The following is a 71,547-nucleotide window of genomic DNA, read 5'->3' on the forward strand; positions in this document are numbered from 1 at the left end:
TACTCGTTTATTGATTGCGGCTTTTCAGTATTCGCTGTAGATAGGCTTGTTTTAACAGAACTGTCAAGAGACGTGTCTGGTTAACAAACAAATACGGATTGGAGGTATAACAGCACGGCTATTTTGTCAAGAGGTATAGAAATGCACTGAGAATTTTGACAACACATGCATGGCGTTTTCTTCTGAATCTTTGGTATTTTTCAAGAGATGTCACAGAAGTCTGTTTTTGTGGAATTTCAGGGCTGGCTCAATATTTTGTTTTCGTCTCTCCTTCATGCATTTTAATATTGAAAAGATCAGACAAATGGAAATTATTTACAGGAAATATGCATGTGGAAAATCCATAACAGCCCACAAGACCGACTGCACCGGCCCATTGCCTGTAATATAATGTCACACACAAAATGTATTCCAGTTATTAGGAAAGCTGGAAGTGAGTCAATTATGTGAATAAACAAAGACCTGGTCTCCCCGTAGTTTAATGCATCACTGAGGTATCCGAAGGCTCCTTTCCCACGCCTGCTGCCTCATTCCTGAACTAGCAGGAGCTGTTGTGCAAGGCAACTTGACAACCCATAATAACCAGGTAGCTCGGCACACTGGTCTGAAGCAATCCTTGCACACCGTTTGCACATCTGGGGCACAGGGGATGCACAAGTGCTTGTGGATGTCTGCGGATTAAGAGGAGGCTTTGCAGCTTAGGAAAAGGGAAGGATCGGGCTTCTCTGGTCCCTCCAAAGAGGAGACAAATTCTTGCCTCATGTGCACACGAGGGATACAGCAGGTTGGTCTGGCTAAAGGTGAACAAACCTCAGTAACTCAGCCAAAAGAAGTAACTCTGCCTGAAAGCTGGCTACACCGATAGCCTTGCCGGTACGCAACAGCTCTAAGGGAGAACTCTCAGGTAACCGAACAAGGGTAAGCAGCAGCAGTGCATGAAAGAATCAAGTCCCATAGATCTAAACGAAGGTTCTTGTGCTGTGACATAATATGATTATTTTAATTTCTTAAGAATGAAAGCCTTCACTTCAAAAGTGAACAATGCTGTTTCCATTAAGGTCTCTGACTGGGTGTCCAAAACCCCCTAGAACTGTTGGCCAATGTATTTATATTGATTCTGGGAGTCGGTGCAAGACTCATGACATTTCTCCTTATTAACTGCCTGGCTCTAGTGTGGTTGGATTTTGCAAGTTATGACACAGTAAATACATTTGTGTCACTTAGCAACCTCAGCTGTTTGTAAAGGAATGTCTTTTGTTCTTGGAAATGTATTATAAATGCAGGTTACAAAACGATTATAGGGGAATCTAAACTCGCCTTAGTTGGATGGCATTCTGGCCTCTCCCCATTCTGCATTGTAAAGCGTGCATAGGAAATTAATTTCCTTTGCACGAGCATCAGTCATTGGCACCGCATCTATTGTTATGAAGAGAAGCTCTGCATATTTAATAGATATGACAGAAGTTTCTGTTGAAAATAAAAGACATGAGAAACGACCATGGAAACAAAGGGCTGGAAAGGACCTCCTTGGCCCGGGGTTTGCTGAGGGCAAAGCCCTCCGACTGTTTCATAAACAACTCTATAAATACTTTACCATCATGATGCAATACTCCACAGCCGCTTTCATGAACTTATCAGTCTGATTTATTTTAACACGCAACACTGGAGCCTGAGATCAGAGATCACCCAGCTCCAGCACACGGGGTTTGGAAATGTAAACACCTGCACAAACTTGGTGTATTTCTCACGGCACATCAGCTGGGCTGTCGTTTCTGTGTCGGTGCTCAGAATGATCCTGAACATACACAAACATGCAGTGGAAGGACTCCTACTTATGCAGCTGAGATTACACTGGATTGCAGACTTCAGATGGGATTTAAGGGTTTTTCTTTGTTTGTGCTTAATAGGTTTAAAGCTCAGGTCACACCTGCTGGGACACCTTGTCAGGATCAGTACCTCAAATATAGGTAAGGTTTATAAACTGACCTTGATGTTCTGAAATGAAACACATTTCCAGGATACACTGTAAAATTATGTAAAAATTGGCGGTGGCCACATAATGGACACAATTAGTGCTTGTTTACGAAACCTGCAGGCTCCAGCCTCTGCCCGAGGTATCTCAAAGTCAAGGATTACTAAAAATAGCTTAGAGACTGTTTTCTAAAAATGTGAACAGATGAATGCAAAAGAAGAGAGCAGATGAGCCATAGAAATGAAAGGAACCAATTATTGTTTGCAACTGTAAAATCTTGCTAATAGAATGACTGAGACAATCATTTGCTGTGGTAATTTGGGCAGTCCCAGAACAGAAGCAGACAACACAGAGAAATGTAGCAACCCCAAGGAAAAAAAAAAGCCCAGAGTCCCAGAGTGATGTTCAAACTACAACTCAGGAAAAATGCTATTAGTGGTCAGGAAAACATTGTCAACAGTTCTGGAACTGTCTTCACCCTTTTATTTTTAAAAGAATTCGCCCCTATCCATAATTTTTTGGCTTTTTTTCTTTCATAACAAAAACTATTGTGCTAAACTGCTAAAGCAAAAGCAGCGCTCGAGAACCCACCACCAATACTAGAAGGCAAAGAACATTAACTTTGATTTTCCCAGTCTGAAAGAGAAAGCTGCTTTCCAAGGGCACTCCAAAGCCTTGCTAGAACTAACCTGAGGCTCAGCCAAAGGACTTCATGGATGCAGTGCAGGGAACCCCAGCCTCTACCCAGCAGCCAACCCTGTTATTTATGCTCACAAAATCTGCATTGGGGCACATATACGTTTGACAGCTGCTGTTATTGCAAAACACTGTTTGTGTTGTTCTTGCTTCTACAGGTGGGGAGGCACAAGTGAGCAGCTCATGGCTAACAGGCCGCTGTTGTGATCTCTGCCACCAACATCTGATCATGGCTGTTGACAGCACAGAGCATGCTCTTGGAGTTGGTCTGGGTTTAACCCCAGAAAGGTCACTGGATGCTGAGATCCAGCCTACACAAGAGCACAGAACGTAAATTCACACCGAGCCTCCTTTGGCATAGTTTTCCTTTGTAAGTAAATCAACAAAGGGCACTTCAGCCCAGATGTGGGAAATGTTGTACCCTCTGCAGCATTTAAACTCTTCACTCTTGCTGCAAAGTGCAGCTAGAATTCCAAAGTAGTGGGCTGAGGTTCATGTAATCCTCTAGAACGCAAACTGAAATGCCCTTCTGGCATATTTACAATACTCATTTTGTATAGGTGGGAAAGCTATTAGCCCCAGCGAGCAGTACCCAACGTAAATATTTTCAGTGGGCTCAGTCCTCACACCCCCAGCAGGTATTTAGTTGGTTGACTGTCAAGGGGGCACTACTGAAGTTTTGCATGAAAAAAGATCTGAGGAGATGGGATTCTGCGACTGGCTGCGCTCTGATCTCCCCATCTGGGCACTGATCTGCTCTGCACTGCAAACTTCTCCCAGCACTGCTGCTGGCTGGGGGTGCAGTGATGTGCCATTTGTGATTATCGCTGCTGGGCTCATGAAAGCCCCAGGTGTAGATGTAATCGTGAGCAACACTGTGCTTTTGCTGGAATAGCTTATTTTACTTTGTGGGAGGAGAAGAAAGGGCTGGAATAAGCTGCACCGGCTTATTGCATTTTTGCTTGTACAGAATACCAGATTACCTACTCAGAGGTGCTTTGAATATAGATCTCCTGTGGAACAGGAATTGATCCATCTACTGCATCTGTGCGGGCCTTTATTTCACTGGAAAACACCACATAGTGAGTAATGAGTGGTACAAGTGCTCGCTTAACATTCATCTGTAGAACAACGCGATCCGAGTTTGAACTGCCTGCTACCAACAGGGCATACAAAATCAGAAAGTGTCAGTCCATTGAGCATAGGTGAATAAATAACAGAGGTGCTGCATGCCTGCACCCAGAGGTGCAGCATGGGTGCACAGGGACGGGCACCAGGCACAGGCACAGGTACAGACACATAGGCTCTCTTCCATTCTGTGCACCGAGTGGAAGTGGCTCAGGGCAGCACGGACAGTCATCTCCAAGGCTGTCCCCTCTCCCGTGCCACGTGCTCACTCTCTGAGCAGGACGTGGTGCCGATAGCAGCTCCATGTGTGAGCAGCTGCCTCCATCGGCACTCCCACTGGTGTCAAGGCCGCTGCTATCACATACAATTACATGAATGAACACATCCCGGACTGTTTTGAAATCCAGGCAGTGCTATCAGAGGAACTCCTGCAGGATGGTGACAGGCTGAGCCATCCTCTGAGCCCCCGCGGACAGCCGCAGCAAAGCATGCTTCACTTCTGCTAGTGGTGATGGTGGGGACGAGACCCTCAAAGGCACTTCCGTGCTGGGGAATTAAAGGCAGGATCAGTAGGCAGCTGGAGGTAAAGGCACCGTGTGCACACCAAGCAGAGCAGCCACGAGCGCGGCCTGTGGAAGGTGCGAACACACGGGCAGCCGTGGCACGGCCGCGCTGTGGGATGAGAGCACCACAGAGGCAGCACGCGGCACCGCGAGCCGCTCCCGCCGGCGGCACCGCATCGTACGGGCATTCTGAGGAAAACGCCCGGCGTTAAAGGGAGCGCAGAACCACCCGGCCGCGCCCCCGCTGCGGGCTCCGCCAACGGGCCCCAGGGCTCCGCCGGCCCCGACGGACCCCCGGCTGCGGCGCGGACCGCCAGCCCGCCCTCGGCGCGCGGCCCCGCCCCTTCACGCCTCTCTGCCAATCACCGCGCCCCGCCCCGAACCCCGAGCTGCGGGGTTTGAAAGCGGGCCGGTCCATACACCGCGCAGACGGGGGTCGACGGCGCGGCGGGGTCGCGGGCCGGCGGGCGGCTGGGAGCGGAGGGCGTTCCGCCGGCCCGGGAGCGCCTCGCGGCAGCACGGCGGGGTCTCCTCGGGGCCGAGCGCCGCGTTCCGGCGGCGGCAGCGGGGGGCGGGCGGATCGGCGCCGGGCCTCGCCCCCCCCGCCCGGCGCGGTGGGAGGCGCCCGGGCTCCCGCGTCACCCATTGTTTACAAACCAACCCCAGCGGGCCGAGCTCCAGCCCCGACCGCAGCCGCCGGAGCCGCGCGTGCTGGCGGCGGTGCCGGTCCCGGTCCCGCCGCGCGGGCCGCCATGCCGTGCCGGCCGGGCGAGCGCTTCCTGCTGCTGGAGCGCTCGGTGGCCGTGGGGCCGGCGGGCTCCAAGGAGGTGGACGCGCTGGTGGCCAAGCTGGGCGAGGTGCTGCAGCTGAGCGCCCAGCGGGCGCCGCCGCCCCGCGGCTCCAAGCACCAGCCGGGGCCGGGCAGCGCTCGCGACCGCGCCGCGCCCTACTCGCCGCGCTGCTGCCCGCCCGCCCCGCCGCCCGCCGCGCCGCGGCCCGAGCAGCAGCGGGTGGCCAAGCAGCTGTGCGGCCGCGGCTGGCTGCGGAGCGCCGCCCGCCGGAGGAAGCAGCAGCGGCGGCCGCCGCCGGGCCCGCCCGACCCGCACGAGGAGGACCCGCACCGGCTCCTGCAGCAGCTCATCCTTTCCGGGAACCTCATCAAGGAGGCGGTGCGGCGCCTGCAGCTGGCGGCGGCCGCCGTGGGGAGCGGCGGAGGGGACGGCGAAGCGGCGGCCGCAGCTCCGCAGTAGGCGAGCGGGGGGCGACGGCCCGCTGCTCGGTGCCCGCTGCTCGGTGCCCTCCGCCCGACGGACCGCTCCTCCCCGCGCAGCGGAGCCCCGTGCAATAACCCCGGAGGGACCGGCGGGAGGTTTTTATTGCTTTTTATTTGAGACTTTATTATATATCTATCTATTTTTCCCCTCTTCGTGACTGTATGAAGCAGTTCGGGGAAAAAAAAAAACAAAAAAACAAAAAACCAAGAAAACAAATGTGAATACGGGAGGAGGAAGGCAGCTGGACTTACCCTGTGAGGCCGACGGGTGCTGCAGCCGGAGCGCATTGTTCCAGGAGGCCGCCGGAACCGGGCTTTTCTACAAAAAAATTAAAAGAAAAAAAGAAAAAAAAGGAGAAAAAAAATCCCCCCCTCCCCGACAGACTCTCAATGGCTTCGCTACGAGATGCGGCTGTTGGTTCCATTTATGCGCTTCGTACCGGAGTGTGTGCAATGTGTTCCTGGTTCGCAGGACGATGTCTCACTGAACCTGTCTGTATCGAATAAACGTGCTCGTGTTTGTACGTGCGCTCCGCGTCTCATTGTTACGGGGAGAGGGTTCCGCTTCGGGCAACGAACCCGCGGTGGCTGCTGGGGGGGTGGGGGGTGGGGGAAAACGGACGGTCCCTTCATCTCCCATTTTGCAGACGGAGCAACAGAACAAAAAAAAGCCCACGGCGAACCGCAGAGCAGCGGCTGCGGCCGCCGCCGCCGGGCCCCTTTGTTCGGAGCCGGGCGATACGGGCATCGGACCGCACCGAGGGCAGAACGGGGGCTGCGCCGGCAGTCGGGATTCGGCTTTTGGGGGAGAGGACAAAAGGAGGCATTGGTGTAGGCAGCGGGAATGGCACTTTTTTAAAAAAGCCATCGAAAGCGCAGGACGTGGCTGTCGTTGGGCTCCGGCACCCGGTGCGAATGCGGCGCGACCCCGCGCGAGGGTTCCCCAAATCGCGGAGCGGCCCCCGGCCTCCCGGCTGCGGAAGCGGACGGCATCGCCTTTGTCCGGGAGCGCGCTCCGAGCCGTGCCCGCCCCGTGCCCTTGGCGGCGTTGTGCGTCGCTCTGCCCCGGCGCTCCGCGCCCGCGGTGCTTCCAGCGCTCCGCCGTGCTCCTCCTGCACCGGGAGCGGGACGTGCTGTTACTGCTACCGCTACCCCTATCTTGGTTCAGTTATAAGCAGAACGCAGCGTTTCGATCTCAAGGTATGTGAAATGCACGGGAAGAAGATCAGCGCTTCGCAGAGCTTCCTTCGTTATGAACGTGCGAAGTCCTTCCTCTCTGAACTTGTGCTGCTTTTGTGGCGTTTTGCACTGTTTGAAATGGGCTCAGATGTGCTGTGTGTCCTTCACCTTGAACACGTAATACAGTGAGCAGGCTGTCCTTGCTTCACAGGGGCTTTCTGTGCCATGTTGCTCTTTCCTTCTTAATCCAGAAAGAAAACTTCAAGAGAACATAACCCTAGAATCAACCCCCAGCCTCAAATACAACTGCAAGCCAACAGCACTCTTGTGCTCCTGCATCTGCCATGGGGATGGCCAGGCAGATTTATGTGGACTGTGCCAGCAGTGGGATGAGTTTGGGCTGAGCACTCAGATGCCTGCACCCAAACGGCCGGAGGGGTTGGGAGCACAGTAGGGGGCCAGGAGCGCAGCCCGAGAGCTGCGGATGGGGCTGTCATATGGCTGCACTGCCAGCTGTGATGCTGGGAGCTGCTGGGCCGCCCGCAGTCTCTTCCCACCGATAATTATGCATCGGTTCTGCATTCCCCACTTCTCCCCCCCCCCCCCCCCCCCCCCTCCGCCAGACCTCAACCCTGTGTACTAATGAGAGCAGCTAACTTTACAAGTGTCCTTTGTAGTCGCTGAAAGCCCGGAGCCATTCCTTGGAAGGATTTTACTAGAATAACACTTCTCAATAAACTGGCAGTTGGAGTAAGGCTTAGAAAAGATGCTAATAAATCTCACAGTGACGGGCTGGTTTTTAAGCTTCCTAAATTACTTCCAAAATAGCTCTTACTTTCCCTTTGTGAGCGGCAGGGTGGTGTGTGTATGGGAAGGATTGGAGCGAGCCAGTGCAATGTGGTGTGGGACGGTTGGGCACAGGGATTTGGGCACTTGTTTGAGATAACTTCTGTAACTCATTGATGTGTCTCCATCGTTTGTAACACGAACATCCCCAGCTCATGCCAGTAACCTTCATCCTGACGTACATCTTCCTTTTAAAGCTGTAAAATTGGCTCATTCAAAACAGTGCACGTGTCGCTTCTGCATGGAGAAACATTTATTGTGTTGCTGGGAGCCAAGTGTGACGCGACGTTGGATCGATGGAAATGTCACCATAAGGTTTCCATTGATTCATTGCAAATTTCTCAAATATTGTCGCTGTGCTGTGTGAGCATGAGACAAAAAACGGCTTTGATACAAAAGTCCTCATTGATTTTGGTGTCCAAAGGCTGAGCAGTGAAGTAAGCATTTCTGTAAGCTTTAATACCTGTGTTGTGGAGTGGGGTTTCTTTCATGTGCCTATCCTGTCCTGGCCCTCGGTTACCAATTGTCTGGAGGAGCAAATTTGGGTATGTGCTAAATTCAGCCTTCATGGTGTGCTCTGATTGTCTTCACTAGTAAATGAAAAAGCAGTGGAATAAAGTTGTATTTTCACAATAGGCATTGAGCTACGTTTTATCACCATCTTTTTTGTTCTGTCTCATGAGGAGAAATCTATTCAAACATGAGATATTACAGCAGGTCCACATATGAGCTGGGGCTGAAAAATAGCCCTGTGAGGCATTTGTACCGAGTGGTATCACACGACCATGCATTTGGGAATGTGTTTGGGGATAGGGAGGTGTATTTGGGAGGTAGACCTGACACTGAATACATTGGAAAGGTGTCCCTTGTGCCTACCCATTCCCTGGCCCTCTGATTCTCCCCTCCTCACCCTGTGTTCTCCCCTTACCTGGGCCTTTTTTGTTGCTTTTCAGGAAGTATTTTTTGACGTTTCTCCATTTGGTTTCAAATATTGTAGCTTGCTCACTTCTGGGCAGCCCAGGTCTGTTTTAATTCCTATAGGCCTTGTGTTATTTGGAGGATGAGTTGCAAGTATCTTGTATGCCGGCTTTGTAGAATGCAGGGCAGCAGTCAGGGATGAAATCCCAGCTGCAGTGACGCGAGTTGAAGAGAACAGAAAAATTCCTCCCAGCTTCTGTGGGAATTTCCTCCTGTATTTTGTATACATAGCTGGAAATGCTTCCAAAAGCGATGCGTTCTCTGTGTGGATGACTAAAAATTACTCCAAGTGGCAAACTTCTGCAAATGCTGCGAGGAAAGGCAGTTTGTTGGGAGGGAGGTGGTGCCCTCAGTGGGCAGCACGGCAGCAGACACTGCAGAATCCACACCAGAGGCAGCTACAGGAAGCCAGGCTTCATCAGCTCTGGGGCACAGAGAATTAGTGGCTCCTTATGCAATATCCTCGCTCTAACCTGTATTATTTTTGCTTCCTTTTATCTAATCTGGTGGTTTCTGTTGGAGTAATACACCTAGCCAAGGGTACTCTTCACTTCTGTAGGCGTTAGGACATCGGTGATCAAAACAAATGGTAGAAAATCATCTTGTCCTTGATGGCCTCAGCTGCATGGTGTGCTCTGGAGAGGTTTTAGTCCTACAGCTCAGTGCCATTGAGCTTAGGAGCAGCATCGAATTTAGGAAGCATATTTTTCATTTGGTGTTATGTGATGAAACGGCACCAGCATGAAAATGTTTTAATTAGAGGAAATGGATCCTGGCTGGCGTTACGCTACATATTTGCTGCTCTAAGCGTTTTCTTACAAGAGGTCAAGACTTTATCTGCCTGTATCACAACAATTGCCCTAGTTTCAAGGCTTAAACCTGCAGAATCACAGGCTCTAAGTTAAGGTGAACATTTGGGTTATTAGTGCTCTTAAATCCACGTTGAAATGCCTTTTTGGTTTTACAAAACCGGTGGTTTTCCACAGGAAACCAAGCAGCGCTGCAGCAGATGACAGAGCACATGTGTGCACGTCCCCAGGTTCTCCAGGAGGATGGAAAGCGAGGGGGTGTGTAATCCTTTCCCCTTGTCAGAAGGCAACTTTAGCAGTTGGCATTGTGCCCAGGTGCCAGGCATCGTGCAGGTGTGCCCTGCCAATGTGGTGTGTCGTCTGTGTGTCAGTTTGGAAGGTCAAAAAAAAGTGTATTTTCCATCTTGCTGCTGTAGCTCTTCTGTTAGCTTCTACCAGCCTGCTCCAACAGCTGTCGTCCTCCAAGGCCTCCCATACAAACCTCCTCTGTCACCCTCTGCTTCATCCTCAATCTGGTCTGGGTCCCTCCTGCTGACTCATAGGATAAGGAAATTCTATTTTAAAAAAAGTGATATGGCAAACAGGGGGGCTGTCAGACCAGTAGCAGAATGGAACTAAGAGAGAGAAACTCCCACCTTTACATCTTGTGCTGTTTTCCCCTTTATTTTTCTCCCTTTAAGAGGAGCTACAGATGCTGGATTTGACGATTGTATTTGGACTTAGTTCTTTTCCAAACTAAATGATTTGATGATTCTATGTTGAGTACCTCTGAATGAAAAAAAGGCCTACCTTTTAGGGATGTGAAAGTGATCCAGAACACTTTTGACTTTTCCTTTTTAAATTTTTTTTATTTTATTTTATTTTTTTTTCCTGGAGATCCCTTCACAGCACATTTGTTTTGTGATGCTCGTGTTCTTCAGATTCTTCTTCAGAGGTGCTCTTGGAAGAAGCAGTAGACATAGAATCATAGAATGGTTTGGGTTGTAATGGACCTTTAAGATCATTTAGTTCCAACCCCCTGCTATAAGCAGGGACACCTCCCTCCAGACCAGGTTGCTCACAGCCCCATCCAGCCTGGTCCTGAACACCTCCAGGGAGGGGCATCCACAGTCTCACTGGGCAACCTGTTCCAGTGTCTCACCACCCCCACAGTAAAGAATTTCTTCCAAATATCTTGTCTAAATCTACCCTCTTCCAGTTTAAAGCCATTTCTTTTTGTTCTGTCACTACCTGCCCTTATAAAGTCCATTCCCAGCTTTCATGTAGGCCCCCTTCAAGTACTGGAAGTCCGCTATAAAATCCTCCTGGGGGCTTCTCTTCTGCAGGCTGAAAAGCCCTGAAAAGCACTCTCAGCCTGTCCTCGTAGGGGAGGTACTCCAGCCCTCTGATCGTCTTTGTGGCTCTCCTCTGGACCCACTGCACCTATTCCATGTCCTTCTTGTGCATAGGGCCCTGGGACTGGATGCAGTACTCCAGGTAGGTCTCAGAACAGGGGGGCAGAATCACCTCCCTCGACTTGCTGGTCACACTTCTCTTGATGCAACCCGGGATATGGTTGGCCTTCTGGGCTGCAAGCCATAGCAGGAGTGCGAGAGATAGCCGCACAAGCATGGGGTCAGATGGAGACGCTGAAACTGCTTGTACACAGGTTGCAGATGGATTGACGCCTTACACAAAGGACATGTGCTATTAAATAGCTTTAAAGTTAGATTTTTAGGGGAAAAAAAAGATACGATGCAGCCATAAGTTGGAAGCCCACTGTTGTGTTTTTTTGCCTCATTTTTGAAGTTAAAGGAAAAAGTTGTTTCTGGTGTGTGCACTGTTTTGATGGCTGCTCCTGGGCAAGTCTTATTCTAGAAAAAGCTGATCAGACCCATCAAAGTCTATCAGATTAATGTTAGAAATAGAATTTCAAATAGATTTGGTTTCACAATCATAGAATCGTAGAATGGCTTATATTGGAGGGGACCATAAAGAACATTAAGGTCCAACCCCCATGCTGTGGGCAGGGAGGCCACTCACTTTCATCTGCTCTTCCAAAACAACACAAAAATCCCCATTGCTAGTGAGGTGCAGAGAATTTCAGCTCAAAATTGAATTGCAAAAAACATTTTGGATTGTATCTGTTAGGGGAAATGATATTACAAACCGATCTTTGCCTTGAAATACAACAGGCACAGCCACATGGCAAATGAAATTATCCAGGAGGTGCTGCTTTTAAGCACATAACATTTTAGAAAGTTTTAAACTGGATAAGGGAGGTTTAACTTGAATGTTAAAAGTAAGTGGAAAGAGAGAAGATGTTCAGTGGGCGATTACAACTCCACAAGTAGTCCACTCCAATTTATTTGAATGTCTGTGACTCAGCAGAGGAGATTAATGGATTGACACCAGAGCTGATCTGTCATAAGTGACAGTTCCATTAATTAAATCTGAGGACTTAGCACTGTAACGCTGAGCTCCGGTAGCTCTGTAGCTGGGGTGTTGGTCAGCTGCTCAGTGCCCACTGAATGGTGAACCTGCCCCAGGTCTCCTCGGCCTCTGGCAGCTGGGCTTCCCCCTCAGTCAGCACGACTTCATATCCCTTCTGCACTGTTGGGTTTTGGCCTCTAGTTAGGGCAGCAGCTGAGAAATGGAAGATGATGGAGAGAAAATGATCCCAATACAAGGAAGTAAGTGAAGGATTCTGGGGAAAAATAATGGTTCCAGACACTCTAGGCCAACCTACTGATACTGCAGTGCTGGAAGATGTGCATGAGCCTCAGTCCCTCTCCCCAACTCCCGGGGAGGGCTGTTGAGAGCAGATTATGGAGCCCCACGGTGAGAGGAGAGATGCTATTAAAGGCCCATGTGGAGAGCTGCAGGCACAAACAGGCTTCCTGAGGAGGAGAAGCAGCAGCAGGGCAGAGGAAACCAGAACCAGCTCACAGCAGCTTCCCTTGGTTCTGTGATTCCAGTACACCACCAGAGCTCTGTCACGAGCAGGCCTACCCTGGGCAGCCCTCCTCCTGCCCTCCCCTCCATCTGGGGAGCTTGTGCCCTCAGCACCTGCTGGGGTCACTCTGGGATGTGTACTCTTGCTTTCACTGGTTGCCTCCAGGGCACCGTTATTATTTGAGGGCTGGACCAAACTTATTCCTGTATCAGTGCTGCTTGTTGCCTCATTGCTTGAGATCTGAATCCCCAGATAATGCTGCCTCAGCTCCTCCGCCTGCCTTTCCCTTCAACAACTGCTGTCATCCTCTGGTTAGCACACTGTGTGCAGTGATGTTTTTAAGGCACAGAGGGTCTGGTTAAAGAACTTGCCACATCCTTCTAACCTGGATATGAGGAGAAACCTCTCCCGCATGGGACAGGCATATTTCTCAAGTGCCGCTCAGGCTCCTTAAAATCCATGGTGTTTTTAATGATCACTCTGGATAAAACATAGAGCAACACGGTCCAACCTCAGAGCTGTGCCACCTTTGCTCAGGAGGATGGACTAGAAACCTCCTGAGATACTTCCAGCCTGAATTATCCTACAGAGCTGGCACATCCACTTAAAGCAAAACATTCCACTCATCCTAGTAAAAAAGATGTAGCCTATCTGCAAGTGTGCCCTTTCAAGACTCTTCTCTGCTGCCTTGTGGCCAATTAATCTGGAGTAGCCTTCTCATTTATGGCCCTGTGGTTCAAAGCACCATTCTCCTTGGTTTCCTCAAGGACAAGATTCTGCTTTTCCTCACTGAGATCTGCGAGGGCTCAAAGGTAATAACAGCTTTTCTCTAGGTGCCCGTTTCTCATCCACCACAGGAAGGAAATTCAGGGATCAGCCAACACTGCTCAGGCAGATGTGCATCTTTTCTGCCAGCACTGAAAGAAAGAACCAGATGTCACTTTCATGATTCCGGTGCTCAGACATTCCCTCATGGCTCACATCTGGATAACCTCTTGTTGCCTTTGGACTTACGAGGGGAGAAATGGGTGCAATGTTAATGTATGCCCCAGGGTAAAGGTTATTTTTGGTTCCCAGGAGATCAAGAAAAAGCCCTCCTGCAGAGTGGAAGGAACACATCCCTTGCATTGTTAGGGTCGTGCTTCTAACGGGAGGTGTTGTCTCAGTAAATCTAGCGCCCTGGGACTCAACAAGAGCTGACAACACCCTCAGTATCAGGAGGCGGTTTGTTGTGAACCACCATTATCAGAATATGTTCCAGCCCAGTGCCCAAAGAGGCAGTTTTCAGAAACGCAGAGGGCAGCCCATAAGCACGGCCTTTCTTGCCACACACCAGGCAATTCGGCTATTTCGGCCCCCTAGCGCTCTCAGTTTAGCCTTCGGTAATGTGGCCAAGCTGCTCAGACAGTCTTTGTGAATGAGAGCATCTCTAAACCTTCTCTGGAACATTGGTTGGCTGCCTGCCACAGGGACTGCTTCTTCTAGGAAAAACAAAACTCCCACAAGCCCCAAATTTTACAAGCCCAGTTATACAAAAAAGTAGGTGGAGTTCTCTACAGTGGTGGAACACTATGGTATTTTTTAGCCAAGTGACATTTGCAATAGAGGCACCAACCTTGAGAGCAGAGTATATACGGCCAGCACATAATGAAGAGCCAACTCCAGCTGTTTTTTCCTAATTAAATCTAAAAAATGGGAAATGATGGATGATCTAATCAAGCCCCTTCACATCATTTGCTATGAGATAGAATATCATTCGCAGTTGTTATTTTTTTCTCCAGACATGTCTAGCAGAAGGGCTTTTCTCCATCCTTCTCTTATCTGAGCTGCTGTTCTTTTCCATTGCTCGGTGCGAGGCACAACTGGCACCTGCGCAGCAGTTACTGCTGGCTGCTATTGCACACCGCAGGGTGCTCATCTCCATCCCTGCCTCTGGGAAACTTGAACAGCTTGTCTAGCATTGAACAAAACTGCTGAACTGTCTCCTGTAATGCTCTATTATTCTCCTCTGCCGTAACACACTGCTTCTGATTTTTGCCTTGCCAGTTTGCATGTGTATGTAGGCACTCCCTGGAGTCTGAAAGGGATGGGGACCACAGAGAGTCAGGAGGAATGCCTGCAGCTTGTGTGGGCTCTGTGTTCCCTCTTTGCGAGCAGCAGGGCTGTGACAATGCAGATACTTCCCATTAGAGCCTTGCAGACACTGCACATGGACACTCCATTTCTGCGGCACGTTGGCTGGCAGTAATGATAGGGCTCTGCTCACTGGTTTAGTTACACACTGGCAATTTGTCCGCTTTTTGTGCTTTATTTATCAGGTATTAATTGCAGCTCCCACTCATTACCTCCTGCCCAAATCGCTGCATTGTCTGCGCTGCCATCAGACGTTCCCTTATTTCTGCTTCTGTTGTCAGCATCAGAAAACTCAATTACGCGCGAGCACGCATGCATACCCAAACACACAGTAGTAGGCTTGTGCTGATGTTTTTAAAGATACACATCTGCTGATACTAAAAATAGGTCCTTGTCAGCAGCTTGGTAATTTTAGGCTCAATGAGAATTCATCCCCATGGTAACTGTACAGTTGTTGAATCATTTATTATTTGGGCTTTCAAATCACAACAGTGCCGGCAGTTTTCATCCTCTGAAGGACCCTTTGCAGTATTACAGCACTCCCTGCTTCACACCGGCGATATTTATCGAGCAGACTGCCCTCCCACCACCCACATCTCCCTGCTGCAGGAGGATGGGATGCAGACAGCAGCCTCTACAGAACTGCTTGGATGCAACTTGAGAGCGCAGCCCCGTGCCTTGTTCTTTGTCTCAGTGACCATAAGAGGATAGCACGAGTTGCAAGAAGTTTTGCAGATAAACGGGTGGCAGTTTTAACCCTGTAGATAGATGTGTTTGGCTTCCAACTGTGGGGGCACACTGCCTGGCTCCTTCGTGATAAAAGCTGTTTGCACTTTCTCCCACTTGCAGATAACGCCCATTGGCCAACAGGTGCCAAAGCAAGCAGAAGTTGCCCGCTTGCCTGCCAAAGCACAGGGCGACACGCGGATGCCTGAGCCCAGGGGCTGTCACAGGTCTCTGTGCTCTGCAGAACGTGGCAGGCAGCCCTCAGTGCTAGAGATCCAGCAGCAGGAGCTCCTCCATCCCAAATGGGTGCATTGCCATCACAGTCAGGTATTATAATTCATCTATCAGCTCCCTGTTGCTGGATTTTTCCATCTATTTAGAACTGTATTTTTCATCTGAGATTTTGGCTAGTAAAAATACCTCATCCGCAATTCATGTTATCATAGTGACAAGGGTCTTCTAACCAAGACAAGCTGCCAAGCACTGGGGTGTGCTAGAAATGTTGTTACCTCATAGCTTTGTGCTCACTTATGATCATTTATAGGAACCATTTATCCCATGTAGCATCCTTTCCTTCTTTCTCTTGTAAGCTGATTCATGTGTAATGAGACTTTTCCACAAATAAAGAATATGAGGCCCTGAGCACAGGCTACCCAGAGAAGCTGTGGCTGCCCCAGCACTGGTGGCATTCTAGGCCAGGTTGGATGGACCCTGGGCAGCCTGAGCTGGTGGTCTATTTTGGCTCACAGATCTGTAAGAGCTTTGCTTCCAATTGCAAGAAGAGATATCACGTAAGAGTGTGCCACACTTCTATCTGCCCACCCATCACTGGAAGCATTACTGGAGTAACCTGTGGACTGACCCAATGTCCTCGTGTTATCATCAGGGTGACAGCACAGCATCATGTCACCAGCTGGTTTTATTTCAAAGCTGTCTGGGTCTTTTCAGGCTACCTTAACTGTCTGTGCTACTGTGACCAGGACACATTACTAACACCCCAGGCCTTTTTCTGCAGAGCTGCTGGGCAGCCCCTGCATGTGTTGGTGCCTGGGGTTGTCCCTCCCCAGCTGCAGGCCTTTGTACCTCTTCTTGATGAATGCCCACAAGGTTTCAAGTAGAAGGGAACTGTCACAGTGGTAGAAAACCTCTGTTGGTTCCCTCTGCCCAATGGGGCCTTTGGACACTCCCAGCTGTGCCCAGGACCAGAGCCACACGTGGTGGCAGAGCGCTGGCTGGAAAGAAGGGACTTTCATGTGGGACACCAAGAGATGCATAGGGACACACTCTGTAGGCAGAGGTGTGATAATCAGTGTGATAAACTTGGAAAAAAGAAAAAAAAAGCCAACACAACAGTTTGGATTTCCAGACCATTCTTTGGATGCAATAATTCAGCATCTCAGCCTTCTCACAGGCAGGCACAGCTGGAGTATGGTTTATTGATGTTCCAGAGGGCTACAGAGGGCTGTTGCATCTTGCCTAGCCAGGCTGACATGCACAGCCCAGACAGCACAGAAGTAAATGACATTCAATTTGGTTGATATTTAATTACTTTAATAATACATTTGACTGGCAGTTAATCACTTTTTCCCCATGTGACCCTGGTGTTTCTTTACATTTTACTGATTCCCAGTCCAGACCTTTTGAGCAGGTTTGCACTGACTCTGCAGCTGCTTTGCAATCCCGCTCCTCATCATCACCGACCAACATCACAAACCAGAGGTGAAAAAAGCCAGAAGGAAGCTTGAACCACTCTGAATGCTCCCAGCTCCTTTGGTGGGAGCTGAGCCCACTCTGGGCACAGCAATGAGGGGATATCAGGCAGCAGACCAGATGCAGCTTCCATTAGAGAGTACTAATTACATGCTTACAGACTTGGGGTATTTGTGTGCAAGTTGTATTAATCAATGCATATTTACTTGCAGCTTGCAGTCTTTGAAAAGAAGAAAAACTGACATCCACAGACCAAAATAAAACTGAAACACTTCAAGTATTCAGTAGCTTAGAAACGGTCTGATTTTGGTGGCTCAACCTGCATTGTAGGAAACATAAGATAAAAAACTTCGCTGTTATCAAAACTGGCCAAAAAGGCACCAATAACAGAGCCTCCTTATCAGAAGGAAGACTGTTAGGCAGCCCCCTGGAAAAGCACTATCTGCTTTTTCAAAAAAGTGAGCATTTCCCACGTGCAGTGGCAGATCCCATTAGAGCCAGTGGGATGTTTCTAGGCCTCCAGAGCAGCATGACACCACCAGCACACCCCAAGGAGCATCCACAGTCCTGCATGGCTGCTGGAGCAAGGGGTTACAAGGGAGACTGCCCTCCTTCCATCACTCCTTGTGCAAAAGTGCCACTAGAAGAATAAAACATTAGGTGGGAGTTTTAGGAACTCCTCTACGCTCAAAAACAAATTCCAACTCTAAATGAAAGGAATTTTTAGTAGGAAAAATCTTGTGATGGAATTCTCTTATTTTTTAACATTGTATTAAAACAAGGAAAAGATTGTACTGTTGCTGGTCAAACAGCATTGTATCGTGTCAGGCGGACTGATACCTCAACCACGGAGAGCAGCATTAGACAAAACCCCATTTAAGCAACTCTTAACAGTAAGCTCCTGCGAAAACTTAAAGGAAGTGCATAAACATTCAGACATCAGACTCAGTGTAAAGCATCCCAGAAGAAAATTTAAACCTAGATTGCTGAGATGGTAGCATGGTTCTATTTTGTTGGTGTTTTTAGGGGGAAGATATCTCACAAGAAAGAGGAGAGGTAGGAAATAGGAGAAGAAAATGAAGGTGGAACTGTTAATTTTTAAAGAGAGATACAGCCTAATTTCCACCATCACTCACCTTGTCTGGAAGGCTTTCTCTGCTTTGCCACCCTCTTTGTTCCCCTTGTATTTTGTACCAAGCAAGGCACTGCTGTGCATTTGGCCATCCCATAACCATTTACTGCTTCAGAGGAACATAAGATGACCCTGCCCAGATAGCTTTACAGAAACTGCCCAAATAGCTTTACAGATAGCCACAGAAACAAGCAAGAACCCTAGAACTCCACCTCTCTATCTGTACAAGGTGGAGCAGAGGGGCACAGCCCACCCCAGCACTCACATAGGCACCACAGAGCACAACAGCGTCTCTTGCCCACAGCTGCATAGCAGAAGAACCCAGGTGAAGCTCAACATCTGCAGCAGACCCCACTTCTCAATACCCATAACAGTGTAACGAGGATGTAAATAAACCATGCTCCCTTAAAACAGGCTGGGTGCTTGGCCTCACACCAGGTCCCAATTCCTTCTCTTAAACAGAACATGAAAGACCAAGCATGCATACAGAGACTTCTTTTGCACAGAACTATCAGACAAACATGTACAAGGCAACACTTCGATAAAAATATCAAATACAAAATTAGTTCTTAAAAAAACATTTTAAGAAGTTTGATATGTGTGCAAGATTACTTTTAAAAGCTCTTTTATATTCCAAAGGATCTATTGCTAGAGTTTGTAAGTCCAGGCTAAACTATTTCGATGTTAAGAGCAGCTTAATACTTTATTTATTCAACAAGAAACCTGGAGGAACTGTGCGAGTTCAACATCTGTGCTCTCAGTGAGGGGTCTGGTGATCTGATGACAATGTGTGTACCTATGAAAATTGTGCACTAACTTAAAGACTTAGAAGTCCATACGATGATTTCCAAATTTCTGATGACTTTTCTTGAGCACAAATGGTTTGAGCAGTAGCAACCAGGGAAAATAATCAGGATCTCCACTCTAGACTTGCTGCAGTTCTTTGAGCCACCAGAAAGGTTGGAGGAATCTGCACAAGAGAGTGCTGCATGTCACCAAAGCCCATGATCAAAAGCAAAGAATTTCTCACTTTGGTTTTCACATTAAATTCATAGGATTTAAATGACTCCTGCCACATTCCTTGAAAACCAAGAAGTTGTGGAAAATTAAATGCAATGTTACGACCAACCCCGAAGTGGCAATGCCATCATCCTCCCTCAAACTCAGCAACCTGGACTGGGTGAAAACTGCCTGAAATATGAACCCTTTTCCCAACAGGTAGAGCATTCCAGATCCAGATCCGGAACAAAGAGCAAGGTGTGGATAGGATGCAGTGCACCATTGTGTTGATGCTAGTAAGCATCCAACTATGGTCTCCAGCTATAGTAGGGATGTTGTATAATGAGGTCTGTCTTAATCAACCCAGCCAAAAACCAGCTTGTTGACTAAGGACAGTCACTTTTGTCCTCAGGTATGTTTCACTGTACTCTGCAGGGATCCAAATAGCTGATAGCTGCAGGTGAAGATGTTGTCCAGAAGTAGATTATGCTTGGGGCTGAAATTGCCCTTGTGTCAAGGGACACACTGAAGAAAGAGGGCTTTTTTTGTTGTTATTTTTCAAGGAACAGGTGACGAGAGTAAAGAAAATTGCTTAAAAAGACCTTTTCGTGTCTGACTAGGATTTTTAAAAAACTAGGTATTACAGAAGGATTTTTGTAAGTATACCTCCACATGCTCCTTTAAGACTGCTGCACAACAAAGCACACAGTGCAGCCATCAATATGCTGCTTTTTCAGTTCTACTTGTGTTTTCCTCCACAAATGCTTTCTGGGTGATTTCACCCTTTGACTGCTCGTATACAGAGGATCAAGTAAACCCAGCTTGAAAGACTGAAATGGTCTCATCAGGAAGCTCACAAAAGCAAGAAAATAGCTGCCAGTTATAAAAACACCATCTACTCCATTGCTGTAATTTTACAGCAGTGGAGCTTAAATTTCAAGAATTAGAACTAGATTTTGCAGTTATCTAAGCAAAGTGGCTCCTTCTGTCTAATCAACACTACATCCTGCTTCTAAAAGCTTCAGTGCACTGCTAGCAGAGTAACATCCCCGCACTGCACACCTCAGTGCTGTCTCTGAACAGCTTTCTTGAGGCTCTCAGCCTCAACACCCTTGGAGCCCTAGGTAGTACACAAAGCAGCAACCCACAAGAACGCTGGAATAGTCAAAATCCTTTCAGAGGTGGCTTCAACGTAGCCAAGGTCTTAGAAATCACTTGCCATCCTAGACCTAGCAGAGAACAACAATATTCCCAGAACAGCAAATGAAAAGCAATGTTGAATATGGTGTCTATCTGGAGCAAGAACTTATGATACCCCCAGACTTGCCTCCTGGGGTTTGTTATCCTTACCTTCTCTAAGGAAGTCTAACTGCTGGGACCTTTAAATGCAAATCCATTCCTTGGACACTCTGCTGGCCGGATCACCTGTGCGTACAAGTCCATCCTCTGCTGCATGCTACAAACACAAGTTAAGACAGAAGCAATCAGAAGCCAAACTAGTGCAGTAGGGAGCTAGCAGCTGGCTGTGCTACTTCAACCTTTATTAAAGCTCTGGGCAGATAAAGTTCAGGCTATGTAGTTAGACATTTGTGATGTGTCTATCGCCATGGTATCAAGAGCCATTCAGCAATAGAATCTACATTGGGATAAGTGGCCTCCCTAACAGCTCAGGACATGGGTGCACACAGTATCCTTTTCAGGGCAACTGTGCAGACTCCAGCAGCCACAACCAACTGGTCCTTGGCTTCAGACACAAACGCACCTCCTGCACCATCAAAGCCAAGAAACTCTACAGATCTCTAAGGGACAAGTTAATACATTTGCTATTAGGTGGGTCTATCACATACCATGATAATACTGAGAAGTGTCATGACTTCTACACATTATTTAAGACTGAATTAAAAGAAAGAAACAAAACCATGAAAAACCTTCATACTTTTTTGCTTAAGGCCACCTTGACTATTTTCTTATCTCCTTTGCTCGTCTTCGAGCACCTCCCATTTTCAGAAGTATTTCCACTTGGACTGAAATCACCTCTACTTTTGTTCTCCAAACCCAGGGCTCTAAAAACAGCATGGGAAAAGTCTTTGTTAGGGACTGTTAGCCTGTCCTTCATTTGCTTACATCTGTGACAAATCCTTAGCTACTGACTAGCTTTAGCTTAAAGGCTGCTTTCCCAAGAGGCTTTCTGAAGCAGGAAAGACAGGGGAGTAGAAAGGAATCCTATACTGTCTTATCCTCTCCAGTTCTTCTGCACCTTCAGTAGGTACATCTTTAGGCAAATGTGTTCTTGCTGCTTTTTGCCTTCCTTAGTTCCCAATGCTCACAGACTCCTTAGTCATCTTCAGTCTGTGCTGAAGTAGACAGCTCAGTCCCAGCAGATGACAACAAGCAGCTCCAGCACACAAGAGATGCTCCTGGACACAGCATACATATGGTCATGGTTTCTCCTCAGATCAAGGTCTTCAAGAGGTATCACAAAGTAAACATAACTGAGGACTTGCACAAATTCTTCAACAGTTAATAACTAACCACATCTAAGCAGGAGAGCAGGTTTTCCATAGGAGCAGTTTACAATGCTCGTTTACTCCCACAGTATTGTGTTCCTGGGTACCTTCATCAACAATTCTTCACTGAGGGCTCCATTAGGTAGCAGAGATGGACTCATGCCAATAGGGGACATACACAGTCACCTACATCACTTTGGAGCTTTTTGTCAGAAAAACAGCCATGGGGAGTTAAGATTTTATGTAAGGACGCTACTCTCCAGCATAAGTTTATTACAAAGCAATATCTGATGATAATGGTTCCTTGTAAGCCTTTTCCATAGTATTATTAACTCTGCTAATTTCCAGTAAAATGCTATCATAGTCCATGTATATGTATATACAATTTCTCAAACACAAGATTCAGTGGTCACCTTATGGTATTAAAGGATTGAAAGTAAGTCTGCCCAACAGTGCTCAATCCAATGCTTTGGACTTCACTGCCACAACATGCTGTACATGATCCAAAATTTTAGATGCTGTTGAACAGCAGTGAGACAAACCTGTGGCAGATGCACCCATCCATTGTTGGGAAGGAAGCTCCAGGACAGTGCTCTCCACCAGCTGCCTGCCAAATGCATCCAATGGAAGAACATTCCACAGCTGCTGGCAATGCTGACTTTGCACCAAGACTCTAGAGCACTTGCTAATTCACAACACCAGCTTGGAGACAAACAGCTTCTGTGACAGATTAGGCTAAAGGCAGTACCTGCACTGAGGTTCCAGTACAAGATAGCATCGGAACTGCTTTTTGCCATTTCAGCATTTCCTCAAACTGAAGGGTGTCAACCTCCAGGAGGAAGAGCAGAGGAATACCTAGAATGGTGCTCACTCAAAGCAGAAAGGCAGCAGATAGAGGATGCTGTTAATAGCATCCAAGACCAGTAAGCAGCTGTTCTAAGCTATCGTGGTCTGATAATGATATGACAAGGGGGAATGGTTTTAAACTAGAAGAGGGGAGATTTAGATCAGATGTCATGGAAATTTTTCAGTCAGAGGGCAACGAGGCACCAGTACAGCTTCCCAGAGCTATGGATGCCCCATCCCTGGAGGCACTCAAAGCCATGTTGGATGGGGCTCTGGGCAGCCTGAACTGGTGGGGGGCAGCCCTGCACAGAGCAGGGTGCTGGAACTGGATGGTCTTTAATCTCCTTTGCAATCCAATTCTGTAATTCTTCAGTGAAACAAAGCCCAAAAGCAAGTACTGACATGTTTTATAAAGGGCCAGAGAAGATTTCTACAGCCATGCTTAATATCACTGTATTATGATACAGTGCAAGATCTCAACTCTTTTCACATCAATATAATTCCTGAAATCAAATATGATATGAAGCGTTTCCCAGTACAGCTTTTTTTCCATATGAGTTGATCTTTCTGCTTGGGTCTAATTGACAACCAGATTGGATTTTTTCCAAATCAATATTTCTGAGACTGTAATACTCTCCAAAGACTCTCAAAATAAAACACAATTAAGCTTTAGAAATCAGTTCTGGGTGCAAGAACAAGTTCTCACATGTTGATGCTGGCATTCAGACAGCATTTATTTGCCTCAAGGGATCCTGAACATTCATCACTAAAATGTTATGAAGAAACTTTGAGGATCACTGCCTCTCCTGTTTGATTTCCTATCTCTCCCCTCCCCGCCCTGGTGCATTTGCTTAATAGATAATGATATCCAGAAAGAAGCCCTGATTTATATTGAAAGTAGGTGAGAGCTGGGAGCAGTCAGTGTGTGTAACCAAGCAGATTTCCAGACCTCTGCCAACTATTTGGCAGGTCAGTTGATAGAAACATAGATGTGCCAGCACTATTTGCACTTAGGAGCAGGTACATGCATAGACACAATCTGCAGGTTTCAGTTCATTCCTTGTAGATTTCTCCCTGTTTTTCCTGCAGCTTTGTTCTCTGTAGCCCTGAAAAAGGGTTCAGATTGTTATGTATTAACTATTTTCTTCTCTGTGACAACAGATATTGAAGGTATCCATACATAAGGCTACTGATTGACAGCTTACATTAATTTCTGCGCTGTAGGCCAGGGCCTGTATTGCAGGTAAGTCTTACAACACAACCCTCACTGTGCTGCACAGAGAAACACTGCTAGATAAAGCTTGACAAAGACATGAAAAGAGAGTGGGCAGGAAAGAGCAACCTGTAGGACCTGTCTACTGGTGTTACACACTTTTGCCAACTTCAGTTTTAATGAAGTATGCAAGCAGCAAACAGAAAACCAAAAATTATAACAGATCATCCCAATATCCTACAACAAGGGGATATTTTTCAACAAGGATTCCCCAACAGGGATTTTCAGCTACTTCTTGGGCTGGCACAGATCATGACTATCACACATGCATACAACAACTTGCAGCATAATACTTGTAGCACTCATTACTGGAAAACGGCCCCAAAGCAGGAGGAAACAAAACTTCCACGTACAGCTTTTTAAGAGATGATTCACATAGAGTTTGAGAGGGTGCAACTAGTCTGTTTTGTGGTGTCATTACCAGAGCTGGAAGTTTTAACCTGGCACTTTGTTCTCAAAAATCTAACAAGACACACTAAAAAGCAAAAGCATTTACATAACCACAACAATTCTTTTCTAAGGCTGAAACGTTTATGCATTTTTAAAGAAAGAAAGGCCTTATAACTTGACAAATACCAAAGTATGAGTGCTAAATCATGAGGTCATCTGTTAATCAAATAGAAACATTTAAATCCCTATGACTGTCCTTTAAACAGACGAATATCACATGCTGTTCTCACAGGCTTTTTTTTTTAAAAAACTTTTTCTTTTTTTTTTTTAAAAAAAAAAAGCTTTCAGTACTAAGGAGTTGTATACCAAGACAAACACCTCCACCTCTAGAGACACCAAAAGCTCCTTAGGCAGAGATGCTATCCCTGCACTTAAGCAGATAACCCGCTGCAGGCTCAACACACCTAACCAGCCTGCCACGTCCCATCCACGCACGGCAGCAGTGTGACAACAAGCAGCGATGGAACAGTGCCAGATGTGCTGGTTGCCACAAGACTACAACAGCTTGCCCTAAGCAGTGTTGGGAACCACAGCCCAATGCTCCAGTAGAAGGCTACTGCTGAGTAAAGAGAAGCATCCAGCAACATCTGTGTTCTCTGAGTTACCTGAAATCGCATTGTCATCACCAGTGAAGTTTAAAAGAAAGAAAGAAAACACAGCCACCTACATGGATGATGCAAGTACCTTAAGGTACAAGGGAAAAAAGTCACCTCTCACAACAAGGAACATTTTGTAAATATGCAAAAGAACAAACCCTCTTCAAATTGATCTCCTCACTTAGCTTGCACAAATGTTTCAGTATAAACTAATCACCCCAATAATATGAATGTTTTACCAGATATCAAAGAATGAATCAGAAGATGACAGTAAGAACTGCCGATTAAACATCAGCACGTTCAGTATATTCCACGAACAAAAGGAACTCACATCTTTAAGAGCAACCATGTTGGTATAAGTTGATCACTGATACTGCTACCAGCAGCAACTTGTTTTAAGCGTTATGAATTTTGAGGGCTTTTTTTGTTTGTTTGGGTTTTGCTCCTAAAGATAATTTTACTCTCTTGGAAGGAAGATAACCATTGATCATGGCATTATGATTCTGCTGCCTTTTAGACCTTGAGACTGTTTGAGTGAGATCTATGAGTGAGAACATGATGATAGACTGTGGAGGCACGCAACAAAACTAGCATACAGATTAAAAAAACAGTCCATAGCAAGAGAACATGGAGGTAGACTACCATATAACCTTGAATTTCCTCATACAGGAAGTGCCAGAATCATGCCTCTCTACCTCATACAAAGGCACCAATTTAAATCACTGCAATGGACAGAGCTGTACATACATGGGGTTAAGATGCTATTTCCCTGTTATTTAACTTAGCTTGGCTGGATACAATCATATCTTCATTGTAAGAGTTCATTGTGCTCAAAAGCAGAAACAATCTCTTCTTCAAACAAATAGTACTTCAAAGATGCTAGTGAATAAGCTCACCTTCCCAGCTTAGTTCAATAGCACACACATTTACCATAGGACACCAAGCATAAGAACATTCTTCCAGTTACTTCAAGTTCAAAAGACTTCCTGAGACAGATATCATTTCTGTGTTCACCTACCCTTCAGTTTATTCCATTTGCTTGAACCCACACCAGTTTTCAGCCTCCAGAACATTTTTTGGCTATGAGTCTCACGAGCATACTACTCACTGAACATTAACTGCTTCACTCTTCAACTATTCTTTTTATTTTTAAGCAATAAAATGTGTTCCTACAATTAAGCATTTTGATGGCAACTTGAGAATTTAAATGCTCTGCTTAGGTCAGATCAAAATGGCATCAGAACTGAGTAAATACAGTAAGACTTAAGCTTGTTTCAAAGCTATAGGGTTTATAGCTTTAACTTTCAATTTTCTGTATAGTAAGGTTTACACAGCACTTGCTAACAGTTGCCAAGTAATTTAGCCATTCATAAATTCCTACATACTAGCACACCTGTTTGTCCAGGATTAGGCAAAGGAAGAAACCCATCCCTCCCATGAACCCCTCAGAAGCTTGGGAGTAGGTAGCAATAGAGACCACCAATTTGCTGTCAGAACATGCTGCTAGATGAAATTACAAACTGAACCGAGATAAAGATTGACAGAGCCAGAATAACTTGCTCTCCCTCCTTTTCATTAGTAGTTCACCAAAGCTATCTTACTAGCATAGAAAGCATCCATTTCTTTATGTTCTCGTGTTTCATCGCTAAAGTTAAAAGAACATTAAGGATAGTCTGAGAGTTTTGGTAGTTTTCAATACATGGAAAAACCAAAACAATCCTTCCCCAACCCCAGCTCTGCTGATTACCATGTAGGGAAAGGAACTGGCTGTTATAAAGCCACCTGACCTTGCAAAACACAAGCTGTAGAACCTTTTGGCAGCAAGTCAGAGAAACTTCCCTTATTGCTATAAATATTCACTAGGTAGATTTATGAACCATTGTCTGATCATTAGGCACCAGCTCTGTATTGCCTTTCCATGTACATGCATTTAAATGCACCGTTTACTACAGAAGATGCACCACTCTTTGCTGCTGCACATGTTTAACTTCTTTTGAATTAAACTTCAGAACCAGAAAAACCCATTTACAAGTCCCAATTGCTACGTTAAAGGGAGCTGATTACTTACTGCACCTTTTATAAAGTATGAGAACGTGCATTGAAAAAAAAAAAAAAAAAAAAAAAAAAAAAAAAAAAGAATTTCTTTATCTAGAAAGATACTGACTACAAGGAATCACTGCTACTGCTAGAGTCACACACAAGTTGTCTGTATATCAGATATTTACTCTGGACAGAAAAAATGATTTCCAGATCACAAACAGATGTATGAAATGAAAAGCATCCAAGTTCGCTCCAGAAATCTTTTCATTTGAGAGAATAATAAAAAAAGAGACAGGTACTTACAGTCTTCATAAGAATTACTATATAGTTTCCAAAGAATTTTATAGCACCATCAGTTAGTTAAGGATATAATAAGGATATTTTCACTTGGGATTGATCAGGCTGTAACCAACATAACCAACAGCCCAAGCAGCCAGCAGTAGGACTCATGTGGGGCCCTACTCAGTGTGAGGTCTCTGTAGGGCTTGGTGCTAAGTCTGTAGTAGCCGTTCTGTAGTCACCATAAGAAACACAATATGCTAAAGTCACACCAAGCTACTGTTTGACATACAGAGCTATTATATTGAGAAACATGTTTTATATTGCCAGTGCAAGTTTTGGAATTTTATTTTTCTTGATCTTACATTAAAGAGGCTGAGTTTGGTAACAAGTCATAACCATAGGACAGGACAGTCAAGAAGGCATTATAAAAATAATGCATAGGTGCAGAAAACACTTTAATGAAAAAACAAGCAGTTCACAGACAATCTGGTTTAGCTTAAAGTAGTAAGAAAACTTTGTTTATCTTACAGGTGCTACAAAGCCTGCACTGGTCAACAACTTCATACGTAATTATTTGGACCCTCTCTTCCAGAGATAAGAAAACTCTTCTCAGAACCTGATAGAAAACTCTGTGTTCTTTATCAGGTTCTCTGACAGATGAGGAGTGTTTTACGGCTTATGGGAACATGGCTCTTTTCAGGGCCTCATGACTGCAGAGAATAAGCATCACCAAGAGTCTCCGTTCTGCAGAAAGCATTAACATCTCCAGAAGAGCCAAAAGCCCTTTGTGTGAGGTGTTCATGAGGTCAGGAATGTATGCTTCAAGGCACATATGCCTCACATACGCATTCAATACACATATACTTCAAAGCAATACTTTCATCAATAAGTAAACAAGAGATTTTTCACAATGAAGGTCAATTGTACTTTATTACAAAAACAAAGAGGCAGCAAAAGTTATAAGGGCAGATCCCTATCCACCCCTTCTGAACAGGGGCCAAGGGTTTCTTTATGGACACGAGAAGATATAGTGCACACATCAGCTCCCACAGAGGGCATAACAACGCAAACAAATTGAAGAGGCACGTCAAAAAAATTCCCACTGTAACCACACGACTTATGTTTTAAAAATACTCTAAATACTCTAAAACTTGGGAAAGCCCTAGGCATCCTGAAGTTGTTTCCCTGAACAAGGTACTGAACAAGCTGATCTTAGTAGCACAAGCCTTTAGCATGACAGACAGTGTTCTTTCGAGAGAGTTTTGTGCATTTGCTGCAAAAAGACTTCTTTGTTCCTGTTTGATTCCTCCTCTGCTTTACCTGGGGTAGTACGCCGTGTAGTTCATGAAGAGCTGAGCCCCAGCAGGGTAGTATGCTGTGGAGGGCTGGAACGTCCGCGGGTTCAGGAGTACAGATGGCTGATATAGAGCTGCTTCTGTTGGCACGACTGCAGAAGGAGCCGGAAAGGAGTAAGAAGGGGGTGAAAGGCCTAAAGCAGACAAACGGAGAACAGATTAAGACCTTTCATATTCCAGCATATGTATGACCTTCATTACTGAGCAACTCTGCACAAAGTGAAGAGCTTTCACAAGTTCCTCATTTTCCTGCTCATCACAGAAAATAAATCTGGGGCGCTGACTCCAAGATCAAGGTATGTACTTCCAACCCCTTGTCAAAAGCAAAGTAAGACACAAAAAAAGCCATCTCTTGTTCTGGGAGTCGAGTTTCTTTATGAGAAGGAAAGCAGTTTTCCTTGTTTAGGCTGGAGACTATGCTAAAACCTGAGCCAAGTGAGACAGTTCTCCACTGTAAGAAAACTGCAATGCCTGAAATCTGCCTAACACTCCCACTGCAGCGGACATCATTTCATCCTGATACTCCCTATCCCCCAAACAGCTCTGTCTTCAACAACAGTAGAGTGGGAAAAGCCATGGCTTTGTAGTTTCTCACATTAATATTCAGTTTAAAAATAAAAACGAACAGAAAAAGCAACTGCACTTTGTTTCAGCAAGACCTCACAGTCAAGAGTTCACTCTCCCCCTTCTTTCCTTCTTCCCTTTTCCTCCCCTCTTTCCAGTACCATAACAGTGAAATTTGGACAGCCCTGAATAACAGACAGAAACTTATTTTAAAGCAACAGTCAGCATCTCACTGCACTGTGGGATGAGGAAAAAAGCAAAAAGAAAAAATAATCAATTGCATTGTAATTAGAAATGGGAGCACTGCCATCTAAGAGCTCCCAAACTTTGGGATTCCTGTTCAATAAGCCATTCCGTGAGCTTTCAGGAGAAGCTTCCAATTCCTGTCCAGAATATCTATCACATATAGGGCTGCATACTGCAGATCCCTTCTTGGATACTCACGTTATAAGAAATGCTAGTAGACTGTAAATCTCAACTCCTAAGGATTAGCTGAAGGTCTATTCACAGCTCAAGACAAACCACACCCAGGAAGTTCACTATCAGATTAGCTGCTCTGACTATCCAGGGTTAGAGGATGTTTCTTAGAAAAGGCACAATCATCAGTAATACTTCTGCATAGAAGGAGAGAAAGAGAAAGCTTCTACCCAACTACCTCGTCATTTAGTATCTTGGAAGCAACGTATTATTTCTCCCATAGGCTCAGATTTACATGGTGTTCATAAGCCCTTAAATTCTAAAAGCACTGTCCCCAAATGGACATCCTAATAGATCTGGAGAGCATAACTATACATGAAATACAATTCTTGCAATTATCTGAGGCCAAAAATAAGTGTGTTTATCTTCCACAGAGGCAACTCAGTTCTGTACAAACAACAGGAAGATAAGGAAGAGTTCAGCCAGTGGTGGCATGTAGAACACAAGGTTAGGTCCAAAGGAGAGCCTTACCAATGGTTTCATAAATTCAGTTTTGAGAGCAAAAGGGCAGGGACTTACTTAACATGTTCACCATGATAAAAAGTGTAAATACAAATCAGCTTAAATGGGAAACTTCTTTAAGCCCCCAGGCAGTCAAATTATTTTTTCCATTGGCATGGCTCACCCTGGCCAGCTTAAGTTTCAAGAAGGGGAAGGCAAGTCCATTATGGGAAAGCAAAAAGAATTTCAAAGTATTTCTTCAATCATAGTAATCCACAACCAAAGGGAAAAGTGAATGCAAGCTGCTGCTGATTTTAGATGGAATGGCCTTATTTTACCACCCCCATCTGAGACTCTTTTCCAAGAAAGAGAATCAGAATCAAGGAAGCAGCTCCAACACCTACCCACACACAGCATACAGTATTGGCAAGACGCATGCAAAACTTACATGGTAACTTACATGGTGGTGGGGACAAGCCATTTCGATTTAAAGTGCCCCCCATTAATACAAAGTTCATCTCCTCAGCAGAACATTGAAAGACTTCAACGTATCTGTCCTTCATAGTCTTCTTATGACACTTCTGTGCAGCCAGAAAAGCTCGGTCTGCAGATTTCATCTGAATAAAAGCATCTCCCGATGGACGTCCCTGCAAACAAGACAGATGAGGAAGTGCTTCTGGATCTCCCATGAATTAGCAACATAATGATTTCTGCTGTTATAAAAACAAAACAAAACAGCAAAGCAGTCTTGAATCATGAAAATATTTATCTCCAAAGTTAAGCACAGTCAGTCATCCCTACAGACTCCTACACTTCCCAGCGTGTTTAAAGTCTCCCTGAGGTTCCCCACTATTGCTGGGGAATCCTGATCTGCCCACTGCATCTCATGTTCCTTCTTCCCTCTTATGCTAACTTAACTGAGAAAACAAATACAGTTGAGGGCTAAGCTATATTTTTTTCTTTTAAGGCCAGTAAGTGCCAGAATATTTTGCAATGGCACCAGCCTACATCTAATCAAGTAGATAGGCTTGGTGTGAGCTTACAGGGAAGAAAAAGTACATCTTTACAAACAGCTGTGAGTGGGATAAACAAGGAGTCATTTGAGCCACAATACAGCTGCCAACTCTAAGTAACCAAAACCAGAAGTAAAGCTCTGAAGTCAGTTCTGAATTCAGTTCTGGGCCAGTTCTCATTTCTGAGGGAAGAACAACCACATCACCATCCTTTACAGACTTGGTTCTGAATCTCTCATCAGAAATAGGGATAGCAGGAGTAGGGAGAATATTCCAAATGATAATAATCACATACTTGGGTACCTGGAGAGAAAAATAAAAGTACCTGACAGCTTTGGGCAGGAGTGGCTGGTACCCACAGGTCTATGTACACACTCATTTCTTCCTCCAATTTCTTTAATCATTTCTGACAAGGGCTGATACTTGCAGAAACCACTACTTGTGCTTTAGCATCTGCATCTTATTATTTATTCCCCAAGCCCTGCTCATTCCTTATCTTATTCAGTCTTGGCTAGCCTACAGCTAGATCAAGTTCTCAAAGACAAAGAAATCTCAAGATAGAGAGGTACTGCAGTAACTGTAGCCCCCATTCTCTTCCCAAGCTTCTCAAATGTAGAAGCTTCACCCCAGGAAAAGGAACCATTTTGCATTTTCAATGTAGTCTTAGTGTTGCTCAGAGCAATTTTAGAACCATTTTTTACAAAGCAGTAATCAGTACAACCACTCAGGGCATCCCCGTGGAGTATGTATGAGAAGCTGCCTTCTCCTTCCTTAAGACAAAAAGCTACACAGATGGACTAGGAGATAACATTTACCTTTGTCTGAAAGGTTTTGGTAGAAACTGCCTCCAGCAAACAATGGCAAATATCTGACTATCTGCCCTGACTATACAGGGCAGTGAGCTGTTAATCTGTGTACTTGGCCTTGGCCGTTTAAGGGAAGTAACACTGCAGGTCAGGAGATCTGAAGGTTTAACTAAGCTTAAGGACTCGTGACATAGGAAATCCTTACACCTCTAGAAGACCACAGTCACTGATGTACTCATGCATTACCTGAGGCACACTGTTCACCAGAGCAGGGCAAATCGCTCTTTTGTAAGCTAATATTGATCACAGTTTTGTTTTGAAGATATACTTTTCACAAGGGGAATTAAGCAGCCTGTTGAGCAGGGCTCTTCAGTTCAAGCCTCCAACAGTGCAGGATGACAGTTAATGCTATGGGAACACTTTCCTCTCCCCTCAAAACAAAGAACTATGGCTTAGCTTTTAGACATATGGGCCTCACTGACAGAAACCACTCTGCAGAAAATGCAGCAGCTGTTAAAGCGTGGTTCAAATACACTCATCTATGGTCAGTACACTTTTAGAAGGAAAGCCAATTAATGCCATTAGTGACAGTCCCAAAAGCGCTCCCCTCCTGGTAATGATACTGAGCCTGTTCACATATCCAACCAGCAATAAGGCACCTACCAACCTGGTGATTTAGCACCATGTGAACGCCGTGGGTCCGAATGTCTGTAGAGAACTCTCCCAAGAAATCCAGGATGTCTTCAATAGTGGCAGCATAGGGAAGTCCACGCAAACGTATGCAGTCTCTGACATTAGTTGGAGGCACAAACTGCTGAGGTAATACTGGAAGAATAGGAGGTGTTGGGAGAGGAATGAGAGGTGTGGAAGAGTACCTATTCAGCACCTGTGTGAGACAGAAACATAGGTTACAGAAAGCCTTACTTACTCTTCAACTCCCAGGAACTGAATGCAACATCCATCTCATCTATTTTCAGTCTGGAAAGTATTTTTTAAAAAAAGATGCGAGACATTTTCTGGGCTTAAATCACAGCAGTAATGCTTAGAATTTAAATACTTCGCAATAGATCTTGGGAAGAGTCAGCTTATTCTGAAGAATTTACTTGAACAGTAACACAAGTCTCAAAAGATCCCTTAGAACACAAAACCTGCATTTTCACAGCATTTTTGGGGGGAAAGATATCTGAAAATATTTTACTAGGTATATGGGGCCACTTCTACCCAGTTTCTCCTCTGCTAAGCATTAGGATAATCTCCAAACTAAAAACCTATTTTACTACCAAGCAGTCTTATGTTGCTTAGTCACAGTATTTTAAATAAGGGAGTCATGCTCTGAGATTTCTTGGGTAACCTGATCAGTAGAAACCCCATGCCATCACTTCCCTTTAGCTATCTCTGAATAACAGAAATATTCACTTATATTCACATGCGTATCAGATGGCTTTGCTAATGCTAAACAAAGGAATTGGGGAAGCACTCAAGGAAAACAGGACAACAAGAGCAAGCATTGCAACTAATGTTTACTGTTGTCATTCTCCAAGCAAGGCACCGAAATCTCTGCATACTTGGGGGCGAAGAGCAATGTCATTGCTTGGTTACAATGAAACGACTACTGCTAGGCTACAGCTTGCATCCAGAACAGAAATTAGTGACATGAGCCTAAGTTTTTTGAAACATATAATCCTCTTAGCCCTACTTCATCCCCTAGACAGAATAATCAATGGTCCATCAAGCTATGTGAATGGCAGGAGGCACTTCTCAAGCCCAGTTCCATACAACTCTGCCACCCTCTGCCAGGTAGTCAGTGCTGTCAAGAGATTCTTGACAGCTGTCATTAGAGACAGTTTGAAAGGTTCTTGACCTGTTGCACTTTAGAAAATGACGACATTAAAATGCTGTTTTTCTGTGGTGACTTTCAGATCAAGAGTTGTTGCTAGCACTCCTTTTGAATAGAGCTAAGTGAACTCAGCAGAAAATTTGCAGGTTTAGTGTTTTATGTTAGGGATACTGTAACTACATATAACTACTGCTTGCAAGTATATCAGAAGCCAAATGGGAGAAGTCTAGGATTTTTATTATATGTATGTATGTATATATATATATATATATATATATATATATATATATGTGTGTGTGTGTGTGTGTGTGTGTGTGTGTGTGTGTGTGTATACACACACACACACACACATATATGTATATGTATGAGTGGCCACATGTGCTCAGACACTTGTCAGGAGTAAGAAAAGAGGGGAAAAAAAACCTTTCAATTGTGGCCAGGCAGTGTTTGCTGACACTACTTTGTGCCAGTGTAGGAGTATGGAATACAAGGTGTCTGAAGCTTTTCACTCACCTGCTGAACTTCTGCTGCAGTGCTCCTGAAGAGTTCGATGTACCTTTTTCCAAGCAAGTCCTTATGCTTTTTCAGTGCATTCTGTGCATATTCCTCACAAGCAAACAACACAAAGGCATCCCCTGTTGGCCTGCTGTCAGGGTATGTGACGAACAGGACTCCCTCCTTCCCTCCTGTTACAGGACAGTGCTGGCCAAAGAACGCCAGTACTTCTTCTGTTGTCACGTTGAAAGGAAGACCTCGCATCCTGATTATCACTTGGTTTTCTTTTGATAAGAACTGTGCAACCTCATTGGAAGTGCCTTTAGCAAGGAAAGAAAAAGCCAGACAGAAGCACTTAAGTCTTGGCAGCAGTATAGAACCCTGAGTAAGTCTGGCATAGTTACCTCCTCTTCCCTGCAGAATCCCTTCTGCATGAATGGTGCCTCCATGCACCTCACCTTATTAACTAAGGCCTCTGGCACACACTGAAGCCACAATAAGCAGCAATCAAGTACTCAGACTATTGTGCTGGGAAAGGCTGGAAGGGCATGCTGAAGACAGCTTATGAATTTCATCCTATCCTGAGAAAATAGTCAAACTCTACAATTCTGCTTTCACTATCTTCCAGAAGACCACGGATGTCCACAGTTAAAAGTCTACACTGCCCTATCCAAAGCTACCTGCTAACCAACTCTGCACCTTCGTACAGTCCTTTCAGTTACTTCTAATTCATTTTGTAAAGCTGATACATGGAATGAACTCGTGCCAGACATGTTTTTCCAACATTAGTATTTTCCAACTATTTTTCCAACATTAGTATACAATGTCTTTACTTTGACAGGTGTAACTGTTACCAAACCTATCAAATAGACATCTATTCAACAACTTAATAATCTCTCACTCCAAAACCTTCACCTTAGGTATTCAGTTAGTCATTTATAAACCTGTTATGAACCAAGAAGCTCTTAAGGCAGTACTGCTGATACATAACAGCTTATCCAGTCTTATATCCTCTCTATGATTGTAATCATAAAAGGGAGAGGGTAGTCTGTCCCACCTCCCCCCCCACCCCCCCGTTTCCCCTTTATTTAAAAACAAAGATTTGATTTGAAGAAAATCAGTTCCCTAAAGCCCTTGTTATTTACACTGTGATATCTGTTTGCTTTTACATGCAAGTCTCCTAAGCAACAGCAGTCATATTGTATTGAAAAACTACTCAGGTTTTCATTTTCAGCAGCCAAAAGCATTTAGGTTATCTTCCTAAACGATGGGACCTAGCAAACAAAACTCATTAGTATCACTTTGACAGATCAAATCCTTATGTGACAGGGTGCTTGAAAATGGCAAGGGTGTGGAACAGAAAAAGGTGGGCAGGTAAGACATGGAACAGCTTGGACTGCTAACAGATGCACACCAGTCACCTAGCTGGTGGTCAGGGAAAGGAAGTGAAAGACTACATCCAAGAAGAGCAATTTAAAACTCCAAGTTAATGGCAGATGCTGATAGAACAAACCCCCTTCTTCTCAATCCCTTAAACATTACCTCCTGCGATTTTCAGGAAGTCTTCACCTGTTGCCTTGTATACCTAATGAAAGGGAAGAGAGAACATGTGATTGACATGCAGTTTGCACTCCTGCTGAGAGGAGGACCTCAGAGCAAGCAGTACACACCTCAATGTATCGGTTTCCCATGTGATGCTTGTGTCTTTGCAGTGCTAGATCTCTATGCTCTTCATTTACAAACCTGACGAGAGCCTCCCCATTCCTTCTACCTTGGGCATTGAGGCAGAGTGCAGCACCTCCCCTACAAGATTAAAGTTACAGACATAACCACTCCATGGCTAGGGCAAGTGAAGCACTACAAAGGTTGAGGTAGGTTCTTTGCTACTAACTTGGCAATATTTAAGCCTTTGAAGAACTTTGCTATGTCTTGGTCAGATGACTGCCAGGGGAGCCCCCTTGCTCGGATAACAGCGTTGTCGTCCACAAGCTCCATCTTGCTGCTGCAGGCACCAAGAGAAGAAACAATGCAGAGGGCTCCAGCAGGTCTTAAACACAAACCACTGCCTGTCACCTGCACTCCAGTAACAAGCTTCTGTCTGCTGGGTGAGGGGAAGGGATTGCCAGGGCTGAAATCCATAACGAAGTCACAGCAAATGGCAGCGTTGCCCTTTTCCCAAGCTGCCCCTTTCCCAGCTGCCCTCTGCACTGCCCCACACCTGCTCCTTGAGCTCTCCTTTCCTTGAGCATTCTCCCGCTTCACTCTCCCCTCATGAGATACTGATGTGTGGTACTTCCCTGTTAGTCAAACAAGGTAAGTATAACGAAGTTAAATACTTGCTCTGCTAATCCTGGCTAACTGGAGATTGAAGCAGAGCAGTTAGACATAAGTAAAGCCAGCGTCTGATGGTGTGCACTCTTAGTCAGTGTGGATTTGTTTGGGATTTTACTTAGGCTGAGGACTCCTCCCTGAGGGGTTTTGCCTTAACATTCTGTGTTTGGGCCACTGCTGCACTACTGGAGGCTAACATAGCCACAGGCAAGGCTGACTGCTTAGCATGGGAATAGCTCAGCCACAGAGAGCCAGATTTAATTGGTCATTACCACAGCCTCTTTTGTTCTCTTGCATGTTCAAAATGCCATGTAGAACAAAACGCTGACAGCTACCCATGGCCGCCTTTCTGGCAATTGGAGGGACAGGCTGCCACAAGGAGTCTGTGGGACTGATTGAGCAGCTGCCTGCCCTCATGTGAGAGAGAGAGCTGTGCTCTGCAGCAGGAGGGCCATGTTTCAGATTGTATTCTAAGTTCTCAGGTGACTTTTCCTGTAGATGTCTGTCCAGAGCTGCTGCTTACATCACCCAATCCTCTATCTCAATAGTTCGCCTCAAGAAAAAATAAGCAATTAGTACATGTGTTTGTGCAAATAAGATAGTGTTACCTTTTTCAATGACAGGCCTTTGCAGTTCAAACAAAGTCTACATTTCATTTATTATCACAAATCATACAAATCTTTTACCTCATGACCGGATTTCATTAGCAAAAGGGGAAAAAGAAACTTAGAACAACACTAAAACTAAAAGCTGCCTGAACTGATCTCACTGGACAATCCCTGCCAGTATTGCTGCATTCTGCTCTTGCCTCCTTTGGTTCAGAATGCCAGTATCATCAACTGTGATGACAGTTCATTAATCTGGAAGGGGTAAGCAAGCATTCACACAAGAAGGGAATCGGAATAAGGTCAGTTTAAGATTGGTCTCCTGTGATAGTGCAGAGCAAGTAGCCAGCAACACTGGAAAAACCCCCACACAAGAAAAAGTCATCATGATGTGTATTCAGCAACTGTGAAGCAAACTGCAGGAAAAGTGCCATAGTTAATACTAATAGGGTTACTTCTGCAAAAATGCTCACGTTCTTTGTTAACAGCACAGCACACTCAACATCCATTATATGTACTTATCAGAACCCACAACTCCCAGCACCTAACAAGCAACAGTTTCCTGCCAGGCTTCAGTCCTACATCTAATGCAGTTCTCTATATGCTTTCCCACTTAAAACCTCTAATTTATTCTCACAGCAGTGACAGGATAAACAAAAAATAACAGCAACAGCTATTTGCAAATAATTCATACAGAAAAGTACAGCTTATATAAGCAAGTCTGGCTTTTTTTTTTTTTTTTTTTTTAAAAAAAAAAAGAGAGAAAAGGGAAAAGATACGTACCAAGGCCCACTTTCAAATTTGTAGTTCACTCTTTCTGGATCTGAAAACCTGTGATCTAGGAAACATGGTACAAGTTATTTCCTTCTGCCACAGCAGGCAAAACACACAAGCGAAAATAAATGAGCAACAGAGAAGACCAGTTCCTCACACTTACTATACGGTTCAGATATTAGTGTTAAAATAATGTTCCCCATATCTTCAACTCGAGAGGCTCCATAGGCGAGTGCTGAACTGTTCTTGTCAAGATTTAAATCTTTGTGTGGAGTTAAGGTAATCATCACCAGATAGATTTCAAATTGGTCTCCTACTAAAGCAGCAAGCTTTAACATTATCTTAATGGTAAGTCGCATCTCAGGGGAAGATTTAATCCATTTTCCTGCTGGGATGCATCAGCTGCACTGGGTTTGCTGCTGCTTTGGCCTCTAACTACTGCCACCTGCGGGAGTGTGAGGTCAATCCAGAAAGTGTCTGGAGACATGAGGCCCACAATAAGGACATACATATTTAATATAATCATGCATTTTGTATATCTGAAAGACAGAAACACTCTTGCATGCAGAAAAGACTGGAGTCCTGTCCTCTTTAATTAAGATCATCTTTAATCTCCAGGGGAAGATCCAGGGATGGAAGAAAAACAAACCATCAACTAGAAACTGAAAGAGACATAACACATGTTTTCTAAACGATTGAGTACTCCACCTAAAGTAGAGTAAATATGTTACCACTTGGATAAAATTTACTAGCAGCACCTTGTCTAAATCTCACCTATTTGAAATTCCAGCCTGAGCTTTGTGCTGTTAAGCAGTGTTAGGAAAAAAAATAAAATAAAAAATTAGCTTAGAGTGCATCATTGTGGACAACCAAGAGACAAATCAGAGTCTGACAACCCATAGTGCCTTCCACAACCCTTCAGATCAGAAAAAAACAAACAAACAAACAAACAAAAAAAACAGCAAGGATAAACTCCCCTGCTAATAAGGAGCAGGAAGTATTCTATCTTGGGCTGTAGACTGACCAGATACAAATCCACATTCATTGAGAGAGTCAGATTTAAGTTGTATATATATACCAAGCGTTTATTATAGTCTCTTTCCTCCTTCTAGCTGTGTTTGATCGCTGTAACAGAACAGGAAGATTACTTGCAACTTGCAATTTATCAAGTCAACTTCTTTTAAAAGGACTTTTTCCTATCCCCATCTCTTTCTTTGAAGAGAAAATGGTTTAAAAAAAAAAAAAAAAAAAAAATCAAAACAAGTAGTAAACTATAAAGTAGTTTGAAGCAGTATTTGCTTTTTCTGTCTTATCACTTCAGTTTAAGATAGTATAGAAGGAAAAAAGGTTTTTTAAACAATAATCTCTATCCTGGCACAGCAGAACAGTAAAGCAAGGCATTCAAAACAGATGAATGCAACAGTTACTTGCTCACATTTCCATAAATGTACAAAAGATTCATTTCAAATGCATAGTCTGTATTTTGATGCTCAGAAGTTGCTTTTCCATCCCAGATGGCAAAGCTCCTCTTAAAGAGCAGAAAAGGTTTTCTCCACCTAAAATTGATCATATTTTGAGTTGGCAGATGTCTACATGAAAGACAAGGAGTAACAAGGAGTAGAGGAACAATTTCTGTTAGAAACAGGCAATGCACACTCACTTTATTCTATCATCTGAACACAAGTCATGGGGAACAAGCATATAAATGTCACTGGGGAAAAAAGGTCTTCCCATCATTTGTGACATGACAGCAAGTCATTCCTACAAAACACCTTTTTTTTTTTTTTTTTTTAAATCTCAGGACTAAAACAACTTTAAAAAGTAATTAACTGAGTCAACAAATCTCTTCCACAACAAAGACAGGAAAAATGCAGCACTGAAGCTCTGAGACTAATTTGATTTTGAGACTTTGTTGGGCTTTCAGTCTGAATTGGAGTGTGGAATGTGAGAGGACAGCGCTTAAGCAGCTTCAGATGCACTTGTAAGAAGACTCACCATAGTTTAAAATTGAGAGGCAAAAATTAAACCACGTAAATTAAGCCAGTGATCCATCTCTGCAGCTTGCACTGCCAAACAGTCTGCAAGCCATTGCCATCATCTGCCCTCCAAATATCATTGGAGTAAACTGGTCAAAAGCATTACACGGTCCTCTTAAAACCAAACAAAAAACCTGAACAAGCCACATGAAACAACCCAAAAACATAATTTAAGAAACAGTCACCAGTGTTTATGACAACACAGTACTTCTTCATTGCTCTCTCTTCCTAAGCCATCCACCAAAGTTTGTCTTTCTCTACCAGCACCTGGGAAAGGAAGGGTGGGGGGCTGAAAAGAAAACAAACATTGCACACATTGCCTTCATCACTGGCACAGAGGCTGTCTAGTCAGCAGCACGCAGATGTTTCTCTGCAGCTCAGGTAGCAAAGAAGAGAAGCACTTCTCCTTCACCAGACATCAGGCCTAGGTAGAGCTTCTCCTGCCCAGCCAGGTTATGAGACATTGCTGGAAACGCAGATATTGGAAACCTGGTCTTGCCTATTTCTTTGTGATCAGTGGAGTTACTTTTTTTTTTTTTTTTTTTTTTTAATATTTCCTATAGTAAAGAACTCAGGTAGTAGTTTCAGCAGACATTAGGAGAAAGATACAAGTACTCACAGTGGCTTTGCTACCAGACCATGCTGTCACAACTGAAGACACATTAACAATTGCCACTTGCAAAGCCAGATATTTCTGCAAGTGATGAGCTCTAGAAGATGGGACAGGGCACTGAAGCAAGGCCACAACACAAGGAAAAACAAACACTCCCACCCCACTTACATTTTCTTCAGAAGACATCGATCAACAGGAGATAGTTCCTAGAAATACCCTGGTGCCAACAAAACTGGTGCCAGGTGTTCAGACACAGGGAGTCAGTTGAGCAAAAAGCCCTCCAGATTAATATAAGCACAGCAGGGGGGGCGGAAGAAATTTATCACCATTAGTAGGAATGAGAGAAGAGACATCACTCCCACCTTTGCCTCTGATTAGCTGGAAGCAAGGCTTTTAGGCAAGGCTGAAGAAGAAAATTGATCATGTTCTGCACATGTCGTTATTGCACTCCTTCACAACTTCAACTAAGTGAAAACCTAAATTCTGATGAACATGCCTATCCACAGACAGATGCACCTCTACCAACCAAGTAGCTGGAAATAAAGGATGCTTAGGAAAAAAAGCTGCTAATGGAACAGTCATTAAAAAAAAAAAAAAATCTACACTCGCTTTCTGAAGATACAGGAGCCCCCATGTTTGTTTGTGTACACTGATGCTTAAAGCTTGAAAGCTTGTCCATCCTAGGAAAATGGGGGGAGGGGGGAATAAAGTTGATTTTGCAGACAAATCTAAGTTTACATTTAAAGCAAAGGAAGAATGAAGTTGGCTGTCTAAAGCTACTAGAATGCATACTCTGATACTGCATATAAGCCAAGTAGGGTGCAAAAGGTGCACTGAGACAGGATAGAAAACAAGGATTTTCCTAACCTTGTTGCACAGCAGCAGTACCATGAGCAACATACAGCACACTGAAGGGTGGTACACCTCACATCAGCTCGTAAACAGGGGGAGACACTTCTAAATTACTCCCTGATTCTTCACTGCTGCTTCATCCACTGTCGGTGTCCTCCAAGCCCTTCTCCTCCACTTCTCAGGGTCTCAACTCCCTTCTTAACCACAGCAAGAGTGAAGTTGAATACTCAATTAGCTCAGAGGATACAAGATGAACTACATATACTTTTATGCTTTGCACTGATTCTGCTTCTCCCTCTTTCTGCTATTTTAGGTCTCTACTGACAGAATGCTACCTTAATTCAAGTAATATCTATAAATAGACATTATCTGATGCTACCTAGTTTCTGGGTACTACCACAGGATATACAAATAGCAGTGCACAAGATTCTTGGGTAATATTCATTAATGGGGCTTTGCTAGCTAGTGTTAAGTACTGGTGGTTATAACTGCGCTCTGCATAATGGTTGTCAAGACATCCAGGTCATAAAGCAAGTTTCAGTATTGTAGTATCCAGATCTTATCCATAGCATTAAACAGACTGTTCTGAAGTATGCCTGTGTTTCTACTGACAACACCCACCAGTACTCTTAGCAAGGAGTTACCTCCACAAAATCCAGCTGAGAAGCGAATGGAGCAAACCATACAGTGGAGGAAGAAATAAGTTATTTGCCTTTTAATGACTTCTGCACGCCCAATCTTGAGGCAAAGGATGAGTCTTCTGCAGACTGCATTCTGAATAGTCATGCAAGCTTTGTTCACTCCACCCTGAAGGCACTCACAGCAGTGAGAACTGGCTTAGCAAGCTTTGCAAATCAAGAGGTGCAGCAAGTTTGGGAGGATGCAAGAAGAACAACCCTGCTTCTTTGGTACACTGACATGTTTAAAGAGATTTCAACAGAACAGAGTTCCTCTCCTTGCCAGAACAGGATCATTTCTTCCAAGTTTTTTGTTACTCAAAATTTCTCATCATTGTCCTGCTGTCTCTATAATTCTGACTTATGTAATGCTGACTAAAGGAAGTCTGCCACAATCCCATCTCCTGCACCAGGAAACAGCTTGGAGACTTTAAGTTAAGAAGTAGTGGCAGAGGTAACAGTTAGAACTAGATTCAGTTCTTCTTTAGCCCCTCAAATCCAATGGCATTTGAAGTATTTCCTTGTCCTGCATTAAGAGAAATCAGGGGCTGTTTGTAGAAGGATTTCATCATTTCTTTGGGGGCTGAAGGCATGATGCAAAGCTTTCACCCAAGCTCTTAGATCCAGAAAGGCGTAATTACTATACACGATTTCAAGTAGTTCACTGAAGGAATAAGGCCTAGAAGTTCTTTCTGAAAGAAAAGTCACTTAGCCAGATACTTAGTTTAACATTTTTCTTTTCAAGATCACTCAAAGAAGGCAAGCGTTAAGTATACAGTCAAGCACCAGCTGTCCAGTGCTTTACAGCCTGGAATATGCTTCCTGGATGACAGCAGCAGGAGATAATATCCTTTGACTGCTGGGAGCCGTGGAGGACACACTCCATCAGACTTTAGCTTGTTTAGCCAAATGCTACCAGCCAAAATACAAGCATCTGAAAGGCTCCTCCAGGTTTAACCGAATGTACATCAATAGCCAGCTTTCCCATAACTCTTTCATATCACTCAAGTTTCCTGTCATTGAGCACAACCGTGTTACATCTGGGTCAGCAGATTTAAGCACATTAAGGGATTTGCCCAAACGCATTCTACTCCTGCTCCCACCAGTCTGGGAATGCAGTCTTCTGCAGCCTTTGGTCGCACTCAAGCAAAACCTTTGCCCACCAAGCGCTAACAAACCTGGCCCACCGCAGACTGCATGCTACAGAGCAATCTCAGAGGATTCCCATCATGCAGCCCCATTAACTATGGGGCAGGAGAGCTACGCTTGCTTCCTGGAAGAGTAACAAGAGATGGATCAGGTTCTGTGTACTAGCCTGAAGCTTCATTTCAACTCACTCCATTGTATTTTAGTTCATCCATCCTCCTTTCTTTACCACCTCCCCAGCACTTCAAGTTCTGATTTAAGTTCCTTTCCAGTTACACTTGTCTCTGTTACATAGCAGTCTCAGAAAAAGAAGCTGTCTCTCTTGAAGAAAACACCATACACAAAGTTGTTGGAACCGATCCTCAGACTTAAACATCTATTTCAACAAAAACTTTATCGCAGGCATTACATACATTCTCTCCAAGTGCAATTAACTTAATCTCCTCAGTGTCAGGAGGTGTGTAAGTTGGGGCATTCCAGCAAGGCAAAGGAAAATTATCATATTGAGCAATAAAAGGAAAACGAGCAAACCTTACTTTTTCCTTGAAGGGATTCCTTTTAAGTCCCTGCAAGGACTCTGAACAATACAGGTAGAGACAGTTAATTCATGTTGCACAGATAGAACTAGTTTATAAATAAGAGCATCAGCAGTTACAAATCAAGGCAAACCACAAAGATAGAAACAAAATAAAGTTATTTAGACTTGCACATAGCTAAAGAAAGTCTGAATTCTGGATCCAATACACCTTAAAACAACTTGGACAGACTGCCCAAGCCCTGGAGGAACAACTACTGGTAATAATTCTGCCTCAGGTGGTACTGACAGGCAATGCCCAGAGTCCTACTCCCCTCTGCCAGCAGATAGGCGTGCAGTCAGTCATCATGCATCAGCTGAGCAACGAGTCTCCAGGTGTCTACATTAACAAAACCGTTTCAACAGTGGCAAGACATACATCAGACATTCACAAAGGGAGGAAGCAAAGGCATCTCTCCAAAACAGCTAACAAAGCTCACTGCCATTAATTCCTCCAGCTCATGTGTTACATATTCAGTTTTTCATCATAATTTAAGAAGTCTCCATCATCCCATTTACAGACTGCAATAGTTTCCTTTTCTACATAGAGGTCCACACTCCAACACTTAGAAAGTATACTTCTTTGCTTCAGTGCAAGGGGAAAAAAAACAAAGATTCCTGCTCCCTCAGTAGAAGAACTGCATATTAACTTGTAGCATTGACTTCAGCTCCAACAACTGCACATGGCACTCAAACAGAACTGATCTAACCCTCTGACTGGGTTTCAGAATCATCTGATGTGGTCTGCAAGTAGTTCTTAAGACATTCCTACTACTAAATTGAAAAAAAAATGATACAGACTGCATCTCATTGTCAGCACAGCCTGACATTGAGATGTGTAGCACACAGCTTCCATGAGGCTGGATATCATGTTCACTGGCAGCATTCCTGCCTTTGCTGCTCTCCTGAGCTAAAAACCTCACTACCAGTTCACATGGAGAGTAACTGTTCCCTCCCAACATTCACTTTTACATTAAAATAAAAGCATTAACTGTTACAGTGAGTAACCTACCAACTTTAAATTTAGATTCACAGCAGTGATTTGGATAAATATGTTAATTACATTAAGCTGTAAAGTTTAAAGGACATCTGTAAAGGTAGTAAAGAAAATGTTCAGAAGTCAGGAAGAAACATAGGACTTTTCCCTATGGCATCGTGCATCCTCAGGGGTTTTGTTAATCTTTGTGAGAAGGCTCTGTGCAGATCTTGAACTTTGAGTCACTCAAAGTTCCATCACCCCTAAACAAGTGTTGCAAGCGTTACTCACATCTGTCCCAAAACTCAAGAAAAGCTGTATCAGTAGCAGACACCATCACTGTTAGAAGGATACATTCTGTCATGGCCGCAACATCCAGTTTGCTGATGTCAGGTGAGCCAGGGCAACACTTCTTGAACTCTTTCCGCAAGTCAAAAAAGGAGTAGAAGCATTCAGGCAGTAAGATATTCTGTAGAAGGAGAAGGTAGCAACTGTCAGCTCGGGCAAGTTTATTTCACTTTGTCTTTACACACCTAACTTTCCTTACAAAGGCTAGGAAAATAGCAAAAAAACAAACAGCCATTGCTGCAGAGAAGCACATATGGCTCCTCTCAGCCATTTAAGCAAGTTTATCAACTTGTTTTTTTTGCTTAAGCAGTGTCCTCTCTGTGGTTTAAGAAAGAGAAGCGTGCTTTTTCACTGCCAGAGAAACATTTGCTATTATTACTACTGCCTCAAATCCAATATGTAAGAGAGCAAACGCATGCTATTGCGACATTTATCGTCAATTCTTGGTTCCAATTTTTATTGTGAAAAAGCCAGAGGGCACTCGCTTCAGTTCATAGAGCCAAGTAAATTTTGCAAGTCTAGCAGAAGGCATCTTGGTTTATAGACAAGGCAGAGTTTTCAGAGAAGAGTCACATTTCAAATATTTATTCCCTTAATAAAAAAGGAAACTGGGACAGATGAAGGTTTGATATTGTGTAGAAATTATCAGCCTATGCTTGCTAACTGCTTTAATTACAGCACATGAAGCCAGGAGCAAGTCACAGAGTCAACTGCAAGCATCAATAAAATCCTTTTCGCCCCACAACTACACCTATCATACGCTTTTGTTTGTTTGTTTCAAGATGAGGAAAGAAGACCTGGGAAAACTGTTCCAACTAACACAAACACCCCTCTCCTTCAGCCTTCCTCAGAGCCACAACGCTCAGCACTCTGATTGGCAATGGTCTGCACTGCCTCTCCAGACAGAGAGCAGATTTAATGACAAGTCAGCATCATAGCAGGATGACAGGATACATGGATATACATTTAGAAAGCAAAAAGAAGTTTATTCTCTGTAACAAGTTCTGCTTTAAAAACATTAGAGCTTATCTTAGCACACAGACAGGTGCATTAGGCAAACGATCACCTTTAAAGACAAGCTTATGGAAATGCAGACATGCTTGCCAAGACTGCCTGCTCTGGTTCTTGCACGGCTATTTTCTTCTTCCATCAGAGATCAAATTCTGCACTCAAATTCAGTTGGAACATTTAGCTTGGTTCTTAAGACCGGGCATCTTAAAGAAACATGCATTCCAAGTTCTGTGACTTCTGCATATCTGGATTTTATCTGGCTTGAACATTCAAAGGCCAGGCTGAAGGGGGTCTGAGCAACTGGATCTAGCAGTAGAGATCCCTGATCACTACAGGGGAGTGAGACTAGATAACCTTTAAAGGTCTCTTCCAACTCTAAGGATTCTATGATTCCATGATTTTTTGATCCGCACATCCCCAACCTCACCATCAGGGCATTCCCCAGAAGACCACTACAGGTCTCATAAGAAGAAAAGAAAGCAGAAAAAAGCCAATTTCTAACCAATAATTTGTAACAAAACAGCAGCAGAAGATTTTAGTGATAAGAATCAAATTGTCACCAAGACTGATATACAAGAAAAAAAAAGAAAAAAAAAGGAATCCCTACTGCCTATACCAAGCAACTGTAAGATCTCTTCCTTCTGTTGTTCACATCATTTAGCTGCATGGGAAAGCTGTGTCTTAAAACATTTAAGACATTTTAAGTGAGAAAGTTTGTTGAAGACCTGTTTCCCCATTTCCTCCCATTCATGTTATACTCTAACACAAAGTTAAATGCATACAGAACTACTCCTTTATTATGAGCCACATGTGTGGCTTTTCTTCTAAGGTTTTTAAGGTATAAATAATAATAGCAATAACAAGTAATAAAAAGCTCATTTGATATCACTATCAGAACAACACGGACTTGCAGCATTGTCCCTTCAAAGATGGGGCAGTGAAAGGACAGGCACAGAGATCAGCAGCCCGTGGTTCAGACCAAAACTGCTCTGATGCACATCAGTGCACCTTCATAGCCAGCCAGAAAACAAGATGCTTTTAACACTGAGGCAGTTGATGCAGGCCTGAAGGCTTAGCATATTGCTGCAACCCTATCACTAATTAAAAGTAAGCTGGAGCTCATAACACTGTTAGTGATTTGGCAACTCCAAAGTTACAGAAAACTCTACAGTACGGGTACTAGTCAGCCCTTCAGCATGCCTCCTACCACTGCTCCGTTCCTCACAAATGCAAGCACCGCCCTCACAGGGCCAACTGAGCATACAAAGATTGAAAGCTGCTGAAGCTAAAGGGGAACGTCAGATTTCAAAAGGCAGTTAACCACATTCAACATGAACTGTTTGGCAACATCCCCAAACTACCACTTGTTAACCCATTGTAGCTGCTGCAGCAGTACATCAGCAGATATATTCTGCTAATATGATGCCCCTTTCTCAAACACACAATTCAAAGACATCCTTCTGGCTGAACCTTGAAAGGCACCTGGGAGCTGCATAGACATTAGCATTCACCACTGCTTGTGCCACCCATGCAGACAGGCTCATAGTTTGCTAATTATATACTAAATGATAAACAATATTTGGATTACAGAGGTCCCCTCAAACTACACATTTTGAAGAGAAGTTGTTATTATTTTTAAAGTGAATACACAGAGAACATTAAAAGGCAAACTTGAGAGACAGCTACATACCTTTTTGGAAGTTTCAGGATGCAGAACCTGTCTGATGTGCAACTGTCCATCAGTACAGAAACAAAAGGAAGTACCTACACCGATGTTCAGCTCATTGCTCACAGACTGATTAAACTGGAAGCAGGAACAACAAAAGACAAATGTAAAAGATCTGAGCTGCTGCATGAGGAAGTCTCACCAATTGATAGCGTTAATCCTGGCCAGCCGGATTACAGAGCTGGAATTTCTTTTTCATTTGCCTGTTGCAGATTTATTGCTCACTAACTTAGTGTGTGATGTCCCTCATGGTATTATCTTCATAAGAAAATTGCTCTTTTCCCCCTTCTATCAAGATGTGGCCAGGCACACACAGTGTACATTGTGAAAATGATTCTTTTTCCAGAAGCATTTGTGCGAGCTCTGCAGAGAGGCAAAACTGGTTGCAGAAAACACGCTTGGGCACACTGAGAGAGAAAGGCTTTCATCCCTGAGCTCAGTGAGAGTCCCATACACCCTTCTTCTTATTTAGAGGCTTCAGTGGTACTACATTCTTTCCAGAGTAAAGAAGACACCACGAGCCTTAACAGGGCTTGCCAGCAGCCAATCTTTTCACAGGACACCACAGCTTAGCCACTTACATGAGCGAAGAGGCAGCTGCAGCTATGACTCAGGGCCCAGCAGGGCAGGAGACGAGATCAAGGGATGCCTAGCCCTCACCTTCCTCTCCTAGGGGTTCAGTCCTACCTCTCAAGTTGAGAGAGCAAAAGAAAGCTTCACAACACCCATCACAAGCCTGATCCATGTGTGGGTATGAGTCTCTACTGCTTCGATGGCAGGGAGGGAAGGATGTGGGGTAAATGCAGCTTTCCAGCTCCCACCCAGGGCCGCTAGCACCCATCAGCTGGCTACAGAGTATCACCTGTCTCAATGCCTGCTCCAGCGATGGAGCCTGTGCCAGGCTCTCCACGTCCACCTTGGTGACCTCGTGGCACTCAGCCGTCAGCTCCGGGTGGTCGGGGCGGACCAGCACATCGTGCGGGTGCCCCAGCTCCAGGGAAAGCAGAGGAGGGGCGAGTCAGCACCCGGGTTGAGCTTCTCACCTGCAGCCCCAGCCCTGCCCTCCACCAGGACCTGCACCAGCCCGACATACCCACAGCCAGCCCGGCTCCCGGGCCACCAAGCGTAGCAAGGGGACAAGGGGAGCAGCGGCTCGGGGTCCTCCCTCCTCGCTCAGAGGGAAAATACCTTCTTAGTCCTCAGGTCGACCACCTTCCATAAGAGCTGGAGCAGCTCTCGCTCATCCGAGCCTAGCCTCGCCCCGTTGGTGCCCGCCGTGGTCACAAAAAGGATCACCAGGTAGTCGGGAGACGCCGTCATGGTGCCGCCGGGCCAGGGGAAGTGGGAAAGGATGGGAAGCAAAAAAAAAAAAAAAAAAAAAAGGGGGAGGAGGGGGAAAGGGGGGGGGGGGGGGGGGGGGGGGAAAGAAAGCGAAGGAGGGGAGAAGGAAAAGAAGAGGCCACAAACTTTCCCTGCTGAAGGAGCTTCCAAGCAAGACCCAAGTGGTACAGCCCCCACCTGCAGCCCGGCTCCCTGGGGACTTGACGCGGGGGAGACGCTCAGGCACCCGTTTCCGTCCCTTCCCCCCTTCTATTTTTTTTTTTCCCTCTCCTGGGGGTGGGAGGCAGCTGCTCCCACGCCGGCTGCACCCCTGGGAAGCGCGCAATGGCTGCGGGCTTTTCTGTTTGGGGCCGCGGCCCTACCTGCCCGCCCCCCGGCCCACGTGGTGCAGGTAGCACACACACCTGGCCCCGCCCGCCCATTGGCCCCGCCGAGCCGGGACGTGGCAGCCGCGGGCAGGGGGTTGGCGGAGCGGGCAGCGCTGATTGCGGGCGGGGCTGGGACCAGACGGGGAGCTAAGCGGCCAGCGCCGCCCCGGCTCTTCGGGAGGCCCCGACGGGAATCCCCCCCTCCCCAGCTCCCTCCTTCCCTTCTTTCCTCCTTCCGTCCTTCCTTTAGTCTCCAACTCGGTGGCCCGCACCCCGCCGGGCACCGCGCTCCTCCCGCTGTCGGCAAGGTGCGCCCGCTCCTGCCGGGACACGTTGCGGGCGGGCAGCGCGCATCCCCGGCCCCTCCCGCCCCGCCTCGACGGCAGCACCGGGAGCCCCGAGCGGGCTCCGGCCGGGTGCTTCAGCTTCTCCCGCTGCCGTGCTTCAGACAGAGGCTTCCCTCCTGCACCGGTGCTCTCGAGCCGGCCGCGTTTGAGGGTATCCCCTAACTTTGGCACCGTGAGCACATCTCTTCCTCGAGGGCTGATGAACAGCGGTGGTTTGGTTCCCTGTGACGACAGCTTCTTCCCCGAAGGTTTTATTATTATTATTATTAATTTATTTATTTTCACCACTAAATTGATTTCGTAAGTGCACATGGCTCAGAAAGTGATTTTCCTCTACAAAACTGCAGACAAGCTTGCTGAAAACAAAATCAAACACATAACTCTGAGTCTCCCCGATGAAATCCTGCAGCACGTCCAGTTCTTTAACAACCCTATGGCACATTTCTGGCTTTGTAGTGATGCTTCTTCACGAGTGTTTGAGAGAAGATTTAGGTTGGATGTCAGGGAGAAATTCTTTATAGAGAGAGTGGTGAGGTGCTGGAACAGGCTGCCCAGAGAGGTTGTGGATGCCCTGTCCTTGGAGGTATTCAAGGCCAGATTGGATGGGGCCCTGGGCAGCCTGGTCTAGTATTAAATGTGGAGGTTGGTGGCCCTGCATGTGGTGGGGGGTTGGAGATTCATGATCCTTGAGGTCCCTTCCAACCCTGGCCATTCTGTGATTCTGCGATTCTGTGAGCGTTTGCCAGGACGGTCGTGCACATTGTACTCTTGTCCATCGCCGCGCCTTGTGTCAGAGCAGGATCACAGCTTGCACCATCTCTCATTACCCCGGGCACACGGATGGTTTGGCAGCACAGGCCGTGTTTCGCAAGCGTGCTGGGCTTGGGGATCCTGCCAGCCACTCACGTTGTGCCGGCTGCCCTGTCCTGACGCGTTTTGTCAGGCTGCCTACAGAGCATACGCCTTGCAGAGACTTTCACCAGGCTCCTGCTTGATAACTGATGTGCCCCAGTGACAGCCTTTGCACGGTGGAAGCTGCCTGGAGTCATTTTCAACTTTGGGGGGTTTTAAGATTCTGCTAATGGCATTCACTGACTGATGGCAAATGTGTTCCTACTGATTTAAAAGCTGAAATCTGATGCGTTAATCTACATTAGGAAACATCTGAGATGACTGTGCCCCGACTGTAGGAAGAGCAGAGCCCCTACTTTTCTTCGTGGATTTGTATTCTACCTATCTATCTTGCCTCTTTCCATTTAGGAACCTCAGACTCCTGAACTTATTTTTAGCACAAGCTACCATGACACTGAGTAACCTCCTTCATAGATTAAACAGTACCCTAAAATATTTTCAATTTCCATTATGTCTCCCAGGTTCTTCATAGAATCATAGAATAGCCTGGGTTGAAAAGGACCACAATGATCATCCAGTTTCAACCCCCTGCTATGTGCAGGGTTACCAACCACCAGACCAGGCTGCCCAGAGCCACATCCAGCCTGGATTTGAATGCCTCCAGGGATGGGGCATCCACAACCTCCTTGGGCAACCTGTTCCAGTGTGTCACCACCCTCTGTGTGGAAAAACTTCCTCCTAATGTCTAACCTAAACCTCCCCTGTCTTAGTTTAAAACCATTCCCCCTTGTCCTGTCACTATCCACCCATGTAAACAGCTGTTCCCCCTCCTGTTTATATGCTCCCTTCAAGAATTGGAAGGCCACAATTGAGGTCTCCCTGGAGCCTTCTCTTCTCCAACCTTCTCCACCTTCTTGATTAATCAGTACTTTACTTATTTGCTAATTTTTGAAGCCACTTATCATTAATTTCTACTGCCATTACATTCTATTTTTCTCTTTCTTGGGTAACGCGTCCCCTAAAATGCCTGTTTCCCAGTCACAGTTCCCATTCCACCCTGCTTCTTTTATGCCTCCAGTACCCGGTCTGACAGCATGCACCAGTTGGTCAGGTTCCTGTGTTTTGTTGCCCAGGCTCTTGGCATTTGTGTGCTGCCATTCCAGTTGCTTCTCCCTGGCTGTATGTTATCCCTGGGCCTGGTTAAGCGTGTTTGCGAGAAGTGTCATCTTCCAGATGACATCAGTGTTAGTACCTACAGGCAGGTACTAGGATGGTCTGGGGCACAACAACCTCTCACAGTTGTTGCTCTCCCAGCACTGTGTTCTCCCTGTACTTCTGCACTTGCTGTACTTCTCTCATATACCTTCTCCTCCTGCAATGTTTTACTTTTAGCCCCTTTGCTAATCTTGGTATAATCTCAGGTTTTCTGTCCTTTCTTTATTAGTTTTGGCCCCTCACTCCCATATCACTTTGTAACACATTCTGTTTCAGGGGATTTCGGAAACTATCCATATCTTCCTGCATGCCAAGAAGCTGGTCTTAACACTGCCTTCCTGACCACTGAGACAGACCTGTGTGACTACTTCATAGAATCACAGGGTTGGAAGGGATCTCTAGAGATCATCTAGTCCGGCCCCCCTGCTAATAGCAAGTTCCCTACAGTAGGTTGAACAGGAGAGCAACCAGGCAGGTCTTGAATATCTCCAGAGAAAGAGACTCCACAACCTCTCTGGGCAGTTTGTTGCAGTGCGCTGTCACCCTCACAGTAAATAAGCTCTTTTGCATGTTTGTTTGGAACTTGCTGTGTTACAGTTTTTGCTCATTTCCCCTTGTCCTGTTGCTGCACAACACTGACAGGAGCCTGGCCCCATCCACTTGACTCTCGCACTTTAGATATTTATAAACACTGGTAAGATCCTCTCTCAGTCATCTCTTTTCCACGCTGAACAGCCTCAGCTCTCTCAGCCTTTCCTCACATAGAAGGTGTTCCAACCCCTTAATCACCTTTGTGGCCCTCTGCTGGACTCCCTCTATATGATTTCTGTCTTTTTTGAAGCCCAGAACTGGACAGTACACCAGATGTGACCTCACCAAAGCAGAGGAGAAGGATAGCCTACTGCAACCTGCTGGCCACTCTCTTTTTAATGCTCCCCAGGACACCTTCTTGGCCACAGGGGCACCTGCTAGCTCACAGCCAGCCTGTTGTACACCAGGACACCACAGCTCTTCTCTGCAGAGCTTCCTTTCAGCAGGTCAGTGCACTCATACTGATGAGTGCATCTGTACTTCTGTTCCTGAAGCTTCTTCTCTCTCACCATGAGCTCCCTTCCTCCAAGTTTATTTCATACCAGCCTGTGACTGCACATCTCATTTCTCCACGTTTCTCACAAGCCTGTGAGTTCTGCATCCCATCCTGCTCTATAGCTCCACAGCAAAATCTTCTGTTCATCCCAATACCACCTGCACCTCTGTTCTTCTTCCCTGTGCAGACCTTTGGTCCAAGACAGATCTTCAATCACAGCTTTCTGCATCACCCTACTGTTTTCTTTCAAAACATCACCTTTCTAAAACCATAAGGGGAGAATCAGCAGAACTGTATCGTTTTGCTGAAATATGTTAATGGTTACCACCAAGTGTTTTTCTGATCTAATTGCTGCTGGGAATCAAACTGTTTTCCTCAATTTCACTGGTCAATAATTGTATCTGATCATCATCAATGACATTGTATTCATCACCACCTGAACCTAATGTTGCAAAACACGGAATTAAAGTCACAGAGGCACAGCTGTTTCCAGCTATAGGGAGTCTCTGTAAATAAAAATGAAGGTCTGGAATCGCTCTACCACTTGCTGCAACTACTAGCATTAGCTGACCTGGCTGTGACACTGTTCTAAGAGAAGCCCTTGACTGTGTACAGACCACAGTGCTTCTCTTGGAGTACATCTAAAAAGAGATGCTCTTGCATAAAAGTATAAAAAAGAGCTTACTGGTGTAACCAAAATAAGTCATGGCAAGTGCCACTACCATCTGTAAGGCAGTGTGTTACTTCAGCAAAGTAAATTCAAGTATTTGTTTTTCAATATAAATATGTTACATTTCACTCTGGGAGTTGCTTATCCATCAGGACAAGAGATGGTTCCAGCCCAGGGCAAAATTGAAAGCTGACTAATCATTTGCCAGTATTGCCAATGAGACCCTTGGATTCTCAAATTCCACAATGTTTCTGTGAAGGGATTTCCAGTATTTTAAGCACATCTGTGGAAATGGTATGGGGAGGCAGTGTTGTGATGTCAGTGGTCAGGCACTGGAATGGGCTGCCCAGGGAGGTGGTGGAGTCACCGACTCCGGAGGTGTTCAAGGAATTGTTCGGATGTTGTGTGAGGGACATGGTCTAGTGAGTGCGATTGGTGATGGGGGGATGGTTGGACTGGATGATCTTGAAGGTCTTTTCCAACCTCAGTGTCTCTGTGATTCTGTGATTCAGAAGTCATTCCAGTTCCTGGATCTTCAGCAGTGACACAAAACCTGTCATCTGTAGCAGTGATGAACGTGGCTGTGGAACAGTGCGTTGCACCGTGGGTCCCCAACACACAGCATGGAGACAGAGCTTCCTGAGCTGCTTTCAGCATGGACAATGGAGATACAGAATCAGAACTGATGCAGTGAGCAGCAAGCTTAGCTACTAGAATGAAATAAAGGGCCTCATCAGTTCCTGGTGCACACACGACAGCTTATTTCATTAAGAACCAGAAGACACAGATAATGAGGTATAATTATCACCACTAAGGAAAGCAGAGGGATTTGTCTGAAGCTAGCAGTTAGAAGTGCCCCGCGTTTTCTCTCCTTCCTCTAAAAGACACAGACAGCTGTTCTGTGACAGAATCCACACAGAAGCCCCGTCACCGCAAACAACTCGCACCACATCAGTGCCACGGGTGCCGCGGGCTGCCTTCAGCTTCACAGCGCGTACACTTTATTACCGTTACAGAACGGCTGCGAGGAACTGTTCTGCACGTCGGGCTCGATACGCCCCGTAGGTCCCTCCCAACCGAGGATCCCCGCCGCCGCTCGGCGCTCCGTCTCGTCTCTAAGGGGCGCCGAAAACCCTCCGGCGCCCCTCCCCGACGCCACAGCAGCGCTGACCCGGAAGTGCTGGCGCTGACCCGGAAGCGCTTCCTCTCCTTGGCGCAGCCAAGATGGCGGTGGACACCGCAACCGAGCTGCTGTTTTTAGACACGTTCAAGCACCAGAGCGCGGAGGTAATGCGGTGGGCTTGTCTTGTCGGTTGTCGTAACCGCGTTCTTGCTCGCCCCGATACCTCAGAGCCCGTTGCGAGGCATGGAGGACCGGGGCTGGGGTAGGCTCCCGTGGGCGGCCTGGGCTGGCGGTGAGCGGCTGGGCCGGAGCGAGCGGTGCTTGGCTCAGCTCTGCTGAAGTGGGCACCTCCGCCTCCTCCCGCCACTTGGGCTGTAGTCTTCCCGCTGCGAACACCGGCGGAGCTAAGGGAGCCGGTGCCTGCCCTTTCTGGAGATAACGGAGAGAGGCGAGCTGAAATCGTAGGGTTTGGGAGTCGTGATTGCAGGCATCTGCAAGGGAGGGAGTGGGGAAGGAGTGCGCTGGGTACTTATCAGATGGCTTTTACTTCATCGTAGCATCCAGTGGGAGCTGTATGTACCATGAACAAAACAAGCACTTCAGCCCTGTTTTCATAGTGAGGGCATAAACTTTTCACTTGGAGCCGCTTGTGTTACAGCGCAGCCTCTTGCGCCCATCTGGAGGGAGGAAGAGGACCTTGAAGGGGAAAATGTGAAGCACAGTGTAGCTTGTGGGATAAATTTTGTGCAGAAATTTTTGAGCGGTGATGGGGATTCTTGGTTGGGAGGGACCTACAGGACGTATCGAGCCCGACGTGCAGAACAGTTCCTTGCAGCCGTTCTGTAATGGTAATAAAAAAATTTTGTGCAGAGAAAGAAAACAAAGCGTTTTGAGCTGATCTGCAATTAAAAATAAACCAGAAATTATTCTGCCGCCCTTTGTAGTTGCCACTTTTAGCCAGACGTGACTGTGTTTCTCCTCTACTATTTAAGACAGTGTTGAGTAGGAAGTGCTCGCCATTCGCCTTCTTCTCAGGGCAGTATGCTCTCTTACTGAATGGTTTTTAATTATATATATTGTTTTCTGGCACTTTCATTCTTGCCAATTATGCTTTTTGAACTTGAACTAGTCTGAATTCTCACTAAAGAAAAAATTAAAGAGAACAAAATGCATTTTTCATATTGTAGAAAAGCCACCGTTATGCTACAATAATTCTCCAGCTAAATGGATCGTTTGCCTTGCCTTGGATCTTTTTCATCTTGAAAAGTATTGTTTAGTGAAGTTATTTATTTGGTACTAAAATGTGTTGGGCAATTCAGATCTAGTTTGTTTTTCTTCTTTTTTTATTTTTTTTTTTTTTGGAGTAATATTGAACTGGACTCAGTTGTGATATTGATAAGGTTGCTGTATGGCAGTCCTGTATCATTTAACCAGAATGTCTCTGGGCTGTGCTGCATGGCTTCCTCCAGAAATTTTGAGTCTTACATGTGACAAATACATCTCTTTTAAAGCAAAGCACTCCCACAGTCATCAGTCCTTTAGTAAAGCTGTGCTTCCTGTCACAGCATGTTTCCTTTTGTTCTGTCCTCCTAATGGTAATGCTTCAGTCCTTAGGGCAAGATTCTGTGTTTGTGCTAAAAGATCATAGAATCCTTAGAGTTGAAAGGGACCTCTGAAGGCCAGTTGTCCAGCTCTCTTGTAGTGAACAGAGATAGGCACAGCTAGATCAGGTTGTCCAGGGCCTGATCCAGCCTTGCCTTGAAAGTCTCCAGGGATGGGGCATCAACCACATCACTGGACAGCCTGTTCCAGTGCCTCACCACCTTAACTGTAAAAGATTTTTTCCTTATATCTAACCTAAATCTACCTTCTTTGAGCTTGAAATCATTTTCCCCTGTTCTGCTACCAGAGACCCTGCTAGAGTTTGTCTCTTTCTTTCCTGTAGCTCCCCTTTTAGATACTGAAAGGCTGCTATCAGGTCACGTTGCAGCCTTCTCTTGTCCAGGCTGAACAGCCCCAGCTCTCTCAGCCTGTCCTCATAGGAGAGGTGTTTCATCCCTTGGATCATTTTTGTGGCCTTCCTCTAGACGCACTCCAAAAGCTCCATGTTTCTCCTGAATTGAGGACTCCACATCTGGATGCAGTACTCCAGGTGAGGTCTCACCAGTGCTGAGCAGAGGGGCCGACCACCTCCCTGTCAACGGTTTACGGGCTGGTTCGGCCCGGTTCCGTGACAAGTGGGGTGGAGGGATCCGCAGATCCGCACCTCCAGGAAAAAAAGGAAACAGGGGACCCCAAAATAATTAAAAACAGCGGCAACGATCTGAGGAGAAACAAACTGATTTACTAAGTATATTATCGGAATGCAAGATAACACACTATAATACAATATAATCAGAATTGAAGCTAATAAATCAAATATAATGAGAGAGAATGTCCGAAAGGTGGATAGGCCTCACCACAACGCTGAGGTGAGATGTGCAGTCCAGTTGAGCAGCAGGGAGATGGGAGCAGCGCCCACGACAAAGGGCAGGTGAGAAAGAGCACATCAGGTGACCTTGCCAGGAGTTAAACCTCCTCTCCCTGACCGCAGAGTCCCCTGGGGAATGTAGTTATTCTTCTCTTCTGGGCAGGTACCCAGGACTTGAGCATTAACAGCTAAAGTCCTAGTGCCCCACATGATGTTATGATGTGGAATACCAAAAACCAAAAATCACAGAACCATGACACTCCCTCACCTGCTGGCCAAACTTCTTTTGATGCAGCCCGGAGTACGGTTGGCTTTCTGGGCTGTGGGGGCACATTGCTGGCTCATGTCCAGCTTCCCCCACCAGCACCCCCAAGTCCTTTTCAGGAGGGCTGTGTTCCATCCTTACATCCCAGCCTGTACTGATAGCAGCATTTATATTAGTGAGCAACAGGTCCAGTATTGCATCTCCCCTGGTTTGGGCCATCAATTGACTTAGAAAATTATCCTCAATGCATTCCAGGAGCCTCCTGGATTGCCTACTGAGCTCTCTGTGCTACTTTTCCAGCACGTGTCTGGATGGTTGAAGTCCCCCAGCAGGACAAGCACTTGCAATTGTGACACCTTCTGTAGCTGCAGGTAGAAGGCATCATCGATGGGTTCTGACTGATCTGCTGGCCTCTGGCAGACACCAGTCACAAGGCTCTCTTTGGTGCCTCAGTCTCTAACTGTCACCTCTAGGATTTTGACTTGCTCATGACTGTTCTTTAGGGACAGCTCTTCACATTCTATTTCTTTCCTGGTGTAGATAGCAACACTCCCATCTCTTCTTCCTTGCCTGTCCCTTCTGAACAGCTCGTAGCTGTCAATAACCACATTCCAGTCGTGGCAATCATCCCACCAGGTTTCGATGATGACAGCTGTGTTGTAGCTTTCAAGCAGCACAGTAGCTTCCAGCTTCTCCTTTTTGTTTCCCAAGCTGTGTGCATTGGAGTAGAGGCTCTTCAGCTGGTCTTGTCACTCCCTTAAAAAGTAACTCCGTAGTTCCTTCTAGGAAACACCTAGATATACCTAGACAGACATACCTTGAGTTTCCTCCTTGCCTTCTCTTGCCCCAGCAGTCACTGCCTCACCATCATAGAGTTTTGTATGTGCTACTGTGTTGCCAGCACCTCTCAAGACAGTGGGTCAGCTGTTTGGCTGCTACTATACGGGAAGTTGGTGACCTTACAGTTACTTCCTAGTATGCTTAAACATACTTTTTAGGACTGCTAAAGCATAATATTTCTTTACATTTGCTATTTCTGTGTTCTGAATGGGCTTCCAAATATTGCAAAATTGAATAAATAAGGTTCAAGTGGAATTTAAAAAAATGCCAGGAGGTCACTTAAAAAATCTTCTCTGTTTAACAAGCAATTAACATCTTACAGAATTGAATTTTATAATTAGTATTGTAACCTAAGTTTGGTTAATAAAAAGTATTTGTTACGTTGCTTCCATTTTATATTTTACACGTTTTGCATTTCTTTCTTTGTGTTTTTTTTTTTTTTTGCAGCAAAGTACCAATATAGATGTGGTTCGTTTCCCATGTGTGGTTTATATAAATGAGGTACGTGTCATTCCTCCAGGTGTGAGAGCTCACACGAGTTTACCTGACAGCAGGGCTTACGGGTGAGTGTCTGACTCAGGAACACCTTCTTGTTTGTTTTTCTTCAACTTCTATATTTCAATAGGACTTCCTGTCTAAAAAGATAAAACACATTTGCATGTCTGCTGCTCCTGTAATTATTTTGGGGAATCATTTAAACAGTATTATTTAAGGCTTTTTCCTTGTTAGTTGTGCATACTCTGATAAGGAGATTGATGGGTTTAAATTTTACCTTTATTGTGTTTCCAGAGAGACATCCCCACACACGTTTCAACTGGACTTGTTTTTCAACAATGTCAGCAAGCCAAGTGCTCCTGTTTTTGATAGGCTGGGGAGGTAAGCACTTTCACAATTACTTCAAGTCTTCATTAGCCACCTTCCCTTTTTCTTCTTGAGAGGTTCTGAGTGCAGAACATCTGCATCTCCCATATTTTTCTCATTTGGTCTGCCTTTTGCTAAGGAGTTTATATTCTCCTTGCCCTTTTGCTCCAGTTCTTGTGAGAGGACAGATGTTCACACTTAAGAACTGTTATTTTTAAACTTCTGTATCTCATATATATTAATGAAAAGTATTATGTGAAAATAAATGGTTCTTCATTCCTGTTTTTCAGTGTGTGTTTTTGTTCAGTACTTTACTGATCTGTTTAGTACTGCCATGTTTAGTTTCTATGAAATGCTTTGTAGTAATGGAAAAATAATGTTGTATATTTTACCTAACAGCCTCGAGTATGATGAAAACACTTCAATTATTTTCAGACCCAATGCAAAGGTAATGCAATGTGATTTAAACCTCCTTTTCTATACGTTTGTCATCTGAGTATGAAAGTGTGGTGCGATGGAACTGAGTAAAGCGTTCACTGTTTCAGATCTTATTCTAAAACCTGCCTGTAGCTCAGGTACTTACTGCTTTACAGCCTGTGTCATAGATGCTATATGAATGGCATCAGTTGTAGAAGACTTGATTGCTTGACATTTCTTACCAAGATTGCCAGTGTCATGAGCAAAGATGAATCAGAACGTTATGGCTGCAGGCCACAAAAAATCATATCCTCTTTGAGTTTGTTTGGTCTGTCTCATTCAGATCAGTACATCTATGGCCCATGGTAATTAATGTTGTTGTGTTTTTTTTTTTCCTTTGTTAACTGGAGGTATGATACAGGCTGTATGAATTAGGCAACACAATGCAAGTAATTGAGTGCTTCTAGAAGAGAATTACTTATTTCTTGTAATTATTTATATATCTTAAGTTTTCTCAGTTTTTAAAATGCAGGTTGGAGGGATACTCCAGTGTTCAGTACTTCGTTTTTGCTTCTGTGCAGATACTGATCCAGTGATATAAAGTAACTTTTATCTAGTTATCTGGTATTCTTTTAAAGAGATTTTTTTTCTTTTTTTCTTTTTCTTTTCTTTAAACAAATCCAAACAGGTCAACACAGATGGATTGGTTCTGAGGGGGTGGTACAATTGTCTGACTTTGGCAATATATGGCTCAGTTGACAGAGTAATCACTCATGACAGAGAATCACCTCCTCCACCCCCACCTCCTCCTCCTCCTCCCCAGCAGCAGCCTGGTGTGAAAAGAACCCCAAAGCATGGTAAGCCTTGATGGCCTTGAAGTAAAAAATGGCAATTAACCACATTAATTTTAATCCTGCATTATATTAAAAAAAATAATCCGTATTGTTAATAGCTTTGCTTATTAATGCAGTTCTTGTTTACATCAGAAGTGGTTTCAGAAAACAACCTCACATATTGTGCTGAGGCAAAATACAGATTAAATAATAGCTGGGAAATTAAGGTGTTTCTGTATCCAAAGTAGAACTGAAATACTAAAGTATACTATTTCTGTTTCTATGATTCCATTAAATGTGAGTTTTCATTTTCACAATAAATATAGTTGATGGAGAGAAAGAAGACCAGTTCAATGGCAGTCCTCCAAGACCACAACCTAGGGGACCAAGGACACCTCCGGGCCCTCCTCCTCCTGATGATGATGAGGATGAACCTATGCCAGTGTCAGGTAGAATGACAACAGGCTTTGTTTTGTCTGCTGTACCACTGCTTAGTGGAGGCAGAATTCTGTTTCCTGTCCTGTGAGATTTCCTGTCTGCTGTTACTGCTGCTGGACAGATTCCACCTGAGGGAAGGGATCTGAAAGAAAATCTGTATGATACATTGCATTGTATCAATTTAAAAGATAATAGATTTAAGAATATCAGCTATTGGTCAATGCACATCGATCATAATGTGCATATTTTATATAAATTTTCTGTTGGCTGTTGCTTGTTGTCCTTCCACTGCATCTCTGCTTGCAGTGTCTGCTGCATTGTGGGCTCTGTACAGATGAAAAGTGCCAAGAATTCTTCACATACTTCTTGTACAGCCTTGCTGAATTAAGTGATTGTTGCTTGTTTTCTGCCAAAATAGTCAGAGGTTTTCTTTAAGATGTTCTTTTTGCATCTCCACTATGTGTAATGAAAAATTCTAATTCTGAGCACAGGATTTCACAGAAATATTCTGATTTCTTAAACTTTGGGTTATTTTGGTGTTTTTTTCAGTGGTTGGAGAAAAAGAAGATGATGTGGACCATAGGGAGGATTACTTTGAGCCCATTTCTCCTGATAGAACATCCATTCACCAAGAAAGCCAGTATTCTGATGAAGGAGAGGTGGAAGAAGATCAACCAGAAGAAGGGGATGATGAAGAAGATGTGGATGTTGAGGAAGAGGAGGAGGAGGACGACGATGATGGTCATACAGTAGAGAGTATTCCTGATGAAGATGAGGAGGAGGAGGAGGAAGATGAAGATGAAGAGGATGGTGAAGAGGAGGAGGAGGGTGAAGGTAAGTTAAGTTTATAAAAAAACATAAGAAAAACAAAGAAAAAGCTTTTTGACCTTTAGATTGCAGTACTATTATAATGAGTTGTAGTATAGAGAGCTGTATCTCATTTTGCTCCCCTCAGTGCTCCATTGTGTGCCTTGCCCATGGTTCTTGGGGAGAACAGTTTTATGTTGAGGGATATTTATTTCATGATAGTAAATCTTTAGGGGGGTTGGAGCTTGATGATCCTTGAGGTCCCTTCCCACCCAAGCCATTCTATAATTCTATGATCTTCCCATCAAGCTCTATAAAAAGAGGAAAACAGAGGTGGATTTTACAGATAAGAATGAACACTGGGTCCTGTTACCTGATTTTTAAAGAAATAGGAGAACTGTGAAGCAAACAATAAGTGAATTAATAAACTGGTTTTTTTTTCATAATAATGTCAGTAATTGTCATCTTGAATTATTTAAATTTGCTACCCATCCCTGTGTAAAACCTTGAGCTAGATGTTTAGTGGTAGATACAGTCATAAGAAGAAAATTTGAGAGTATTCTTATAGTAATACGTAATCCATTTGAAAGAACTTTTTGCTTTATGTGTTCTTCTGAGTGTGTCTCTTCTTACATAAAATATGTCAGCTGGGGCTTTCACTTACAGCTGGACAGAGAAAGCTTTCTGTGTTGGTGTGTGATTGTTTTCTAACTAGTTTGCATTGAGTACATAATTATTTTGTTTTGAGCAGCTTCTCAGCAGTAATGAACTGGGTTATCCATAAGTTCTCTCATAACTGAATTATTTTCTTCTTAGGAGATGATGGATATGAGCAGATTTCAAGCGATGAAGATGGGATTGCTGATCTGGAACGGGAAACATTTAAATATCCGAGCTTTGATATTGAATATACACCAGAGGATCTGGCATCTGTGCCTCCCGTGACATATGAACCTTTTGAAAGGGAGCTTGGACCTCTTTTATACTTCAACTGCCCATACAAGACTGTATTTGAGAATGAAGTTGCTAAAATTAAGGACCTAGATCCAGAAAAAGAAAATTCAGGAGCAGTGGAGGCCTCAGTTAAATTAACAGAGCTGCTGGAATTATATCAAGAGGAAAGGGGTGCGAAGTGGGTGACTGCATTAGAAGAGATTCCAAGTTTAATAGTAAAAGGATTGAGCTATCTGCAGGTTAAAGACACAAAACAAGACTATGTTACCCAGCTAGTAGACTGGACCCTGCAAGCTTTAAGCCTTCAGGTAGCTCTCAAGCAGCCCATTGCTTTGAATGTCCGACAGCTCAAAGCTGGGACGAAACTGGTGTCATCATTAGGAGAATGTGGGACTCAAGGAATAACAGCACTCTTGCAGGCAGGAGTTATTAATGTGTTGTTTGAACTGTTGTTTGCAGACCATGTATCCTCCTCTCTTAAACTTAATGCTTTTAAAGCTCTGGACAGTGTTATTAGTACAACTGAGGGAATGGAAATGTTTCTAAGAGGTGGTGCAGATGCTCATGAAAAAAGTGGTTATCAGAAACTGCTCGAACTCATACTGTTAGATCAGACTGTGAGAGTAGTTACTGCTGGTTCTGCAATTCTCCAGAAGTGTCACTTCTATGAGATTCTGTCAGATATTAAAAAGGTGGTTGATCAGTTGGCCGAGAACACTCCTCCTCTTCCTAATCACACGGAGACAGAACAGGACCAGGACTTGGCAGGACTTGACAGAGCCAGCCAAGAGTATGAGAACGATGTGGAGGCTCCTATGGATATGGATCATCTTTTGGAATCTTCTAATATAAGTGAAGGAGAGGTGGAAAAACTCGTTAGTCTTCTTGAAGAAATCTTCCACTTGATGGAGACGGCTCCTCATACAATGATTCAGCCACCTGTGAAATCTTTCCCAACCATGGCACGCATTACAGGCCCTCCAGAAAGGGATGATCCTTATCCCGTTCTTTTTAGGTATGGTACTGGCAAGTTCACTTTTGAGAATGTGTTTCCTTCAGCTTGGTACAGATATTTTTAGGGATAACATTGTTGACTGACACTTTTCCTGATGTTTTGTTTTGTTTTTGTCACAAGTTTCTGGATTGTTTTGAGAGAATTTGATGGTTAATGTACCTGTTACCTTTGTTGGCTTTCAGTCAAGCCTACCACGTGCATAACAGCAAGCTAACCTCTTGCTGTGACAGATACCACAGTATGCTAACATGTCAGTTGCATTCATAAATCCTGGATGTTTATGCTAGGTGCATTTGAAAGTTGTTATAGATCTAAGTGTTTTCCCTTTTTCAACCTGGAAGATGTCTACACATATGGATGAAGAGTCTGTAGTTACCTCTCTCACTATGCTGAGCTGGCAGGATATAAACAAGCATGCTGTTCTGTCAGCCTGGCTCAGTGTTCCAGAACATGGGCAGAGGAGTTCAGGCCTGTCTGTATTCAGCTATTTATAGGATCCCATGTGTTATTTCTCTGTTAGCAAGTTATTATCTAGAAAGTATTTCTGTAAACGGCTTTCTTTGATAATAGCAGTGTAAATCACAGCTAAATATTAATATCTATAAGCAAACAGTCTTCAAGTAACAATATGACAAAGAGGAATGGCTTTAAACTTAAAAGAGGAGGGATGTAATTTAGATGTTAGGTGAAGATTCTTTACTCAGAGGATGGTGAGGCCCTGGCATAGCTGCCCAGGGGAGCTGTGGGTGCCCCATCCCTGGAGGTGTTCAAAGCCAGGCTGGATGGGGCCCTGGGCAGCCTGAGCTGGCAGGTGATATCCCTGCCCACAGCAGGGGGCTTGGAAATAGAGGGTCTTTAAGGCTCCTTCCAACTGAAACCATTCTTTTCCTGTAAATATTAGAACAGTTGTGTTTTGTATGTTTACAATTTTGTACTGCTTTATTATTAGTTATTATTTCTCATAATCCACAGAGCAGGTAAGTACTGAAGCTAGGAGGCACATAACTTTACATTCTGCTGTTGTACTGTGTTGGCAGATGATTGCAGTGTTACTGATTGCTTTCCCGTGTGTTTTTTTCAGATATCTTCATAGTCACCATTTTTTGGAATGCATTACTTTGCTACTGTCTATTCCAGTGACAGGTGCACATCCAGGCGTGCTACAAGCTATCCGCGATCTGTTGCGTTTCCTGGCGCAGTCACAGAAGGGTCTCCTTTTCTTCATTTCTGAATATGAGGCGACGAATTTGCTGATTAGAGCACTTTGTCAGTTTTCTGATCCGGATCAAGAGGAAGGTCTCCAATCAGATGGTGCAAACGAGGACACGTTTGCCCTGTGGCTCCTCCATTCGACACAGACGTTACAATGCATTTCAGAATTATTCTGCCACTTTCAGCGGTGCACAGCCAGTGAGGAAACCGACCACTCCGACCTGCTGGGAACGCTTCATAACCTTTACTTGATCACCTTTAACCCTGTGGGAAGATCTGCTGTGGCTCATGTTTTCAGTCTGGAGAAAAACCTCCAAAGTCTTATTACTTTAATGGAGTACTATTCCAAAGAAGCTTTAGGGTAACTATGCATATATTTGCATTTGTTAGATTTCTACATTTCGGAAGTATCTACCTTCTAAAAATAATTCAGTATAATTAAATACTTTGTCCTTTTAGACCATGAACTTGTTCAAAATACCTTAAGTAGAACAATGTTATTGAAAATAACAGAGGGCTGGAGCACCTCCCCTAAGAAGACGGGCTGAGGGAGCTGGGCTTGTTCAGCCTGGAGAAGAGAAGGCTGCAGGGTGACCTCACTGCAACCTTCCAGTACCAAAAGGGAGCCTACAAACAGGAGGGGAGTCAACTCTTTACAAGGGTCGATAGTGGCAGGAGAAGGGGAAATGGTTTTAAGTTGAGGGAGGGAAGATTTAGGTTGGATGTCAGGGGGAAGTTCTTTACTACAAGAGTGGTGAGGTACTGGAACAGGCTGCCCAGAGAAGTTGTGGATGCCCCATCCCTGGAGGTGTTCAAGGCCAGATTGGATGGGGCCCTGGGCAGCCTGGTCTGGTATTAGATACGGAGGTTGGCAGCCTGTGGCAGGGGAATTGGAACTTGAAGATCCTTGAGGTTCCTTCCTACCTGGGCCATTCTGTGATTCTGTGAAGATCAGGCCTCACAGTTGTGATCAAGTACTTAATGCCCAAAATTTGTGTAGGTCATCCATAAAGATGTTATGACATAGATCAGACATTTGGTTATATGAAAAAATCAGTAAGCAGACAGTTCTCATTCAAGAGGAAGATTTGTATGGGGATGCACACTTCTCAGGGGTGGGAATCTCTTAGTTCATGAAGGTCTTAAAAGTAGTCATATGCTCTGGACAGGCAGTTGTTGCTTTAGGTAGCAGCACTTCCAGGCAAAAATTTAAAAGCAGAGACAAAGTTACAGAAAAAGATTTGCTGTTTAGTTGACTTGTCAGTGTCCTCAGCTCTCATTTTTTATGGGTGCTAAAATATGTGTTAAGCAAATATAAATGGAAACTTCAGAAAACACAGGAGAAGTTTCTTTTTTAATGATAATTATATGGGGAAAGCCTTGCTGAAACTGAAAGTTCTGTACATGGAATTTTAGGTGTTAAAGTATGAAAATCAAGCAAATTTGCATTAGCCGGGATCTAAAGAAGATTCTTATCGTTGTTTCAGAGACTCAAAGTCTAAGAAGTCAGTTGCTTATAATTATGCCTGCATCCTTGTTCTGCTGGTGGTTCAGTCTTCCAGTGATGTCCAAATGCTGGAACAGCACTCGGCGCCTTTGCTGAAGCTTTGTAAGGCAGACGAAAATAACACCAAATTGCAAGGTACAGTATGTGTCATTATCAACTGAATTGTCTGCATGCATGGAAGAAACCTTTTATGTGTGGGTAATTGGTACTTCACAATCATCTGGTTTGGATAATGTATATAATGAAATTCCTCTTCCAGCTGCAACTGATTAGTTGACTCACAGATATTATGTGTAATTTTTTTCCCTGCTAATGACAGTTTAATAGGAAATTCTGTGTAGTTAAATTATTTTTCAAGTAATATTAACTACCATGAATTTTGGATAATTGCAGGAAGTATGAAATTATTTTTGTGTTGAAAATAACTGAGGAGAGCAAATTTCAGAATTGGACTAACTAGTTAGTGAGCAGACTCTTAACTTCTGTTGTTTCCTTTGGCGATGTGGGCTTACAGGGTCTGTATATGCAAATAAAGGAAATATTCCTGGGACTGTTTCCTGGCACCTGGGCCAACTGGCATGGAATAGTCAGGTTTCTGTTACTAAATCTTTTGACCTCTGAGTTGTGCTGTGGGATCTTCCCTCAGTAGTGTTGACTCAGATGGGGCTGATTGGACGAAGGCTGCTGGGGGCCATTCTGACACCTGAACAACATGCTGTGATGGCCAGAGTTGTGCTCTGCACTGCTGCACTGCTGTGTCTAGATCTCCCAGCAGTTTCTCCCAAAAACTTGCAGGCACTGACACAAATCAGAAGTCTTCAGAACTTCGGTTAGATTTCCCCCCCTGCCATGCTTTTTGCCTCTGCAGATTGTCAGACTGTTTTGTGAGGAGTGGATCTAATTTGTATCCTCCTTGTTAATTTGTAGCCATTTGGCCTTCGAACCTTCAGGTTCTTCTGCCTATTTTCAGGAGCAATGAGTTTAAAAACTTGAAATCTCTCTACCAAAGATTTGGGACATTCAGGTTATTCTGGTCAGAGAGAAACTTACTGTGTAAAGACTTTCAGAGAGAATAGGTGCAGAGATTGGTTCTGTTTGGGCATTTATGGTATGTTTGTTTTCAGTTTTTAATAACCTGTTATGTACATCAAGAGCAAGGACCTATTTTCCTTAATGGCTTTTTCTTTATCTGACAGTGGGACCCTTTGTGTCTTTTGTAAAATACATTTACTTACGAATAACACAAAACAAGCTGAGAATTATTTGAGTGTTCAGGTTGACCAGCAGAATACTTGAGGTGTATTGATTGTTTTGAAGTCTTGCTTTTGATGGTGCTTTTCTGCTTGCTATCGAGTATGCTTTATGGATTTTGCACTTGGACTTAGTACCTATTGTGTAGATTGAGTACGTTTTTATTGAATAAAACTCTATGTTCATAAATGCACTGACAAGTTACTTGATTAACAGCAAGTGTTGTTTTTTTTTTTTCCCCCAGAGCTCAGCAAGTGGCTCGAACCTTTGAAAAACCTGAGATTTGAAATAAATTGTATTCCAAATCTTATTGAATATATCAAACAGGTTAGTAAAATACAGATAGATACTCTCTTTTAGTTGTACGCTATAGGCTTATGCCTTTTTGTAGTTTGATACTTTTATCTTGGGTGTATACCACCATGATATTTAAAAATAGATGCTTCTATTAAAGTTTATGATCTAGGCCGATTTTTGCTTTCAGTTATATTTAGTGAAACAAAACTGCAGGTAGCTGAGTGCAAAGTTTATATCGTTATATAAACAATCAGAATGTAATTTGTAAAAACATAGCCTTATTTTGTATCTTTCTCTATCCTTTGATTTTGAGTTTTTAATCCAACACTGAAGTGTATCCTGGTCATGTGCATTGGGAACCTAGGGCCAAGAGTGTGATCAACGTGGGAAGTAAAGCTGTCATCTGCCAATTCTTGGGAAGTAATTTTGCAGGCAGAGGCAGGTTGCTCTTTCACCTGCATTGAGCAGGCAGCAGTTTTTCATTTTGCAGCTTTGGTTACTAAGAAAGGCCAAATACAGGGTTATTTGCCAGGAAAGCTGAAAGGAACTTCCAACTGTTTTCTCCTGGAGTTAGCCCCCAGAGAAAAATTCTCTCCTTAAGTTCACTGAAATAGATTTTTAGCATTAGCAATTAATCTTCCTTTCTTGTTTAAAACATCAAACAGAAGAATGCCTGTATTGGAAGGATAGAATATAAAACGTAGTGATTTATATGTTTTGAAACAGCAGAAACTTAAAGTCTGCTCTTCTGATTTTTGTTAAATGAAAACCTTACTTCTGGAAAACGGTCTTGAAAACCTCCATTCCCTTCAGTAGAGGCTGGTAGTCAGTGGATGATAAATATACCTGTGTGTGTGTCTATATGTAGGTATATAATATACGTGTATACCTTAAGCACTAACAGCCTTTTGTTCATAGCTGGTTTTCCAAGGTTTGGGCTGTCAAGTTTGCTTTTCTGTATAATTAAGCAAATGCGTATAAAGGTCTGATGACTAAGCTGCTTGTTTGTTGCAGCGTCAGAATATAAAGCAAGTAAAACGTTTGATATGAAGTCATTTATTGTAATACAAGTGTTTTTTTTAATTTTGTTTGAAGAACATTGACAGTTTGATGACCCCAGATGGAGTTGGTCTTCCTACGGCACTTCGTGTTCTTTGTCATGTTGCGTGTCCACCACCTGTGGTAGAAGGTATGGCAGATACGTCTGTACTGTTTAACACAGAAATCTTAGTTTCCTGAGTCTTTTACTTAACATGTCTGCAATGTAACTGTGAATTCCTGGGAGGAATCAGACATTCAGAAATGTTTTTTTTGTTTTCCATACAGGTCAACAGAAGGACCTTAAGTGGAATCTTGCAGTAATTCAACTGTTTTCTTCGGAGGGAATGGACACGTTCATTCGCGTTCTCCAGAAGCTGAACAGCATCCTTATCCAGCCTTGGCGACTGCATGTCAACATGGGCACCACACTTCACAGAGTTACTACTATTTCTATGGCCCGCTGTACCCTTACGCTACTTAAAACCATGCTAACAGAACTGCTGAGGGGCGGCTCTTTCGAATTCAAGGACATGCGTGTCCCGTCGGCACTTGTTTCTTTACACATGCTCCTGTGTTCTATTCCTCTCTCAGGCCGCTTAGACAGTGATGAGCAGAAAATTCAGAATGACATTGTTGATATCCTACTGACTTTTACGCAGGGCGTTAATGAGAAGCTTACCATTTCGGAAGAAACCTTGGCAAACAATACTTGGTCTTTAATGCTGAAAGAGGTTCTCTCCTCCATTTTGAGAATTCCTGAGGGTTTTTTCTCCGGACTTATACTGCTTTCAGAATTGTTGCCTCTTCCACTGCCCATGCAGACAACTCAGGTATAATTTAGATTTATTTAGTTTTTAAAGAATTTCAATTGCCTGTAGCTGTTTTAGACCATCTTCCTACCTGTGGGATAACAGATAGATGAAAGGGTGCATTCAAGTTTTTATAAAGCATTTCTGTTCATGTAGGTTCTTTAGAGATATGTTTCTCATGGTGGTGGAGGGAGAGGAAGGGGAGGGGAGGAATTGGAGCATCTTTTTCAGTTAATAGTTAACTATTTTTCTTCTCTAGATTATCTGGACTACCATTGTATTAATGAAATAATGGCTGGCAGTGCCAGCTCGCAGTGTAGTAAGGCACGCGTCTTGAATTTGTCATCTTTAAGTAAGCATAAAAGATGCATGGCAAACCATGCTCCCAACGGAATGCCTAACTTGTGGCTCTGTCATTCAGTGATATTAATGAAAATGGCTCTGTGTTTTTTTGTTGAGGACAATATCAGTACTTAGTATTTGTTTACGCTTTGCAGTAGAACTGAGTTTTTATGATGAAAGTGGGAAGGAAAAACCTCCTGTTCTTCTGTTCCTGCAGGTAATTGAGCCACATGATATTTCAGTGGCACTCAACACCAGGAAGCTGTGGAGCATGCATCTTCATGTTCAGGCCAAACTGATACAAGAGATAGTTCGATCCTTTTCTGGTTCATCTTGCCAGCCTATTCAGCACATGTTGAGACGTATTTGTGTTCAGTTGTGTGACTTGGCTTCGCCTACTGCTCTTCTTATCATGAGGACTGTATTGGATCTAATTGTAGAAGACCTACAAAGGTATCCTCATTTCTCTATTGCAAAGATTTCTTTAGTGGACTGTTAATCTCTCCCAGGTTCTTTGCAGCTGATTCAGCAAGAGAAAAATACTTTCAATATTTACCTATTATGAATGGAACGAATTCTCAGTCCAGTAGTATATACTGTGTCCTGATAATGCATAGTGTTGGCAAGGAGCAGTATCATACCTCTCCACTGCTTCACTCTGTGCATGTATGGAAAGTATGTTAGGAAGGCTTTTTTCAGGCTGTCCCTCTGAAAACTTTTCACTTTTCTATTCACACAAATTTTTCTAAAGGACTTATCTGAACTAAATAAGCTTACTGGGATTTGCATATCAACAGGGAAATATGCAGATATTTGTCAGGTGCAGGAGGTTGAATGAGTACTGTTTATTTTAGGTGCATAGTTACATTCTGATGCAACTGAAAGTTGTTTAGTGGAAGTTAAAGAAAATAAAGTACATACAGCAGGTGTTTTGTTTAGAATGTAGAATTATGACTCCAGCAACAGTTGGTATTCTAGTTTGTTTAGATCACTTCTTAGAACAGCTTTTCGTATATTTTCAAAGTGCATTGATATCCTTTCAGCAACACGGAAGATAAAGAGAAACAATACACTGGTCAGACTACTCGATTGCTTGCTTTATTGGATGCCCTGGCTTCACATAAAGCTTGTAAATTGGCCATTTTGCATCTTATCAATGGAACTACTAAAGGTGATGAAAAGTATGGAGAAGTTTTCCAGGAGCTTTTGGCTTTAATGCGATCAGTTGGAGACAATGTCACTCATCAACAAAGCGCGGAATACGTAACTTCCATTTTGCAGTCCCTCTGTGATCAGGTATTTTTTATGTTTAATGCATAGTGTGTTTTGATGGCTTTTGGGGAAAAATTCAATGATGTTATTTCTTAGGAGCATGAGGGTTTTTTTTGTTTGTTTTTCCATAAGAGGAAGAACCCATCAGTGTTGTTAAAATGCAAAAAGTAAAAAATTCTGTAC

The 71,547-nt window shown here is 44.3% G+C and overlaps 3 protein-coding genes across 3 annotated transcripts in view; 2 read left to right on the forward strand and 1 right to left on the reverse strand.

Annotated features, from left to right (window-relative positions):
* Nucleotides 1-5,111: 5,111 nt before the first annotated feature.
* On the forward strand, nt 5,112-5,720 carry LOC306944517 (GSK-3-binding protein-like; the record flags this gene model as incomplete). Its single annotated transcript, XM_079533058.1, has 1 exon — nt 5,112-5,720. The coding sequence occupies one exon, from the start codon at nt 5,112-5,114 to the stop codon at nt 5,607-5,609; it is 498 nt and encodes a 165-aa protein (XP_079389184.1). The 3' UTR covers nt 5,610-5,720.
* Nucleotides 5,721-20,444: 14,724 nt separating this feature from the next.
* ESRP1 (epithelial splicing regulatory protein 1) lies at nt 20,445-49,050 on the reverse strand (the record flags this gene model as incomplete). The annotated part of the gene is made up of 14 exons (XM_079533619.1): nt 20,445-20,535; nt 28,394-28,562; nt 30,359-30,557; nt 32,397-32,615; nt 34,080-34,381; nt 35,604-35,646; nt 35,732-35,864; nt 35,953-36,063; nt 37,781-37,835; nt 37,935-38,033; nt 45,000-45,114; nt 47,695-47,808; nt 48,593-48,721; nt 48,919-49,050. 14 exons carry the CDS (start codon nt 49,048-49,050, stop codon nt 20,445-20,447), a joined length of 1,911 nt encoding a protein of 636 aa, XP_079389745.1.
* A 5,784-nt stretch (nt 49,051-54,834) lies between these two features.
* VIRMA (vir like m6A methyltransferase associated) overlaps nt 54,835-71,547 on the forward strand; it is a gene marked incomplete at both ends in the record, with an annotated part of 25,173 nt that continues 8,460 nt past the window's right edge. Inside the window, 15 exons of the mRNA XM_079533489.1 lie at nt 54,835-54,897; nt 58,756-58,871; nt 59,098-59,184; nt 59,569-59,617; nt 60,275-60,443; nt 60,746-60,868; nt 61,407-61,691; nt 62,481-63,633; nt 64,715-65,206; nt 66,333-66,487; nt 67,848-67,930; nt 68,996-69,089; nt 69,227-69,771; nt 70,310-70,545; nt 71,136-71,388. Coding sequence (XP_079389615.1) covers nt 54,835-54,897; nt 58,756-58,871; nt 59,098-59,184; nt 59,569-59,617; nt 60,275-60,443; nt 60,746-60,868; nt 61,407-61,691; nt 62,481-63,633; nt 64,715-65,206; nt 66,333-66,487; nt 67,848-67,930; nt 68,996-69,089; nt 69,227-69,771; nt 70,310-70,545; nt 71,136-71,388 — 3,903 coding nt within the window. The remainder of the gene's footprint in view (nt 54,898-58,755; nt 58,872-59,097; nt 59,185-59,568; nt 59,618-60,274; nt 60,444-60,745; nt 60,869-61,406; nt 61,692-62,480; nt 63,634-64,714; nt 65,207-66,332; nt 66,488-67,847; nt 67,931-68,995; nt 69,090-69,226; nt 69,772-70,309; nt 70,546-71,135; nt 71,389-71,547) is intronic.

Source organism: Tetrao urogallus (assembly GCF_951394365.1).
Source record: "Tetrao urogallus genome assembly, chromosome: 3".
NCBI lineage: Eukaryota > Metazoa > Chordata > Aves > Galliformes > Phasianidae > Tetrao > Tetrao urogallus.